Genomic DNA, 65,992 nt, shown 5'->3' with positions numbered 1-65,992 from the left:
CTCCAATATGTCGCATTGTGACCCTTGTAACTATGGCTCCAATATGTCGCATTGTGACCCTTGTAACTATGGCTCCAATATGTCGCATTGTGACCCTTGTAGCTATGGCTCCAATATGTCGCATTGTGACCCTTGTAACTATGGCTCCAATATGTCGCATTGTGACCCTTGTAACTATGGCTCCAATATGTCGCATTGTGACCCTTGTAGCTATGGCTCCAATATGTCGCATTGTGACCCTTGTAACTATGGCTCCAATATGTCGCATTGTGACCCATAACTATGGCTCCAATATGTCGCATTGTGACCCTTGTAACTATGGCTCCAATATGTCGCATTGTGACCCTTGTAGCTATGGCTCCAATATGTCGCATTGTGACCCTTGTAACTATGGCTCCAATATGTCGCATTGTGACCCTTGTAACTATGGCTCCAATATGTCGCATTGTGACCCTTGTAACTATGGCTCCAATATGTCGCATTGTGACCCCTGTATAACTGAAAGAAGGAAACGGGCGAGTGTTAAGTTTGCTTCGCGGAACTTTGGTCTACTCACTGTATGTGGCCCGTAATACCATATAAGTTTCTGATATGATTATATCACCTTGAATGCGAAATCACACTTAACAAATGTGTTAATATAGGAACAAGTATGGCATAGTTAGTGTAAGGTCAAAGGTCAAGGTCATCACAACTGGAGGTCAAGGTAAGGTGGTCACAACTGGAGGTCAAGGCAGTCCTTTATCGGTAAGTTCATAGCAATATTTTTTAGTTTTAAGTTTTTTTACGCTCAACACGTATACATGTGATTATAGGTAGGTATACAAATTATAACATTACATATTAAGATATAAAGACATTTTAATAAACTAATGATTCAGGCTTTCGGGATGACGAGCTGTAAACAATTGTTGTTACTATTAGAAGACATATTTGCTTAATCAAATTCTATAAGTACATGTATGTAAAGACACATAATATACACATAATTTTGCATTTAGTAAAACCAATATATTATTAGAGATTAAAAGATCAGTTAGGTTACATTGCCGGTGGGTTTCTAAGCATATCCGAGATGAATTTGCTGATGTGAAAATAATTCTCACACATATTCCTTTTGAAACATAAGATATTTATTTAATTACTTAGCAAAGCTGATGAAATTGTCATTCTTTTATTTACAATTTACAAAGTGGTTACATTTGAATAAGTAGTGGAATTCATCACCAATACCATTTTGGTTGCAAAAAGGACATATTATTTTATTTCTTTCAATACCATGCCAACAGCCATTTTTCAACAGGTAAATGGCAACAGTCGAGTCTACAATTAATGATAAACATGTCTGGGATAGAAATATTCAATTCTTCTCACATATGTCCAGTTGTTTTGTGGATTCGGAACTTCATTCGATGATTCATTCACAAGACTACTCCAAGTTTGTTTGGATTGATCCTTGAGTGATGTCTCTAAATGATTCAATAAGGAATGTTTTGTACCGTCGTAGTACTGGTTTTGCCATATTAAACATATCCACATTCATTTAATGTTTAACATTGTCTAACCGTACATGTGATTTGTTACAAAAAGACTCTTTACAAATTACCTTATACAAAATCGAAGCTAAGTTACGACTATTGTGAGTCAAGATATACAAGAATCCGTTTTTAATAGCAATGCTAAGAAGGAATCTACGAAATTCGCCATACAGCATTACCAGTGATGTACTTAATTAACATTCAATATATGTTTCATACAGTCAGTGTGTATTTTTTCTATGGAACAAAATCATCAAAACCCCACAATCCACAACCATATATCAAAATGGGTTCAAAAGTACAGTCGAACCCAGGGACCGGCGAAAGTACCTCGAGCCTCGGGAATGTTTACCTTCAGTTTAAAGAAATCGGTCCATTACATCTAGTTCGAGCCAACGAGGAATTCGAGCCAAAACGAATTCGAGCCTACGGGGTTCAACAATATATATATATATATATATATATATATATATATATATATATATATATATATATATATATATATATATATATATATATATATATATATATATTTGGTTTCATGTTGTTGATTTCTTATTCTTATTTTACTTTTTTATGCTTATTTTATTGCATATAGCATTTTTAGACACTTTATGTGTGTGTATTGTTTTGACAACATATGAGTTTCACTTGAATTGGTTTAATATGTTAAAATATGTCACTTTTGGTGATTTCCACATATCTGCGATATGTCACATGTTTAATTGTAAAGCGCCCTTGAACGTATTTTTTTATGAAAAGGGCGCTCAACAAATCTGGTCTAATAATAATAATAATAACAATATTACCAGAACGTTTCAATTGACAGTCAAGGGGTAAATCTAAATTCCTTACTTTAACATATAAACTGAAAAAACCTTTGTAGCTTGATCAATAACATGATTTTTTGGCGGTTACAAGTTTTCTGTTCTTTAAAAATGACATGACTTTATCGTGTTTAAGGTTTATTCAAACTACATAAAAGTGAAGAGCATTGGCGGTGTGTCCTTCGGAAGATAGTGCTGCCAGTACAAAGTGTGTCGTGCGGGTTGTGCCGTGCGTTACTTCTTGCTTCCAGTACAAAGTGTGCCGTGCGGATCGTGTCCTGCGGAAGATAGTGCAGCCAGTACAAAGTGTGCCGTGCGGGTCGTGTCCTGCGAAAGATATTGCTTCCAGTACAAAGTGTGCCGTGCGGGTCGTGTCCTGCGAAAGATATTGCTTCCAGTACAAAGTGTGCCGTGCGGGTTGTGTCCTGCGGAAGACATTGCTTCCAGTTCAAAGTGTGCCGTGCGTGTCGTGTCCTGCGGAAGATATTGCTGACAGTACAAAGTGTGTCGTGCGGGTCGTGTCCTGCGGATGAAAGTGGTGCCGGTAATAAGTGTGCCGTGCGGGTCGTGTCCTGCGGAAGAAAGTGCTTCCAGTACAGAGTGTGTCGTGCGGGTCGTGTGGTGCGTTAGTTCTTGCTGCCAGTACAAAGTGTGTCGTGCGGGTCGTGTCGTGCGGAAGATAGTGCTGCCAGTACAGCGTGTGTCGTGCGGGCCGTGTCGTGCGGAAGATAGTGCTGCCAGTACAAAGTGTGTCGTGCGGGTCGTGTCGCCCGTTAGTACTTGCTGCCAGTACAGAGTGTATCGTGCGGGTCGTGTGGTGCGTTAGTTCTTGCTGCCAGTACAAAGAGTGCCATGCGGGTCGTGTCGTGCGGAAAATAGTGCTGCTAGTACAGAGTATGTCGTGCGGGTCGTGTGGTGCGTTAGTTCTTGCTGCCAGTACAAAGTGTGCCGTGCGGGTCGTGTTGTGCGTTAGTTCTTGCTGCCAGTACAAAGTGTGCCGTGCGGGTCGTGTCGTGCGGAAGATAGTGCTGCAAGTACATAGTGTGTCGTGCGGGTCGTGTCGCCCGTTAGTTCTTGCTGCCAGTACAAAGTGTGTCGTGCGGGTCGTGTCGCCCGTTAGTTCTTGCTGCCAGTACAAAGTGTGTCGTGCGGGTCGTGTCGCCCGTTAGTTCTTGCTGCCAGTACAAAGTGTGTCGTGCGGGTCGTGTCGCCCGTTAGTTCTTGCTGCCAGTACAGAGTGTGTCGTGCGGGTCGTGTCGCCCGTTAGTTCTTGCTTCCAGTACAAAGTGTGTCGTGCGGGTCGTGTCGCTCGTTAGTTCTTGCTGCCAGTACAAAGTATGCCGTGCGGGTCGTGTGGTGCGTAAGTTCTTGCTTCCAGTACAAAGTGTGCCGTGCGGGTCGTGTCGTGCGGAAGATAGTGCTGCAAGTACAGAGTGTGTCGTGCGGGTCGTGTCGCCCGTAATTTCATGCTGCCAGTACAAAGAGTGCCGTGCGGGTCGTGTCGTGCGGAAGATAGTGCTGCCAGTACAGAGTGTGTCGTGCGGGTCGTGTCGCCCGTTAGTTCTTGCTGCCAGTACAAAGTGTGTCGTGCGGGTCGTGTCGCCCGTTAGTTCTTGCTGCCAGTACAAAGTGTGTCGTGCGGGTCGTGTCGCCCGTTAGTTCTTGCTGCCAGTACAAAGTGTGTCGTGCGGGTCGTGTCGCCCGTTAGTTCTTGCTGCCAGTACGAAGTATGTCGTGCGGGTCGTGTCGTGCGTTAGTTCTTGCTTCCAGTACAAAGTGTGTCTTGCGGGTCGTGTCGTGCGTTAGTTTTTGCTGCCAATATAAAGGCACATGTATGTCGATGTAGACTTAGAGATTTATAGGGATACATGTTTACAATTTCTAATGGACAGAGGACTGTGGATAAATTTTATTTTGTAGGAAAAAGTGAATACTTAGTAATCTCACCTTTTTTCAACTTTTCTTAAACTATGTTGTAAATAAACAATTTAAATGCCCATAAATAAATAAAACACCGATATTAATCATGTTTTATTTAAAAATGATCGTTGAACGGCTATAACGAAAATTAACAATCTTATTCACTTCCCTTTAATGCGACAGACGCAGTGGTTAAAGCACCGTGCTTGAAAACCGCTACAATTTCACGCGCATATATGTCGTAAGTTAACGATACTTCTCTCAGGGTACAAGTATAGCGCTTAGCGGAAGTTACAGTACAGACAACTCTTATATGCCACTCTTATATGCATATGTATAATTACTTCCCTTATTATCATAAACACTACATCTATCTGCATTATATTACAGCGTAATGCTATGTGTAATGTAATAGGCAGACGTTAGGCGCACATGATGTCGACTTTATGTGTATGGAACTTTTCCCACGTTTCTTCTAGATTCCCGCTTATTTCAATCACATATTAAAACGTTTAAACTCATATTTACCTTAATTCGGATTATGAATAAAATAATATTCGCATTTAAACATATTCAGTCGCGTATCTGATGTCTTGAATCGAATTCCGTCTTGTTTTTACTTTTACTTACTGAAAATGGGATTTTTATCAAACCTCTCGTATTTATTGAACACTGTCAGCAGTCTTTCACGATTGTGTTGTCAGCTCAAAGGTCAAGGTCACCTTGTGCGGTCATTTTTACCCTGTCCGGACCGACAAGGGACTTGTCCTTGATTCCTGTTGTCATGAGCCTTGCCCGGTGCATCTTAAATGGTTTTATTTTTGACTATGCAGCTTGTCCTTGTAGTGTTTATTGTATTATTACTAACGTTTTTCAGAAATCGTACAAAACAAACTTGTAATATGTGAACTAAATGTTAGGCAACCATGATAAAACCTTATCAAAAAGTAAAATATTAAAAGTATTTTGTGACAATTATCTAAAAACTCGATAGAAATCATTGTATTTGGGTTGGGGAAATTAGATGACGTTGGGCTAGTAATTTCCTAAAATTTAAATGAGTTTTTGTCAGCTGCTGTATGGAGTTAGTTAATTAAAAATAGATTAAATAATTCATTTTCAACAAAGTTCAACGATAAGAGTGATATTGGTGACCGCCTCTCACCCGAAAGGTTGTGCGTTCAATTCCCAGAAAATATTCTAGTGATATAAGTGCCCGCCTCTCACCCAAAATGTCCATTAATATATGTGTCCGCCTCTGACCCATAAGAACGCAGACCAGGGTGTGATCTAACTGGTGGTTAATTTTCCGCATTTCACCCAAGAGGTTGGGGATTCAAGTCCCTACAGGGTGAGATTGGTCTAGTGTTGTAGGTGTCTACCTCTCACCCCAAAGGTCGTGTGTTCAATCCCCACCAAGGTTATCTAGTATTGAATATAGTTGTCCGCCTCTCAATCAACCGAAAGGTCGTGTTTTCGACCAGCACCAAGGTGAGATCCCCAGTTGTAATCTGTCTGGTGGTATTGGCCACCAGATTGAGAGTGGTCGTGTGATAAAGTTGTCCGCATGCTTGCGGATTTAGGCGCTACCAGAGAGGAATTGCTCTAGTGGTATAGGTGTCCACATGCTTTCGGATTTAGGCCCTACCAGAGTGGAATTGATCTAGTGGTATAGTTGCCACATGCTTGCAGATTTAGGCCCTACAAGGGTGGAATTGATCAAGTGGTATAGGTGTCCACATGCTTTCGGATTTAGGCCCTACCAGGGTGGAATTGATCTAGTGGTATAGGTGTCCACATGCTTTCGGATTTAGGCCCTACCAGAGTGGAATTGATCTGGTGATATAGGTGTCCACATGCTTGCGGATTTAGGCGCTACCAGGGTGGAATTGATCAAGTGGTATAGGTGTCCACATGCTTTCGGATTTAGGCCCTACCAGGGTGGAATTGATCAAGTGGTATAGGTGTCCACATGCTTGCGGATTTAGGCCCTACCAGAGTGGAATTGATCTGGTGATATAGGTGTCCACATGCTTGCGGATTTAGGCCCTACCAGGGTGGAATTGATCTGGTGGTAAAGGTGTCCACGGGCTTGTGGATTTAGGCCCTACCAGAGTGGAATTGATCAAGTGGTATAGGTGTCCACATGTTTACGGATTTAGGCCCTACCAGGGTGGAATTGCTCTAGTGGTATAGGTGTCCACATGCTTGCGGATTTAGGCCCTTCCAGAGTGGAATTGATCTGGTGATATAGGTGTCCACATGCTTGCGGATTTAGGCGCTACCAGGGTGGAATTGATCAAGTGGTATAGGTGTCCACATGCTTTCGGATTTAGGCCCTACCAGGGTGGAATTGATCACGTGGTATAGGTGTCCACATGCTTGCGGATTTAGGCCCTACCAGAGTGGAATTGATCTGGTGATATAGTTGTCCACTTGCTTGCGGATTTAGGCCCTACCAGGGTGGAATTGATCTGGTGGTAAAGGTGTCCACGGGCTTGTGGATTTAGGCCCTACCAGAGTGGAATTGATCAAGTGGTATAGGTGTCCACATGTTTACGGATTTAGGCCCTACCAGAGTGGAATTGATCAAGTGGTATTGGTGTCCACATGTTTACGGATTTAGGCCCTACCAGAGTGGAATTGATCTGGTGATATAGTTGTCCACTTGCTTGCGGATTTAGGCCCTACCAGGGTGGAATTGATCTGGTGGTAAAGGTGTCCACGGGCTTGTGGATTTAGGCCCTACCAGAGTGGAATTGATCAAGTGGTATAGGTGTCCACATGTTTACGGATTTAGGCCCTACCAGAGTGGAATTGATCAAGTGGTATTGGTGTCCACCTGTTTACGGATTTAGGCCCTACCAGAGTGGAATTGATCTAGTGGTATAGGTGTCCACATGTTTACGGATTTAGGCCCTACCAGAGTGGAATTGATCTAGTGGTATAGGTGTCCACATATTTGCGGATTTAGGCCCTACCAGAGTGGAATTGATCTGGTGATATAGTTGTCCACTTGCTTGCGGATTTAGGCCCTACCAGGGTGGAATTGATCTGGTGGTAAAGGTGTCCACGGGCTTGTGGATTTAGGCCCTACCAGGGTGGAATTGATCAAGTGGTATTGGTGTCCACCTGTTTACGGATTTAGGCCCTACCAGAGTGGAATTGATCTAGTGGTATAGGTGTCCACATGTTTACGGATTTAGGCCCTACCAGAGTGGAATTGATCTAGTGGTATAGATGTCCACATATTTGCGGATTTAGGCCCTACCAGAGTGGAATTGATCTAGTGGTATAGGTGTCCGCCTCTTATCTCGAAGTTTATGGGTTCGTTACCACGAGGCACACCGTCATGGCCTCTCGTACAGACATCTTTACTGCCCATTGCAGTCAGATGTTTTACAAGGATTGCTTACGCAGTTACCAGGGGCGGATTCATTAATTGACGTTAGAGGAGTCTTACTTTGGTGTATAGGGGGTCATTTTATCAAATCTTATTGAAGCATTGTTTACGGATTTGGGAATTTTTTATCTGCAAATTCTGCATAGAATGATTTTGTTATTGAAATATTGTATATTAATAATATCGGATAAATTCGAATATAGGTCATCACACGGATAAGAAATATGTCGCAAGGTAAAATGTAACTATACATAATTATATAATATACATAATTTGAAACAGAACTATTTTCAGTTAGGATAAGAATTATTATCATACAGCTGCACCTGTCCTGTGACCCTCATAACACTTAGGTGAGAATGTTTGTCTTGATACGATCTTTGTTGTATTTGAATGGAAGTGATTCATGCAAACCAGTAATCTGTATGTTACAGTTTATTCATTCGGAGCTCCTCGGCCATTTTTATCATCAACTCCGAATGCAATTTATTGTCACCTTTAGTTGAATTAAACCAAAATAGTTGCGATATTGTGATACCATGGCACTCCTGTTGAGTTTTGAGCTATTTTATTACTGAGATTTCGCAATATCGAATGTTATTGATTTGTAGAATAATTTATACATTCATTCTTACGGTGGATAATTTCTTAAAATATTCATATAATAAGTAAAATGTCTTTAAACCACATATGTTTTCGTGAAGGTCACATGTCACTAATATCCCATTATTTTCTGTGAATGCATATATTAAGTTCATTTAAAGATCATACGTATCTGTAGACACAAATTAGTATTTCAAAGTCCCGTTTGTATCTGTGAATAAATTGAAGGCTTTCAAAGTTCGATTTCTATATGTGAATGAATTTAAGGCTTCGGAAGTTCGATTTCTACATGTGAATGAATTTAAGGCTTCGGAAGTTCGATTTCTACATGTGGATGAATTTAAGGCTTCGGAAGTTCGATTTCTATCTGTGAATGAATTTAAGGCTTTCAAAGTTGAACTCTAAAGGTTCAATTTCTGTGAATGCAAATCAGTCCATTTGTATCTGTGAACGAACTCACGGCTTTCAAAGTCCCAAACGTTTCTGTGAATACATAAAAGCCCAATTCGAATCAATAAACAAATATACGCCTTTCAAAGTCCCATTTGAACCAGTAAACAAATATACGCTCTTTCAAAGCCCCATTTTAATCAGTAAACAAATATACGTCTTTCAAAGCCCCATTTGAAACAGTAAACAAATATACGCCTTTCAAAGTCTCATTTGAATCAGTAAAAAAATATACGCCTTTCAAAGTCCCATTCGATTCAGTAAACAAATATACGCCTTTCAAAGCCCAATTTGAACCAGTAAATAAAAAAACGCCTTTCAAAGTCCCATTCGTATCTGAGAACAAATAAAACTCATTCAAAGTCTCATTCCAATCTGTGACCAAATGTAAGTCATTCAAAGTCTCATTCCTATCTGAGACCAAATATAAGTCATTCAGAGTCTCATTCCTATCTGAGACCAAATAAAAGTCATTAAACGTCTCATTCGTATATGTGAACAAATATGATTCATTTAAAGTCTCATTTCGATCTGTGACCAAATGTAAGTCATTCGAAGTTCCATTTGTACCTCGGAGTGCATACAAGCCATTACAGTGTGTATATTCCACGTGATAAATTGCGTCATAATTGCTACGTCGGAAGGCAATATTTTGCTTCGAAAGAAGACTTTAAACAAAGATAACTTCACTATTTCTTTACCATTTTAAATGAAACATAGCGCAGTCTACGCAGCTTACAGAGCCCCATCTTCTGTCTTTTACCAGAGATTGATTGAGAGTTTAGTTTCTTAAAACACCTCGACAAACCTTTCCACAATACGGCCGTCTGACGGAGCATTGCCAAAACATTATTTTGAAAACAGGTTTGTCAAAGTGTTTGATGAAACTAATCACCTTACCAAACTCCGGTAATAAAACTAAAGCGGGGCTCTTTAAGCGGCATAGACTGCCCTTTGTTTCATTAAAAATGGTGTAGTAAAATAAAAGCTATCTTTGATTTAAGTTTTCAGTTTTAGCAAAAGGTTGCCTTCCTACGTAGCATATATGACGTAATTTGTCACGTGGTATACACACACTGCATTAACAGTACCATCCGTATGTGAGATCGAATATAAGTAATTTAAAGTCTTATTCGTATCAGTAAACTAATAGTAGTCTTGTAGAGTTCCATTTTTATCTGTGAGCACATATAAGCCATTCGAATTCTCACTTGTCAAAGCATGAACAACCGTCATTCCATTTCGTATCTGGGGCCGAATATTAATAACTTAATTCAAATTTCTATTCGCATTTGTAAACGAATTTAAGTTATTTGAATTCACCTTTATAGTTTTGAACGAAACAAAATTATTTAAAGTCCAATTCATTTTTGTGAACGAATTTATTTTATTTAAAGTCCCATTCATTTTTGTGAACGAAAATAAGTTTTCAAACTCTAATTCGTTTTATGTGAACGAATATAAAATATTCAAATTTCTCGTTGTTATGTGAACGAATATAAATTATTCAATTTCCTCTTATTTGTGAACAAATATGAATTATTCAAATGCCCCTTCGTTTTTGTGAACGCATTTGAGCTGCCATTGATCGCTCCCTCCTCCTTTTGATTGGCAGTGAATATTTATCAGGGGCTATGCTCTGAACGATGACAAGAAATATAACCAACACACAAAACAGAACAGATACGTAGGCAGTTATCGACAGCCCTATTGAAGTACCTAATGCAAAATACAATAAGTGTCCGATGCCGATATAAAATACTACATCTATTAATTTGTTTTTATCATCGTCAACAGTTTCAATATTTTCAGCTTGTGTTTTGTTTTCTCTTTCAGCAGCGTTTCCGATGTTCCCCTTCAGTCTCGTCTTCAGGATATCCAAAATTAACCGCAGTTTTCGAAGCAGACACGACGCTGATACAAAACAACACTTCAGAAGATAGGACCATAAACGACACGGAAGACAACATAGTTTTATCACTGCTTTTACAACTTGCCAAATCACTTTCAGAAGAGTTCCAAGCGCAATAATTATCCTTAGTGGCATAGATTTCAATAGACGGAAAATGACCTTAATGGCAAGACTCAACATTAAAATAAGTTGTTGCCTAAAATTGGGCGGCATAGTTTGTGTTTCTGCCTCTTGTGTTACTATATTATCTGTAAGTTCTGTCTGAGTACCGGATATATTGGTTCCAGTTCCATGCTGATTGTCCATAGCGTCTTGCATGTGTGTTTCAAATTCATCGATAAATTGTTTCATCGTCAAGTTTTTTGAAAACTTATATGAAGACGGGTCGGACCTGTCGATATCAAACTCATATCGGCACATCGGGCAGCGAAACATGGTTTTAGATCGGCCCTTTCTTTGTCCTTTCTTTATACACAAAATCAAGCACTCCCGACAGAGCGTGTGTTGGCATGGTAACAGTCTTGGATCTTTGAAAATCTCCATGCAGATGGAACACGTCAATATTTGTCGAATCGTGTCAAACACGGACCGCGTCATTATTTAAAACTAGGGATGCAAACGAATATTCGAATATTCGAATATTCGATCAAACGTTTAGTATTCGAATGTCAAAATCGGTATTCGAATATTCGATGTTTTGTTCTTGAATAAATATAATAATAATTATTTTGCCAACACCTCGGTTGTAGTGTTTTAGATTCGTTTGTCTTGTTTTTACAACGATTGGCCCATAATGCCAGACGTGTGAATGTGATGACAATACACTAAACACGCGTCATGTGTCATTAAGGGACATATCGTCGGGTCCCGGCGATAAAAAGGCCCCGTAATTTTACAATTATTGGCGGAAAGACAAGTGAGACAAAAAATATTTTCGGTAGATTGCCTCTACCAATTAAGAATTTCTGAAATAAACTAGTTCCCAAGTTGGTTTGGTTGTTCCATTTTTTTGTAGTGGTCAATCCCAGAACGAGGCTGCTCGTCCTACGGAAAGACCCTCCATTGGCACATAACAACAATTGACCAGAAATCCATCCAAGTTCCCGTTGTTTACAAATATAAAGGCAGAGGATTATAAATTAAAAGTTTTTGTTTCTATCTTTGATCATAAAGTATTATTTTTGTCTTTCTAAAATGAGGAATTTCAGAGGCTCATTTGGTGAAATTCAGTGTCCGCCGCGCGTAGTGGTTACGACACAGTAGAGCTTAAATGCACCGGCATTTACTTTAGCGAATATTGTAACATTCGGAACTACTCGGCCATTTTTTTTCAAAAACAACCTCGGATGTATTTGGACGGTTTACATACTCAAAAAGTGGTACGTTTAAGTCCGCTGCAAGTAGATCGCGTAGTAATTTTATTTAGCAGTTAAACTTTGTGACATTACTTTTGGGATTCTTAATTATGTTTGCAATAATACAATTTAATGGCAATCAAATTAAACTTAGATCAATAAATACAACTCTAAAACACTACATTTAATTAATGATATAATTCAAAATTTTACGAATTACTTCAACTGATGTACCTGCATACATCCGAGGTTGTTTTCGATAAAATGGCCGAGGAGTTCCGAATGATATTGTAATAGTTTACGGGCGATACTATTTCCCGGTCTCTCCTCGTAAAATCCGGTCTCATCCGGTCTCATAATTTACCTAACTTTTAAAAGATGTATTTTGGTAATCGAATATTCGAATATTCGTTCGAAAGAATTACCGAATATTCGAATATCAATTTTGCCATTCGTTTGCATCCCTATTTAAAACATTTGCATACAACCTGGAAAGGGAAAACAAATTCATTCATAGGAAGTCTTCCTTAAAACTTATGTGAAAAACTACACAAACAAGCTCAGTAGCAAAATGTTAAAACATAAACCCAATTTAATGGCACTGGGTAAACGCCAAAGACACAAAACACAAAAACATAAAAATAATAAACAAGAAACATGGAAGAACAGCACAAAACTCTACAAACTGATGAAAAACTGATTGCCCAATGTAATACGGTTTAGTCGAAGGCGAAAGAAACATTGGATACTACGAGAAAAAATGGATACTACGAGAAACATTGGATACACGAGAAACATTGGTTGCTACGAGAAACATTGGGTGCTACGAGAAACATTGGATACTACGAGAAACATTGGGTGCTACGAGAAACATTGGGTGCTACGAGAAACATTGGGTGCTACGAGAAACATTGGATGCTACGAGAAACATTGGATACACGAGAAACATTGGATACTACGATAAACATTGGATGCTACGAGAAACATTGGATGCTACGAGAAACATTGGATGCTACGAGAAACATTGGATACTACGAGAAACATTGGATACTACGAGAAACATTGGGTGCTACGAGAAACATTGGACACTACGAGAAACATTGGGTGCTACGAGAAACATTGGGTGCTACGAGAAACATTGGATGCTACGAGAAACATTGGATGCTACGAGAAACATTGGATGCTACGAGAAACATTGGATGCTACGAGAAACATTGGATTCTACGAGAAACATTGGATGCTACGAGAAACATTGGGTGCTACGAGAAACATTGGGTGCTACGAGAAACATTGGGTGCTACGAGAAACATTGGGTGCTACGAGAAACATTGGATACTACGAGAAACATTGGATGCTATGAGAAACATTGGATACTACGAGAAACATTGGATACTACGAGAAACATTGGGTGCTACGAGAAACATTGGATACTACGAGAAACATTGGATACTACGAGAAACATTGGATACTACGAGAAACATTGGATACTACGAGAAACATTGGGTGCTACGAGAAACATTGGGTGCTACGAGAAACATTGGGTACTACGAGAAACATTGGGTACTACGAGAAACATTGGGTACTACGAGAAACATTGGGTGCTACGAGAAACATTGGATGCTACGAGAAACATTGGATACTACGATAAACATTAGATACTACGATAAACATTGGATGCTACGTGAAACATTGGGTGCTACGAGAAAAATTGGATACAACGAGAAACATTAGATACTACGATAAACATTGGGTGCTACGAGAAACATTGGATGCTACGAGAAACATTGGATACAACGAGAAACATTAGATACTACGATAAACATTGGATGCTACGAGAAACATTGGGTGCTACGAGAAACATTGGGTACTACGAGAAACATTGGGTACTACGAGAAACATTGGGTGCTACGAGAAACATTGGATGCTACGAGAAACATTGGATACTACGAGAAACATTAGATACTACGATAAACATTGGGTGCTACGAGAAACATTGGATGCTACGAGAAACATTGGATACAACGAGAAACATTAGATACTACGATAAACATTGGATGCTACGAGAAACATTGGGTGCTACGATAAACATTGGGTGCTACGAGAAACATTGGGTGCTACGAGAAACATTGGGTGCTACGAGAAACATTGGATACTACGAGAAACATTGGATACTACGAGAAACATTGGATGCTATGAGAAACATTGGATACTACGAGAAACATTGGATACTACGAGAAACATTGGGTGCTACGAGAAACATTGGATACTACGAGAAACATTGGATACTACGAGAAACATTGGATACTACGAGAAACATTGGATACTACGAGAAACATTGGATGCTACGAGAAACATTGGATGCGACGAGAAACATTGGATGCTACGAGAAACATTGGATGCTACTAGAAACATTGGATGCTACGAGAAACATTGGATACTACGATAAACATTGGATGCTACGAGAAACATTGGATACTACGATAAACATTAGATACTACGATAAACATTGGATGCTACAAGAAACATTGGGTGCTACGAGAAACATTGGATACAACGAGAAACATTAGATACTACGATAAACATTGGGTGCTACGAGAAACATTAGATGCTACGAGAAACATTGGATACAACGAGAAACATAAGATACTACGATAAACATTGGGTGCTACGAGAAACATTGGGTACTACGAGAAACATTGGATACTACGAGAAACATTGGATACTACGAGAAACATTGGATACTACGAGAAACATTGGATGCTACGAGAAACATTGGATACTACGAGAAACATTGGATGCCATTAGAAACATTGGATGCTACGAGAAACATTGGATACTACGAGAAACATTGGATGCTACGAGAAACATTGGGTGCTACGAGAAACATTGGATACTACGATAAACATTGGATGCTACGAGAAACATTGGGTGCTACGAGAAACATTGGATACTACGAGAAACATTGGGTGCTACGAGAAACATTGGATGCTACGAGAAACATTGGATACTACGAGAAACATTGGGTGCTACTAGAAACATTGGATGCTACGAGAAACATTGGATACTACGATAAACATTGGATGCTACGAGAAACATTGGGTGCTACGAGAAACATTGGATACAACGAGAAACATTAGATACTACGATAAACATTGGGTGCTACGAGAAACATTGGATGCTACGAGAAACATTGGATACAACGAGAAACATTAGATACTACGATAAACATTGGATGCTACGAGAAACATTGGATGCTACGAGAAACATTGGATACAACGAGAAACATTAGATACTACGATAAACATTGGATGCTACGATAAACATTGGATGCTACGAGAAACATTGGATGCTACGAGAAACATTGGATTCTACGAGAAACATTAGATGCTACGAGAAACATTGGATGCTACGAGAAACATTGGGTGCTACGAGAAACATTGGGTGCTACGAGAAACATTGGGTGCTACGAGAAACATTGGATACACGAGAAACATTGGATACACGAGAAACATTGGATGCTACGAGAAACATTGGGTGCTACGAGAAACATTGGACGCTACGAGAAACATTGGACGCTACGACAAACATTGGGTGCTACGATAAACATTGGGTGCTACGAGAAACATTGGATACTACGAGAAACATTGGAAACTACGAGAAACATTAGATGCTACGTGAAACATTGGGTGCTACGAGAAACATTGGGTGCTACGAGAAACATTGGAAACTACGTGAAACATTAGATGCTACGTGAAACATTGGGTGCTACGAGAAACATTGGGTGCTACGAGAAACATTGGAAACTACGAGAAACATTAGATGCTACGAGAAACATTGGATGCTATGAGAAACATTGGATACTACGAGAAACATTGGATACTACGAGAAACATTGGGTGCTACGAGAAACATTGGGTGCTACGAGAAACATTGGATGCTACGAGAAACATTGGATACAACGAGAAACATTAGATGCTACGTGAAACATTGGGTGCTACGAGAAACATTGGATACTACGAGAAACATTGGGTGCTACGAGAAACATTGGAAACTACGTGAAACATTGGATACTACGAGAAACATTGGATACTACGAGAAACATTGGGTGCTACGAGAAACATTGGAAACTACGTGAAACATTGGATACTACGAGAAACATTGGATACTACGAGAAACATTGGGTGCTACGAGAAACATTGGGTGCTACGAGAAACATTGGAAACTACGTGAAACATTGGATACTACGAGAAACATTGGATACTACGAGAAACATTGGGTGCTACGAGAAACATTGGGTGCTACGAGAAACATTGGATGCTACGAGAAACATTGGATACAACGAGAAACATTAGATGCTACGTGAAACATTGGGTGCTACGAGAAACATTGGATACTACGAGAAACATTGGGTGCTACGAGAAACATTGGAAACTACGTGAAACATTGGATACTACGAGAAACATTGGATACTACGAGAAACATTGGGTGCTACGAGAAACATTGGGTGCTACGAGAAACATTGGATGCTACGAGAAACATTGGGTGCTACGAGAAACATTGGACGCTACGAGAAACATTGGATGCTACGAGAAACATTGGATGCTACGAGAAACATTAGATGCTACGAGAAACATTGGATGCTACGAGAAACATTGGGTGCTACGAGAAACATTGGAAACTACGTGAAACATTGGATACTACGAGAAACATTGGATACTACGAGAAACATTGGGTGCTACGAGAAACATTGGGTGCTACGAGAAACATTGGATGCTACGAGAAACATTGGGTGCTACGAGAAACATTGGACGCTACGAGAAACATTGGATACTACGAGAAACATTGGGTGCTACGAGAAACATTGGAAACTACGTGAAACATTGGATACTACGAGAAACATTGGATACTACGAGAAACATTGGGTGCTACGAGAAACATTGGGTGCTACGAGAAACATTGGATGCTACGAGAAACATTGGGTGCTACGAGAAACATTGGACGCTACGAGAAACATTGGATGCTACGAGAAACATTGGATGCTACGAGAAACATTAGATGCTACGAGAAACATTGGATGATACGAGAAACATTGGATACTACGAGAAACATTGGATACTACGAGAAACATTAGATGCTACGAGAAACATTGGATGCTACGAGAAACATTGGATACTACGAGAAACATTGGATACTACGAGAAACATTAGATACTACGTGAAACATTGGGTGCTACGAGAAACATTGGGTGCTACGAGAAACATTGGAAACTACGTGAAACATTGGGTGCTACGAGAAACATTGGATGCTACGAGAAACATTGGGTGCTACGAGAAACATTGGATACTACGAGAAACATTGGATGCTACGAGAAACATTAGATGCTACGTGAAACATTGGGTGCTACGAGAAACATTGGGTGCTACGAGAAACATTGGAAACTACGTGAAACATTGGATACTACGAGAAACATTGGATACTACGAGAAACATTGGGTGCTACGAGAAACATTGGGTGCTACGAGAAACATTGGAAACTACGTGAAACATTGGATACTACGAGAAACATTGGATGCTACGAGAAACATTGGATACTACGATAAACATTGGGTGCTACGAGAAACATTGAACGCTACGAGAAACATTGGATTCTACGAGAAACATTAGATGCTACGTGAAACATTGGATACTACGAGAAACATTGGGTGCTACGAGAAACATTGAACGCTACGAGAAACATTGGATTCTACGAGAAACATTAGATGCTACGTGAAACATTGGACGCTACGAGAAACATTGGATACTACGAGAAACATTGGACGCTACGAGAAACATTGGATACTACGAGAAACATTGGGTGCTACGAGAAACATTGGATACTACGAGAAACATTGGATACTACGAGAAACATTGGACGCTACGAGAAACATTGGATACTACGAGAAACATTGGATACTACGTGAAACATTGGATACTACGTGAAACATTGGATACTACGTGAAACATTGGATACTACGTGAAACATTAGATAGTACGAGAAACATTAGATGCTACGAGAAACATTAGATGCTACGAGAAACATTGGATACTACGAGAAACATTGGATACTACGTGAAACATTGGATACTACGTGAAACATTGGATACTACGTGAAACATTGGATACTACTTGAAACATTGGATACTACGTGAAACATTGGACGCTACGAGAAACATTGGATACTACGAGAAACATTGGATACTACGTGAAACATTGGATACTACGTGAAACATTGGATACTACGTGAAACATTAGATACTACGTGAAACATTGGATACTTCGAGAAACATTGGATAGTACGAGAAACATTAGATGCTACGAGAAACATTAGATGCTACGAGAAACATTAGATGCTACGTGAAACATTGGGTGCTACGAGAAACATTGGGTGCTACGAGAAACATTGGAAACTACGTGAAACATTGGGTGCTACGAGAAACATTGGGTGCTACGAGAAACATTGGGTGCTACGAGAAACATTGGGTGCTACGAGAAACATTGGGTGCTACGAGAAACATTGGATGCTACGAGAAACATTGGGTGCTACGAGAAACATTGGATACTACGAGAAACATTGGATACTACGAGAAACATTAGATGCTGCGTGAAACATTGGGTGCTACGAGAAACATTGGGTGCTACGAGAAACATTGGAAACTACGTGAAACATTGGATACTACGAGAAACATTGGATACTACGAGAAACATTGGGTGCTACGAGAAACATTGGGTGCTACGAGAAACATTGGAAACTACGTGAAACATTGGATACTACGAGAAACATTGGATGCTACGAGAAACATTGGACGCTACGAGAAACATTGGGTGCTACGAGAAACATTGGACGCTACGAGAAACATTGGATTCTACGAGAAACATTAGATGCTACGTGAAACATTGGACGCTACGAGAAACATTGGATATTACGAGAAACATTGGACGCTACGAGAAACATTGGATACTACGAGAAACATTGGGTGCTACGAGAAACATTGGATACTACGAGAAACATTGGATAGTACGAGAAACATTAGATTCTACGAGAAACATTGGATACTACGAGAAACATTGGATACTACGTGAAACATTGGATACTACGTGAAACATTGGATACTACGTGAAACATTGGATACTACGTGAAACATTGAATAGTACGAGAAACATTAGATGCTACGAGAAACATTAGATGCTACGAGAAACATTGGATACTACGAGAAACATTGGATACTACGTGAAACATTGGATACTACGTGAAACATTGGATACTACGTGAAACATTGGATACTACGTGAAACATTGGATACTACGTGAAACATTGGATACTACGAGAAACATTGGATACTACGAGAAACATTGGATACTACGTGAAACATTGGATACTACGTGAAACATTGGATACTACGTGAAACATTAGATACTACGTGAAACATTGGATACTACGAGAAACATTGGATAGTACGAGAAACATTAGATGCTACGAGAAACATTAGATGCTACGAGAAACATTGGATACTACGAGAAACATTGGATACTACGTGAAACATTGGACACTACGAGAAACATTGGATACTACGAGAAACATTGGATACTACGTGAAACATTGGATACTACGTGAAACATTGGATACTACGAGAAACATTGGATAGTACGAGAAACATTAGATGCTACGAGAAACATTAGATGCTACGAGAAACATTGGATACTACGAGAAACATTGGATACTACGTGAAACATTGGATACAACGAGAATCATTGGAAATTACGAGAAACATTAGAACGAGAACTTGGGATACTACCAGAAATATTACGAGAAACATTGGATACTACGTTATTTTCCCTCTTATCAAAGCTTTTAAATGCATGAAACAACAATAATAATGTGTGCACGCAATAGCCCTGCCCACAATTTCCAGGCAGCCTGCCTGCCTGCCTGCCGCAGTCATTCCATTAACAATGTTTTAACTGTGCTTTACATAGATAAAATATCTTACCTTCTATTAAAAAGTATAATTTGTCAAATTTTAAATCAAAATGTTCAATCAATTCACATCCAACTAATAATACGTTTGCACAAATTGTATTGAAGTTGTTTACAAATAAACGAATATCGATCAAATAAGCACTATGCATTGAAGGATTGAATAACCATAACCAAAGGCTTTATTAATACAGATGGTACGAAACGCCGTATCAGGTTACATCTGTGCCAAAAATGGCTTTGTTGAAACGAGACTTACCGTGATTGGCACACTCCTCCTTAAATGGTGGAAATCTTGTAACATAATAAAAACGTGGTCGTCTAAACTTGAATATTATCAACTTTCTGTTTCAAATATCTATCAGTCATTATATGCAGTATGAAGTATAAACTTTTCTCTATTGTATAAGCAAATTTAAACTATCCTGAGTTCCAGTAAAGGTTCTAAATTCTCTCAGGAAGATCTTAACCAGGATGCCCAAGCCAAGAGGTTGCTTTTGGATTCAAGGTTCGATACATTGGAGTCTATGATTGATGAGTGTGCGAAGTCGTCCTATTTGACAAAAACTAAATCAAACATTTTAGTAAATGTGTACAAGATTGACAATAATGATAAGTATCAAAAGTGGGAACGTATCAGAATTGGCAATTTCATGGCAAGTGGTGATCTCGTTGGTGAGGTGTTTAATTTACTCAATCATATGGTTGGCTTGAAGGAGAAGACTGCTGACTCCCAACCTGGTGAGACAATGAAGCTGTCCAAAGCTCTCAGTCTTTGTTTAATAGCCAGGCCGATTTATCTCTTGATAAGAGTTTGGACACTGGGTCTCCTTCGGTAGATGGACCTTTTTCAAGAGTGGACATTAGTGATTACCATTTTACGAATCCCAAGAGCGGTAAGAAGAAACAGGTGATTGTTCGTTTTGTCTCCATGATGTTTGTTAGAACTGTGTATCGGCACAAGAGGAAGCTGCGTGTTTCTCCAATCCTGGCGTATAAATCAGTATTTATTACCGATGATATCACCCCACTGCGGCTCAGGATGAACAACGTGGTCAATCAGATTCCAGGTGTGGAAAAACTTTCTTTAGAGATGGAAACGTCCATTGTATTTAAAACAACAACAACACATTTTAAGCTTAGTTCGCCCGATGACATTTTCAAGGAGTTAGGTGTGGAGATGACGGACGGTATGCTGCGTGACCTTGACCTTGATGAGTATGTCTAGGATCTGTTCATAATTACAATACCATTCCATTGTGTCTTATTACTCCATATTTTCACTGATGTTGTTTAGTAAAGTTTCTTTTTTTGTGTGTTTGGCATGTTTGTTCACTGTTTTATTTGATGTTAATTAATATGTGTTTCATTGCCTTGTGATATCACATGCATATTATATGCCATGATGAAAATAAAACTTGAAACTTTAACTTGATATTCCTAGAGCATCCCCGTCCACCCCAAAGCCCACGAATTGTCCAAATAACTTTTGTATGGAAGACTAAAAGAAAAGATATGCATATAATTCAAATTCTTATAAAAAGAATATGCACTATTTTAGACTAGTATAACCCGAAATGTTATTTATGGCGAACTTTTCCTAAGCCTCAAATTCACGTCACTTGCAAAATTATCCATCTGATGTCAACTTCGCAAACCTAAAGCATATTTTGGCTTGTCAAAAGACTTTTTATGGGAATCGCGACATTGCCTCTATCAAATCAGTACTCTTTTTCATTGTATATACATACTATCAATGTACAATTAAATTGAAAGGGAAGTTTTGGAATTGAGCTTTCCGCTTTGCAATCGTCAGTGAGACATCAATCGTCAGTGGGACATCAGTCGTCAATGAGATATTAGTCGTCAGTAGGACACCAATCGTCAGTGAGATTTCAGTCGTCAGAGGGATATCAATCGTTAGTGGGACATCAATCGTCAGTGAGATATCAGTCGCCATTTGACATTAGTCATCAGTGGGACATCAGTCGTCAGTAAGACATCAATCGTCAGTTGGACATCAATCAACATTGAGACATCAATCATCAATGGGACATCAATCAACAATGAGACATCAGTCGTCAGTGGGACATCAATCGTCAGTGAGATATCAGTCTTCAGTGGGACATCTATCGTCAATGAGTTATCAGTCGTCAGTGGGACATCAATCGTCAGTGAGATATCAGTCGTCAGTGGGACATCTATCGTCAATGAGATATCAGTTGTTAATGGGACATCAATCGTCAGTGAGATATCAGTCTTCAGTGGGACATCAATCGTCAGTGAGATATCAGTTGTCAATGGGACATCAATCGTCAGTGAGATATCAGTCTTCAGTGGGACATCAATCGTCAGTGAGATATCAGTAGTCAGTGAGACATCAATCGTCAGGTGGACATCAATCGTCAGATAGACATCAATCGTCAGTGAGACATCAGTCGTCAGTGGGACATCAATCGTCAGTGAGACATCAATAGTCAGTGGGACATCAGTCGTCAGTGGGACATCAATCGTCAGTGAGACATCAATCGTCAGTGGGACATCAATCGTCAGTGAGACATCAATCGTCAGTGGGACATCAATCGTCAGATAGACATCAATCTTCAGTGAGACATCAATCGTCAGTGAGACATCAGTAGTCAGTGGGACATCAATCGTCAGTGAGACATCAATAGTCAGTGGGACATATATCGTCAATGGGACATCAATCGTCAGTGAGACATCAATCGACAGTGAGACATCAATCACCAGTGATACATCAATTGTAAGTGGGACATCTATCGTCAGTGAGACATCAATCGTCAGATAGACATCAATCGTCAGTGAGACATCAATCGTCAGTGAGACATCAATCGTCAGTGAGACATCAATCGTCAGTGGGACATCAATCGTCAGTGGGACATCAATCGTCAGTGGGACATCAATCATCAGTGAGACATCAATCGGCAGTAGGACATAAGTCGTCAGTATGGCATCAATCGTCGGTAAGACATCATTTGTCAGTGGGTCATCAATCGACAGTGAGACATCAATCGTCAGTAAGACATCAATGGTCTGTGATACATCAATCGTCAGATAGACATCAATCGTCAGTGAGACATCAGTCGTCAGTGGGACATCAATCGTCAGTGAGACATCAATAGTCAGTGGGACATATATCGTCAATGGGACATCAATCGTCAGTGAGACATCAATCGACAATGAGACATCAATCACCAGTGAGACATCAATTGTAAGTGGGACATCTATCGTCAGTGAGACATCAGTCGTCAGTGAGACATCAATCGTCAGATAGACATTAATCGTCAGTGGGACATCAATCGTCAGTGAGACATCAATCGTCAGTGAGACATTCATCGTCAGTGGGACATCAGTCGTCAGTGGGACATCAATCATCAGTGAGACATCAATCGTCAGTAGGACATAAGTCGTCAGTGTGACATCAATCGTCGGTAAGACATCATTTGTCAGTGGGTCATCAATCGACAGTGAGACATCAATCGTCAGTAAGACATCAATGGTCTGTGATACATCAATCGCCAGGAAGACATCAATCGTCAGTGAGACATCAATCGTTTGTGGGACATCAAGCTATTGCCATACACAGAAAGGGGTTGTCAGTTAAAGAAAGTCAAAACAAGGTAATGTAATACCATAGTATATGCTGATTACGTTTAACGCAATTTACAATTTTTGCTCCCATCAAAAGGAGTCAACACACAATGATGAAAATAGAACAACAGGATAGTCATAACAACAAATGGTTCAAACAAATACAACTCAAACAAATAGGGACTGCCAGCAAATGGAGGCAAAATAATAATGACACAGTAACAATACAATGGCTCTTCAAACTACCTTAATATACATATAGTGGCTGCCAGCCAACAAGTAACAAACTAGGGTAACTTAATAAACACTGAAAGATGCCAGCAAAATAAGAAACAGTTCAGTAAGGTCATAGCGCAATGGTTTAAATTAATGCAGTATACAACTAAGGGGCCGCCAGCAACAAGATTCAAAACAACCTAATGGTACATCACAATGGTTCAAACTAAAACGACCATAAATAGAGACTGTCGAAAATGAAGGCAACACACACAACAACACAATGGTTCTTCAAACTACTACAACAAACACATAGTTGCTGCCAGTTAAAAAGCTATAACAAGCAAAGGTTACAATAAATGCACATTAGGTAACTAAACAAATAAGGATTGCCAGCAAAAATGGTCAAAACAAACTAAAGTCACAACACAATGGTTAAAGAAAATACAATATACAACACATGACTGTCAGCAACAGGAGAAAATAACCAAATTGTGTTAACAACACAGTTCACAATGAGTCATCAGTCGTCAGTAAGATTAAGAACTCAATGAGGTAACAACGCATTGGCTGAAACAATATGAAAATCACAACGGTCAAAACTAATTAGGTCAAATCATAATGGTTTACACATATACGAAGAAATGCCTTTCAGACAACAAAGTAAAAACAAACTAAGGTAATAGCACACTGGTTTAAACTTAATCATTATACAAAAGAGTCTGCAAATGTGTCTTAAAGTCTAAAAAAATGGCAGTAAGAATAAACAAAACAAATTCACAATGGTCACAAAACATTGGTTTCAACTAGAGCAATATAAAAAATGGACTGCCAATTAAAAAGAGTCAAAACAAACATATGTCACAAAACAATGGTTTCAGCTTATGCAATATAAGAATCGGGCATTCCAGCAAAAAACGTACAGAAAATAGGTAACAACACAATGGTTTGAACTAAAGCAACACATTAATAGGGGCGGCCAGGTACAATAATGCGTACTGGTGTTGCTGCAAGCAAAATAGTCAAAACAAACTAATAAAACCGAACGCGCACTGGTTCAAACTAATGCAATTTACAAATAGAGGATGCCCGATAAAAAGACTCAAATAAACTAAGGTAACATCCTTTTAATAAAAAGAAACGCATACTATAATGCATGGCTGCACAGAAATACCTAAAACAAACTGAGGCAACAATTTGTAAAATCCCCAATCTTACCTTGTTAAAATATTTTTATAAATACTGGTCACTTTCCAGTCGCTGGCCACTCTTCAGCTAAATTACTAAGATGATTACACAAAAACTCTAATGTCAAATCCTGATTTCACCGTATTAAATGATTATTAAAATACTGGCCAGTTTCCAGTCGCTGGGCACACTCCAGCTAAATTCCTTAATGGTTACACAAAACACTCTTACGTCAAATAATGATTTAACCATAGTAAATGATTTCTAAAATACTGGGCACTTTCCAGTGGCTGGCTACTATCTATATAAGTTATTTAGCTGGATAGTGGCCAACGACTGGAAAATGTTTTATTTAACCATTTATGTCATTTAGCCACTTTATATCCAAATTACTTAAATGGTTACACAACATACTTTAATGTAAAATCTCGATTTTACCATGTCATTTTTTTTCAAATTACTGGTCACTTTTCAATCGCTGGCTATTCTCGAGCCAAATTACTTAAGTGGTCAGATAAAACTCTTAAATATAAAATCCTGAGATACCATATTAAATACTGGCCACTTGGTATTCGCTGGCAACCCAAAACACTTTTATGTCAAATCCCTAATTTACCATATTAGTTGATTTTGAAATTGTGGCCACTTTCCAACCGCCGGTCACTTTCCAGCCGCTAGGAACTTTCAAACCGCTTGCCACTTTTCAACCGATGGCCACTTTCCAACCGCTGGCCACTTTCTGACCCCTGACCACTTTAAAACCGCTGGCCACTTTCCAACTTCTTGCCACTTTCCAACCGATGGCCACTTAACAACCGCTGGCCACTTTCCAACTGCTTGCCACTTTCCAATCGCTGGACACTTTTCAACCGCTGGCCACTTACCAACCGCTGGCCATTTTCTAACCGCTAGCCACTTTCTAACCGCTGGCCATTTTCCAACAGCTGGCAACTTTTCAGCCAAAAGTATTTAAATGGTTAGACACTGAAACACTGAATGTCAAATCCCTAATTTACCATATTTAATGAGTTTTAAAAGTACTGGCCAATTTCCAGTCGCTGGCCACTTTCCAGCTAAATGCTCTGAATTGGTAAGACAAAACACATTTATCTCCAATCCCAAATTAAACACATATATATATTTAATATTGGCCACTTTCTAGCCGGTGTCCGTTCTCAGCCGATTCGTTTAATAAATAAACAAAACAAATTGAATTCAAATAAAAAATTGTCCCTTAAATGAATTCTTAAAGCCACTTTCGAACTAACTAGTTTTAATAGCTAAACAAACGTTTTAATGTCAAATAACCATTTTACCATATTAAGTGATTTTTTAAAAACGCTGGGCACTTTCAAGCCACTGGCCACTTTCCAGCCAAGTGTTTGCAAATGGTTAGACAAAACACCTTTATGTCAAATCCCCAATTAACCATATTAAATGATGTTTAAAGTACTTTCCATCCGCTTGTCATTCCCAGTCATGTTTTGAGATAATCAGACAAACACCAATATAAAATCACAAATCCCCCTTTATATGGTTTTATATTTCTGGCCTCTTTTCAGCCGCTAGCCACTCCCAAGCCACATTTACTTGAATGGTTAAGCAAAACACTTCAATGTCAAATCCTCATTAAACATGATATTTAATGATTTTAGAATACTTGCAACTTTCCAGCCACTGGCCACTTCAGCCAAATTTAGTTAATCGACACTTTCAAACTGCTTGCCACTCTCCAGCCAAATGTTTATAACTGTTTAGACGAAACACTTTCAATTATAATCCCGATTTTACCGAAATACTAGCCACATTCCAGCCACTAGCAACTCTCCAGCCGGCCCATCCGGTTATCAATTCATGCAGCCATTTCCTTATAAAAGCTGCAAAACGTGTCTCATCTTGTCCTGCTGCTGCATGAAAGTCTATCAGACATTGTACATCTTGACCTATAACCAAGTTGCTCGATGGTTGTTTCGGGAATCATCTTCTGGATTTCTAAGCAGAACGACTACCATGGAAAATGGGTGCTAAGTCATTCTCATCCATTATCAAAACCAGCACTGGTTCTTATCAGGCTTAAATTTCAGACATAGCACAAGGCCAACATATCTTACAGGAAAAGGCAAAATGCCTGGCATAAAAAGGATCTTATTGTTAAACAGTGGGCTGATCGTCTATGAACCTACAATGTTAGGTTAAATGTATTGGTCACCGCCTATAAACGGTCAGCAATACAATGTTAGGTTAAATGTATTGGTCACCGCCTGTGAAAGGTCAGCGATACAATGTTAGGTTTAATGTATTGATCACCGCCTATGAACGGTCAGCAATACAATGTTAGGTTAAATATATTGGTCACCGCCTGCGAACAGTCAGCGATACCATGTTAGGTTAAATGTATTGGTCACCGCCTATGAACGGTCAGCAATACAATGTTAGGTTAAATGTATTGGTCACCGCCTGTGAACAGTCAGCGATACCATGTTAGGTTAAATGTATTGGTTACCGCCTGTGAACAGTCAGCGATACCATGTTAGGTTAAATGTATTGGTTACCGCCTGTGAACAGTCAGCGATACAATGTTAGGTTAAATGTATTGGTAACCGCCTATGCACAGTCAGCGATACAATGTTAGGTTAAATGTATTGGTTACCGCCTGTGAACAGTCAGCCATACAATGTTAGGTTAAATGTATTGGTTACCACCTATGAACAGTCAGCCATACAATGTTAGGTTAAATGTATTGGTTACCGCCTGTGAACAGTCAGCCATACAATGTTAGGTTAAATGTATTGGTTACCGCCTGTGAACAGTCAGCGATACCATGTTAGGTTAAATGTATTGGTTACCGCCTGTGAACAGTCAGCGATACCATGTTAGGTTAAATGTATTGGTTACCGCCTGTGAACAGTCAGCGATACCATGTTAGGTTAAATGTATTGGTTACCGCCTGTGAACAGTCAGCGATACAATGTTAGGTTAAATGTATTGGTTACCGCCTGTGAACAGTCAGCGATACAATGTTAGGTTAAATGTATTGGTCACCGCCTGTGAACAGTCAGCGATACAATGTTAGGTTAAATGTATTGGAAACCGCCTGTGAACAGTCAGCGATACAATGTTAGGTTAAATGTATTGGTTACCGCCTGTGAACAGTCAGCGATACCATGTTAGGTTAAATGTATTGGTTACCGCCTGTGAACAGTCAGCGATACAATGTTAGGTAAAATGAATTGGTCACCGCCTGTGAACAGTCAGCCATACAATGTTAGGTAAAATGTATTGGTTACCGCCTATGAACAGTCAGCCATACAATGTTAGGTTAAATGTATTGGTTACCACCTATGAACAGTCAGCCATACAATGTTAGGTTAAATGTATTGGTTACCACCTATGAACAGTCAGCCATACAATGTTAGGTTAAATGTATTGGTTACCGCCTGTGAACAGTCAGCGATACAATGTTAGGTTAAATGTATTGGTTACCACCTATGAACAGTCAGCCATACAATGTTAGGTTAAATGTATTGGTTACCACCTATGAACAGTCAGCCATACAATGTTAGGTTAAATGTATTGGTTACCGCCTATGAACAGTCAGCCATACAATGTTAGGTTAAATGTATTGGTTACCACCTATGAACAGTCAGCCATACAATGTTAGGTTAAATGTATTGGTTACCACCTATGAACAGTCAGCCATACAATGTTAGGTTAAATGTATTGGTTACCGCCTGTGAACAGTCAGCGATACAATGTTAGGTTAAATGTATTGGTTACCGCCTGTGAACAGTCAGCGATACAATGTTAGGTTAAATGTATTGGTAACCGCCTGTGAACAGTCAGCGATACAATGTTAGGTTAAATGTATTGGTTACCACATGTGAACAGTCAGCCGTGCAATGTTAGGTTAAATGTATTGGCTACCACATGTGAACAGTCAGCCGTACAATGTTAGGTTAAATGTATTTGTTACCGCCTATGATTCACTTTGTTCGGAACAATCGATATATTTCGACGAGTACACTGCTGGGAAGACCATGTTGGACGAACAAAACAAGGTTAAATAGCTTTCTTTTTATAAACCATCTGTATTCCAAACATCTTATTATATACCATCTGTATTCCAAACATCTTATTATATTATGTTTTATAAAGGCGTGACATCAGATTTTAACAACATTTTGAGTTATGTTTGCAAACAAACGAGAATTGATCATTGTTATAAAATAGGTTTTATGTCACTGCAACTTTAGAGCGGCTAGGAATCCGGATTTTCATTCTGAATCTTTTCACGCGTTTCGGTCTTTATCATAAGTAAAAGATGGGACCTGAAAGTCGTATATAGTTCCAGGTACGCTCTATATGCCAGGAGCTCTTGTGTATTAACGTTAGTTAACGTCAAAATATATCAACCTGAGGTTTTCAGGATCCAGGCGAAGGGCATCGACCTAAGAATCATATGATCAGCAGAAGGGTATGAGTCTGACAGGATACGATGAAGGATATCAAACTGAGACTGTCAGAATCTGGCGAACGGCATCAACCTGAGACTGTCAGAATCCGATGAAGGGTAATAACCTGACACTTTCAGGATCAGGCGAACAGTATAAACCTGAGACTCTCAAGATCCGGCAAACAGTATCAACATAAGACAGTCAGGATCCGGTGAATTGTATCAACATGAGACTGCCAGGATCCGGTGAAGTGTATCAACATGAGATTTTGAGGATCAGGTGAAGTCTATTAACATGAGACTGCCAGGATCCGGTGAAGTGTATCAAGATGAGATTGTGAGGATCCGGTAAAGTGTATCAACATGAGATTGTGAGGATCCGGTGAAGTGTATCAACATGAGATTGTGAGGATCCGGTGAAGTGTATCAACATGAGACTGCCAGGATCAGGTGAAGTGTATCATCATGAGACTGCCAGGATCAGGTGAAGTGTATCAACATGAGATTGTTAGGATCCGGTGAAGTGTATCAACATGAGATTGTGAGGATCCGGTGAAGTGTATCAACATGAGATTGTGAGGATCCAGTGAAGTGTATCAACATGAGATTGTGAGGATCCGGTGAAGTGAATCAACATGAGATTGTGAGGATCCGGTGAAGTGAATCAACATGAGATTGTTAGGATCCTGTGAAGTGTATCAACATGAGATTGTGAGGATCCTGTGAAGTGTATCAACATGAGATTGTGAGGATCCTGTGAAGTGTATCAACATGAGATTGTTAGGATCCTGTGAAGTGTATCAACATGAGATTGTGAGGATCCTGTGAAGTGTATCAACATGAGATTGTGAGGATCCGGTGAAGTGAATCAACATGAGATTGTTAGGATCCTGTGAAGTGTATCAACATGAGATTGTTAGGATCCTGTGAAGTGTATCAACATGAGATTGTGAGGATCCGGTGAAGTGTATCAACATGAGATTGTCAGGATCGGGTGAAGTGTATCAACATGAGATTGTGAGGATCCGGTGAAGTGTATCAACATTAGACTGCCAGGATCCGGTGAAATGTATCAACATGAGACTGCCAGGATCCGGTGAAATGTATCAACATGAGACTGCCAGGATCCGGTGAAGTGTATCAACATGAGCTTGTGAGGATCAGATTAAGTGTATCAACATGAGACTGCCAGGATCCGGTGAAGTGTATCAACATGAGACTGCCAGGATCAGATTAAGTGTATTAACATGAGACTGCCAGGATCAGGTGAAGTGTATCAACATGAGACTGCCAGGATCAGGTTAAGTGTATCAACCTAAGACTGCCAGGATCAGGTGAAGTGGATCAAAATGAGACTGTCAGGATCAGGTGAAGTGTATCAACATGAGATTTTGGGGATCAGGTGAAGTGTATCAACATGAGATTTTGGGGATCCGGTGAAGTGTATCAACATGAGACTGCCAGGATCCGGCGAAGTGTAACAACATGAGACTGCCAGGATCCGGCGAAGTGTATCAGCATGAGATTGTCAGGATCCGGTGAAGTGTATCAACATGAGATAATTAGGATCCTGTGAAGTGTATCAACATGAGACTGCCAGGATCAGATTAAGTGTATCAACATGAGATTGCCAGGATCCTGTGAAGTGTATCAACATGAGACTGCCAGGATCCGGTGAAGTGTATCAAGATGAGATTTTGAGGATCCGGTGAAGTGTATCAACATGAGACTTCCAGGATCCGGTGAAGTGTATCAAGATGAGATTTTGAGGATCCGGTGAAGTGTATCAACATGAGACTGCCAGGATCCGGTGAAGTGTATCAAGATGAGATTTTGAGGATCCGGTGAAGTGTATGAAGATGAGATTTTGTGGATCCTGTGAAGTGTATCAACATGAGACTGCCAGTATCAGATTAAGTGTATCAACATGAGATTGCCAGGATCCGGTGAAGTGTATCAACATGAGTCTGCCAGGATCCGGTGAAGTGTATCAAGATGAGATTTTGAGGATCCGGTGAAGTGTATCAACATGAGACTGCCAGGATCCGGTGAAGTGTATCAAGATGAGATTTTGAGGATCCGGTGAAGTGTATCAACATGAGATTTTGAGGATCCTGTGAAGTGTATCAACATGAGACTGCCAGGATCAGGTGAAGTGTATCAACATGAGATTGTGAGGATCCGGTGAAGTGTATCAACATGAGACTGCCAGGATCAGGTGAAGTGTATCAAGATGAGATTTTGAGGATCTGGTGAAGTGTATCAACATGAGACTGCCAGGATCAGGTGAAGTGTATCAACATGAGATTGTGGGGATCCGGTGAAGTGAATCAACATGAGATTGTGAGGATCCAGTGAAATGTATCAACATGAGATTGTGAGGATCCAGTGACGTGTATCAACATGAGATTGTGAGGATCAGGTGAAGTGTATCAACATGAGATTGTGAGGATCCGTTGAAGTGTATCAACATGAGATTGTTAGGATCTGGTGAAGTGTATCAACATGAGATTGTTAGGATCTGGTGAAGTGTATCAACATGAGATTGTGAGGATCCGGTGAAGTGTATCAACATGAGATTGTGAGGATCCGGTGAAGTGTATCAACATGAGATTGTGAGGATCCGGTGAAGTGTATCAACATGAGATTGTGAGGATCCGGTGAAGTGAATCAACATGAGATTGTGAGGATCCGGTGAAGTGTATCAACATGAGATTGTGAGGATCAGATGAAGTGTATCAACATGAGATTGTGAGGATCAGGTGAAGTGTATCAACATGAGATTGTGAGGATCCGTTGAAGTGTATCAACATGAGATTGTTAGGATCTGGTGAAGTGTATCAACATGAGATTGTTAGGATCTGGTGAAGTGTATCAACATGAGATTGTGAGGATCCGGTGAAGTGAATCAACATGAGATTGTGAGGATCCGGTGAAGTGTATCAACATGAGATTGTGAGGATCCGGTGAAGTGTATCAACATGAGATTGTGAGGATCCGGTGAAGTGAATCAACATGAGATTGTGAGGATCAGGTGAAGTGTATCAACATGAGATTGTGAGGATCCGTTGAAGTGTATCAACATGAGATTGTGAGGATCTGGTGAAGTGTATCAACATGAGACTGTCAGGATCAGGTGAAGTGTATCATCATGAGACTGTCAGGATTCGGCGATGTCAATGTCAGATAACCATCAAACAATATTTTTTGAACATTTATTTAATATCAAAAGCAAAGCATGAATAGTAAAAGCGAAAGTTTTAAAGTGACTTAAAATAAAGTGGCATTTAGAACCTTAAAAACATAAAAAAAACACAATGAGACACTAAGAACCTTAAAACATTCAACATAACATTAAACAAAGAATCACTTAGAACCTCAAAATATGTATTTAAGTGACAAAGAGGCATTTAAACCTTAAAATCATTTTGAGTGTTATTTCACGAATGGCTTTTTAACCGTAAAAATCAAATTGACATTAAGCAATACGGCGTTTAGAACCTTCAAACATTCAATGTGGCATTACATAATGAGGCATTCTGAACATTACAACATTAAGTAACATTAAACAACCTTAACATAATTAAAATGGCATTTAGTAATAATGCACTTATAACTTTAAAACAGCGAAATTGACATTATATAATGAGGCATTTGTAACTGTCAAACAACCAAAGTGACATTAACTTATGAGTCACCTTTAAAACATTCAAAGTGACGTTAAATGCAGAGATACTTTTATTTCTATCTATTTTATCTTTATGCACAGTTTTTAGTGCAAAAAGGTTCTCGGTGCCAGAATGGATGTGTTTTCGTCAATTTTACAGAAAACATGAAAACTAAGAATTAAATTTGAAGGTCGAAATGTTTCGGCTGCTATAAATAATGATATGTACACTTCATGAGAGTTAAAGGGACATTGTCAATAAAATTTCACTATGATAATAATAATTTGTACAATTCACGCTAGTTGAATGGACTCTCTTATAAATTGTATCCAGTAAATATATTTATATATATCATAAATGACGTCACAATAATGAAATATTTACACCTCAACTTCCATTCCCTAAATGAACTGCCTTTCGGCAATTGCGAATACTTTTAGATGTACGGAACATCTTCGGATATGTTCGGATTGTGAAAGAATATCAATATATACATGTATATTAAAAACGTGTTTACTTTGTTATTGTTTGTACCGTGCCAGATAAAACATTAGCTTTTCGCATAAATATTGACGTTTATATTGTATAACACGCAAGGTAATATGACGTCATTGTTTAGTTCAGGAAAAGCGTGACGTCATTAAACCAATGATATATGACGTAACAAAATCAGCTATTATTAGTTTTTATCCAAACGTATCTTGTATACATGTGAAGCTTCTTTCAAAAAAATACTCAGTTACAGAAGATACTGCTAATGATTAAGTACAATGAATATTTCTTTTAAAACGTAAATATTACTGTTGATTGCAATTTTTTCTTGCCTTTAATCTGTAATGCGCGCGAGCAAATGACCAAGAAACGCAAGAACGCTTCAATGAATTTGCTCGAGTACCGTAATGTGTTCGTACAGCATTAACGCAAGAAAAATGCGATTAATGTTGTCATTAACGTTTAAATTTTGACGTTTTTAAAGAATTTTGGAAGTGATCGATTTTTTCCCGCGTTTTTGTGACGTAATATGATAAACTGTTGAGTCGGTCTATTTACAGAATAGGTCAGAAATAATTACTGTAAGGTTTTTTAAAACAAGCATTAACAGTTCATGAAAGAAATAATAAATATTTGTTGTTAATATAAGTAATGAATTTTGCGTGAAAGATGTCATCGGACTCCACATACTTTAATCAGCCCAGCTGCGTATATACCCCGAAAATGACATCAATCCCGCAATTCTTTCCTTGAACAGACTCATATTATACTTTTGATACATAATAGTGTAATAAATATCCAAAGCGAGTGACGTAACGTTATAAATTGATACCGTTAAAAATGGCTGTGTTTTAGCGCTTTAATTGGCAAATAAGTATTAATGTTGTAACTAGAATCTCACTTCCTGGTCATACAATACTATAATTATAAAATTTCTTTACTAGTTCGTATTGAATGACTACTAAAGCGAGACCGTCTATATCCTAGACAATATGATTTTAAACTAATAAAAAGAATTTTGCCGAATTGTGAGAAATGATTACTTAAACAAGTCTGTCAAAATAATAAAAAATGGGTTGAACTAATCACTAACTTCACAAAACACGAACATGTTTGAGTTAAAAATCAAATTGCACATTCCATAGCTTTAGGAAAAGGCGGGCATGTTTACCTTAAATGATTAAACTAGTTGATTGTGTTTAAAACATAGCATCAAGTTCATAATTCCACAACACTGTTTAAATGAACTAACCATAATTAAATGCATTAAATGCTGCGGTTAAATCTTAATTACTCAATCGTAGCATCATAGTCGACGTCTTCAACCTTGTGTTCCGTGAGAAGGAATAGTAATAAAAGCTGCTATAGCTGCCAATATTGTACTGTACATTCAGGTCACTGTACGTGCAGTAATTGTACCACCAGCCTCCTCCCAGGTATCGGGCACAGTTATCATACAACCACTTGTCCACGTCTCTATCATATGTTGAAAACGGCTGGTGGTTGATATCCCCATTACTACCGATGTCGGAGAGAAGATAGGAATCGGACACTGTAAATATACCGGGTTACCCCAACTGATATCAGTATCATATAAATAATAGAAAGAGGTTTGAGTGTTAATTAAAAATATGGTGATTATATAAACAACTAAATGTATTATATTTCAAGTAGATCTTTAGAAGTCTATAAAATTGCGCTATAAACGTTCAACTGTATTCAAAAATATTACATCATTATGATGGTGAGATAATAGATGCGTGTATGAAAACAAATAAAGGACACATCATAATTATGATCGTATCCAAGCGTATTTGATCTAACTGTCTATCGCATCCTCCTAGCTACTTTAATGTTTAACATACTTCCTGCTGATTTGATCCTTCTATCAACGTTGAAGTTGTATTGGTCTGGTGGAGAAATATAAAATCCCGAGTACTCGTCGAATCCAGTAGTTCCGTCTGGTAAACTCAAGTCAATACGTAAGGTCATGTTAGCCCGGCTTGTAATGGAGTGAAGAAGACCCAGACCTGTAAAAAGTATACATTTAAGTTACACTTATTATATTAGGTTGTGTGCACACTAATGATATTGAGGTATGTGCACACTAAGTATAATGAGGAAATATACCCGCTATAATGATATTTAGTTATATAAAAACCAATGATATTGAGTTATGTACACACTAATGATATTTAGGTATATACAAACAAATGATATTGAGGTATGTACACACTAATGATATTTAGGTATATACAAACTAATGATATTGAGGTATGTACACACTAATGATATCTAGGTATATACAAACTAATGATATTGAGGTATGTACACACTAATGATATCTAGGTATATACAAACTAATGATATTGGGTTATGTACACACTAATGATATTTAGGTATATACAAACTAATGATATTGAGGTATGTACACACTAATGATATTGAGGTATGTACAAACTAATGATATTGAGGTATGTACACACTAATGATATTGAGGTATGTACACACTAATGATATTGAGGTATGTACAAACTAATGATATTGAGGTATGTACACACTAATGATATTGAGGTATGTATACGCTAAGATTATGAGGTATGTACACACTAAGGATATGAGGTATGTACACTCTAATGATATTGAGGTATGTACACACTAATGATTTTGCGACAGAACACAATAAGTTTATGAGGTATGTACACGCTAAGATTATGAGGTATGTACACACTAAGGATATTGAGGTATGTACACACTAATGATTTTGGAGTATGTACACACTAAGTATATCAGGTATGTACACGCTATTGATATCTTACCTGGTATGAGACAACTACACACTGATGTAATTGAGGTGGATTTACACTCAATATGTTAGAGTATAAAGACATTAATGATTTTTAGGCAGGTAAAAACTAATGCTATTGAGGTATAAACACACTTATGATATTAAGGTACACCCTAATTATAATGAGATATGTACATACTAATGCTATTGAGGTATATACTCCCCAATGATGTTGAGGAAAGTAAACACTTATGATATTGAGATATGTATAAATCAATAATATCGAGGTAGGTACACACTGATGATATTGAGGTACATACACACGTATGGTATTGAGGTATGAACACACTAATGATATTGAGGTATGTACGTAATAATTATATTAAGGTATATACGCAATAATTATATTGAGGTAAATAAACACTAATGAAAATGAGATATCTACACAGTAATGGTTATGAAGGTATAAACACGCTAATGATAATGAGGTATGTATACACTTGTGCTATTGAGGTATGCATCCGCTAAAGATATTGAGGTATGAACACATTTATAATAAAGAGGTTTGCACACACTAATGATATTGAGGTATGTACACACTTATAATAAAGATGTATCTACACACTATTGATATTGATTTTGTACACATTATTAAGTATGTACACACATTATTGTCATTGAGGTAAGAGCACACTAATGACATTGAGGTATGATAAAATCCGTGTTTGGGCGTTATTAAACACATACGAGCGTTACTATCTATAATGTCATAAGTTGCATGTTAGGGAGACCACTGTGCGACTTCTGGCGCTGTTATACAGTTTGGCCGGTGCTTGCTCGGCATTTCTTCCACAACCGGCAAGTTAATAAACGCATGTGCTTTGCATAGCGCAGTTCAAAGTAAATTGCCGCCATCTTCGTTTTTATTGATTCGTTGTCGCAAGGAATAAGAGCTATAGCATGGATTAGATGTTTCCACCCTCCAAGATGAAATAACAAGCTATCTATTTATTTCGGATCGAAGAAACGTAATTACGCCCCCATCCTCACTTTCCGAAGTGAGTTTTGTATTTTTGTTTTAAAAAAAATGTAATTTTGCTTTGCTTATTTGCGATTCTTTTTCCGTTGAAATTTGTTAGAATAACATAGTTAGCTCTGCTGGTTAAACTCGAAATGAGCTGGGTCCCTTAATAAGACGGTTGTGCTCGGAATGAGCTGTCTGTGAATAAGACGGATGTGCTCTGAACGAGGTATGTCTGTGAATGAGACGATTAAACTCGAAATGAGCTGGGTCTCTAAATAAGACGGTTGTGCTCTGAGCGAGCTGTGTCTGTGAATGAGACGGTTAAACTCGAAGTGAGCTGGGTCTCTGAATAAGACGGATGTGATCTGAACGAGCTGTGTCGGTGAATGAGAAGGTTAAACTCGAAATGATCTGGATCTCTGAATAAGACAGTTGTGCTCAAAATGAGCTGTGTTTGTGAATGAGACAGTTAAACTCGAAATGAGCGGGGTCCCTGAATGAGACGGTTTTGCTCAGAATAAGCTGTGTATCTGAATGAGAGAGTTTTGCTCGGAATGAGGTGTGTCTCTGAATGAGAGGGCTTTGCTCGGAATGATGTGTCTCTGAATGAGACGGTTTGCTCAGAATGAGCTGTGTATCTGAATGAGAGGGTTTTGTTCGGAATGAGCTGTGTATCTGAATAAGAGGGTTTTGCTCGAAATGAGGTGTGTCTCTGAATGAGACGATTTTGCTCGAAATGAGCGGGGTCTCTGAATAAGACGGTTTACCTCGGAATGAGCTGTGTCTCTGATTGAGACGGTGTTTCTTAGAATGAGCTGTGTCTCTGATTGAGACGGTGTTTCTTAGAATGAGCTGTGTCTCTGATTGAGACGGTGTTTCTTAGAATGAGGTGTGTCTCTGAATGAGACGGTTTACCTCGGAATGAGCTGTGTCTCTGATTGAGACGGTGTTTCTTAGAATGAGCGTTGTCTCTGAATGAGACGGTCCTGTTCAGAATGAGCTGTGTCTCTGATTTAGACGGTGTTTCATATAATGAGCTGTGTCTCTGATTGAGACGTTGTTTCTTAGAATGAGCTGTGTCTCTGAATGAGACAGTTTACCTCGGAATGAGCTGTGTCTCTGAATGAGAGGGATTTTCTCAGAATGAGTTTTGTCTCTGAATGACACAGTTTTTCTAAAAATGATTTGTGTCTCTGAATGACTCGGTTTTTCTCAGAATGAACTGTCTCTAAATATTTGTGACGGTTTTGCTCGGAATGAGCGGCGTCTCAAAGTTAGACGTTTTTTTCGGAAAGAGTTTCGCCTCTAAAAAACGGCTTTTCTCAGAATGACCCTTAATGAGATGGCTTTGCTCGAAATCATCTCCTGTCTCCAAATAAGACGGTTTGCTCGAAATGACATTCGTCTCTGATTGAGACCGGTTTTTTTTTTCTCAGAATCAGCGGTGCCTCTGAATGAGACGGGTTTGCTCGAAATGAGCTGTGTGTCTGAATGAGACGGTTCTTGCTCGGAATGAGCTAAGTCTCCAAATGAGACGGGTTTCTCCGAATAAGCGGGATTTACAAATGAGAAGGTTTTGCTCGGAATGAGCAGGGTCTTTGTGTGAAACGGTTTTGCTCTGTATTAGCTATACTTTGGAAGAGACTATTGTTTCTGTTTATGTTTAATTATGGAGTTCAATGTTTCAGTGAAAAATGGTCGGTTGAGATCTGATGTTTCTAAATATATTTATAACTGTTAAAGTGATAAATGCAAGAAGTAAGTTTCTTTTAATTGTGTGCAGTTGAAATATATTCACTGATTTTACACTTTTATCAATTGATAATTATTCTTGCCCGGTATAGACCACTCCTATACAGTCGTGGTTTTTATGAGATTAATATGTTTAGCTGAATTCATTGAAAGAAAACGTAAATGTATTTATTTCCGTTCGGAATAAAATGTAATTACGATAATTACCATATATGGTGATGGGCGATGTATATCCGATTATTACCAAACATGGTACTGGTCAGTGGGTTAACATCACTAAGGGGCTCGTATTAAAGCCGCTTGTTTACGTGTTTTCGTCATTCGAGGTTGTATATCGGGCAGTTTTACTGAAGAAAACTCGTTTGAAATACCCTCACATCTCTTAAGGATTTGTATATGCCTGTTTAAATTTATAGAATATGCAAATACTTGTTAGAGTCTCGTTAAAACAAATGAGGAAGGCAAAATTATGCACCAATGTGAGTGTTCACTTGTAAGGACCAGTGAAATGTGCAGTCGACCACTGAAAGGATTTAACATGTTGCTAACGTTCAAACTAATCGTACATAGCAAGTGTCTCAATGGTTTCATTTGTTTTGTTCCAGTTGAAGCAAACATTTCAAAGCTATAGTCACCTAACAGACGGAACATTTCATGTTCGGTGCACCTTGCTGTTTAATTCTGAATTCATCCCCAAAATTGCAGAAATCGCAAACGCCAAGTGACATCACATTGTGATAATTTAAGATTTTGTTTGCGCATTTCAACCATTCAAGCGATTCGGTGTGCTTATCATTAACAGTTGAATAATTCACATGCTATTATATAGCAACGTGCACAAAACTTGATGTTGCTTAGCAAGTGCATCCTTTATTTATACTCGTTACTTGAATGCGGTTGATACAGTTTTTTTAAGCTTTTTACATTTCATCACTTTGATGAAATTCTATCTCTGTTTTTAACTCTGGACTATCGTATGGTGTAAAAAGTGATTTCTTTAAAGCGTCATGTTGTATTTGTAGACGATCTGGATGAAATGTTTATCTTATAATTATATTCATCTATGAATTTAAATTGCTTTTACAAATAGGTTGGGTTGTACAATTCGAACTTGTATCTTTTAATTCGCATTATGTATGTCGTATAGATATACGCTGCCAATAACAAGCCAAATTATATAGCATAGATATAATAATTATATTCAATATAGCATAGAGTGTTTGTTGTTGGAATAAATATGCTTGCTTGCGCGGACCACTCCTGTTTAATCATTGATTTTATACTTTATGCGGTGAATGTGAAGTGTTTGCTTCAAAAATCTTAATTATAAGGGAGTTAACTCTTGTACCTCTTATACCTTTCATTCCTTTTCGGTAATTATACGCATGATTACCTGTAACATTCATTGTTAAAATTTAAGTCGCGGGGACGGTCGTCTAATATTTTTACATGGCGGATTCGGGAGCTCGGCCCAAAGCTTCGCGTTCGACGAGGCCATCGTCGCTTGACGAACAAATTTCGGAGTTGGAACGTGAGGAGGATATTTTAAAAAGGGAATTGTTGAGCCCCAGACAGAAGCCTATTCCGCAGGACATTGAAGCAATGAAGGAAGAAAGAGCTACCCTCCAACGTTTGATGGAGGGGCCCCGTAAATCTTCTGAGGCCGCGCGATTAAGGCGTGATATGAAGAACTAAAAGGTCAAGTTTCAGCGTTGGAAGTTTCTGATTCGCATGACCCCCATTTCACCATCCCGACCCATGTTTGGACATAGGATTGCAGAGAATATTCAGCTGCTGCGTGCTTCAGAATCGCTCAACCGCAAGGTGGATTCAAAAATGCCGTTTGAAGTATTGAACAGTGTGGAAGGTAATGTCAAACCAAAGAAATTTAAATCTGGAAAATCTTCGAAATGTTCTGATATACAAGTAAAACGACCCCAATTGAGGCCTTTTTGCTTCAAAAATCTTAATTATAAGGGAGTCAACTCTTGTACCTCTAATACCTTTCATTCCTTTTCGGTAATTCTACGCTTGATTACTAGTATTTGGCGCTCACATTCATTGTTAGAATTTTAGTCGCGGGGACGGTCGTCTAATATTTTTACCCTCCCTCCCGCCCTTCATGTACTGTATTAATTTTGTAATCTATATTATTTATTTGTAATTATATGTATTGTGTTTATTCATATTTCCCCGATGAAAGGGTAATTTTGCTGCTATTGTTCTGTATCATATGTGTGAAATAATTATGGAGCCTTTTGTCGGCCAAAATAAAATATGTTTTCATATCATGTGTTTTAAATATTCCCGACATCAATGAATGAATGGAATGAATAAACAATTTATGTTTGTCTGGAAATATTTAAAGAAGACATAGCTCGTCCTTTTCATCAATTGACGCAGACTATTGCCCATGACCTTCAGACAAGTTCGTCTACATAGGCTGCACGAGGTGTGCCGCAGTTGTGGTCATCAAACTTGTGTGTCTTAATATATGGATAACTTTGTCTACACATTCCATAAGACCAAACATATCGAATGGTTGTCTTTTCTTTCAGAATAGCTGATTTTTTTCTGTGAACGACGTCTTAAAATGCATCAAATATTTACTTCAGATTTCGATAGACTAAAAAGAGAAATACAGATAAACATAGAATGAGATTCCATCATTGAACTCGATGTTGACCGAAGTCCTGAATTGATTATTCTCAGAATACAATCGCAGATCGGCCATTTTCCTTCGAAAACACAATCGGATGTATATGAACAGTTACAATGACAAAATTCTTAACATTTAATTACGCTTTCAATTTAGCAGCTAAACATACAAAATTTACTCTCAGGAATCTTAATTATTTCTGCAATAACAGATTGCTCTGGGATTGAATTTGAAAGTGCTATAAAGAATACACGTTAAAACACTACAAGCAATTAATACTATTATTTCTATTTGATTTTACGAACTAATTTTACTACATTTTTTTCCAAGACTTGTCGTAAGGCGGAGATTGCCGAGGTGTTCCGATTGTCCTTTAAGTAGACTGGATACTAAAGTAAAAAGACCGGTTTAACATACTGAACTAAACGAACATTGCATTGACTCTCAAGTTCTGAATACAGATCTACCGAAATGTTAACCAAATAGTTATCTTTACAGTTACTGTACATCTTTTACAGCAACTTGAATGAAAAGAAAAAAAAGACACACATATGTATTAAAGATGTAAGTAAATTTTTACTGATCACATTTTTGTGATGATTGCCCTTGAGCCATCCGGCCCTCAGGTATATGTTTGAATATGAACTCAAAATTTTAGTATATTCGCACATAAACATTAAGAGATAATTCTGCAAGATGTAACGCTTTCTCCACACTTGAATAGAAAAAAAAACAATCAACGTTAGAATACTAAACTCATGATATCGTTATATTCGCATATTTCCACTCAAGATAACATGTCAGTTATTACTTCAACTCTCATCTCAAATTAAATGTATGATAGTAATCACCTTTTAACTTCCGTCAAACTGCAAGATGCCTTAGAAAGAGTAAATCCATTTATGTTGCCTTGTTTGTTATGCAGATGTGTAGTTTATTTAAAGCGAGGACCAGCACTAAATTCGACTTTGTGTATGGAGAAAGTTCCGTTATCGTAAGAACTTACCCATCCAAAATTCACCATCCAATGAGCCAAAACCCTGTTCGTACTCTACAAAACTCCTGTTGAAGTCAACAGACCTATCAAATCGTCTTTGAAACACCTACAGAGAGAAGTTAGAAGGCAATGTTTAAAATCACCTTAATTACAGTTGATTTATATATTATAATTTCCGACCTGAAACAGTATAATTCTTCGCTAGGTATTGGCTTTAAAAAATATCATTCATTATCGTTTATATTTCAAACATCTCTAAAACATCAGTCTATTATTCAAAGGTCGAGGGCATTATACAACATAAGCCTTTTCTATTTATGTCTCCAATACCTTAGACAACAGTACTCCTTATTGTTTACGGGTTGAATACCGTAAACAACATGGTTATTTACTATATATAAATGAAAAAATAAAACAACATTAATATATAATACGCTTGAGTCAAATACCTATACAAGGCATCAGTAGGTACATGCGTTTGTCAAGTGTCATATACAAGAGCAATTTTCATGTATTTTTTTAATACATAAACATCAATAATCATAAAAATGTATTGATCATATAACTTGTCAGATTCTCGCAACTGTTGTATAAACATCATCATACTAACCGTCCACCCACCACCATCTGTATCCATATCGCAGTAAACGTCAACTTCTTTGTCCGTGTTCCAGGGCGAGATCTTGTATACACCAGAACCATGTGACAAGCCCCGTTTTAACACATCCCTGCAGTCATCTGGGGAGTATATGATGCCAATAGTGTCTTTATTAATAACTGTACTACGATACTGCCTCACATAAGAAAACAAGTCGAAATTATTGAAGCTTACACTGTAACGAAAATACAGTGAATCGACACACGTGTCTTATAACAATAAACCAATGATTCTTACATCCCATACAGTGTTTCAAGTTACATCGGTTTGTTTCAATGTCAGGTCCCGGGCACACCTTTCCACCATTAGCAGGAGTTGGATTGGAGCAGGATCGGTTTCTGGTCTCAACGCCGTCACCACAGGACACAGAACATGTGCTCCATGTCGACCACAAAGCCCATTGACCATTCGCTGTAGGAGAAACATTTTTTTTTGTATTTTAGAAAGAAATATTCATGCCATTACTTTGGTGGCTTGTGTAGTATGGACGATGCATAAAATGTTATCGCAGGACACCTGAAAGTTGTTTTATTTCGTTCATTAAACCCCAGCAGAAACACTTTAGTTATGAAGGTTTGAAAACATAATCATTAAATAATTTCAACTAATGAATCAATATATTTTGATGTTGACATGTGACCATTGTATCTTAATGTATGTATGTGTTTGTGTGTGCAGTCGAAAGTTCGTGCATGCGTGAGTGCCGACTGGTGCATATTTTGGGTTTTGTGTTAAACAGGTTCTAAAATATTCAATTTATAATTCAATTGGTCGATTTTACCGCTTTTGTTTACACAAGTCTAGTCATTTGTTTATATTGATTAACATTTCGTCATGGCGTAGTGGTGTTTGCCAGAAAATGAATTGAAAGCTACAACGTAGCAAATGTTACCAACGAAAACCCCTCAGAAAAGTATTTAATTAGGTATTTATATGTAGTCTTTAAGGTTTTGTATATGTGAACATATTGCAAACCAGATAAAAAAGACCGTAACGACCAGTTACAAAGAGGATCAGGGCCGAATCTAAACTGTAACGGTAACGACCTCGACTAGTTACAAAGACGACCACGGGCTGACATTAATTGTTACCGTAACGGTGTCGACAAGAAACAAAGAGGGCCCGAGGCGAATCCAAACTGTGACAAGTTACATAGAGGACCAGAGGAAATCTTAACTGTGACGGTTACGACCTCGTCCGGTAATAAAAATGAAACGGGCCGGATCCTAACGGTAACAATAACGATATAGTCCATTTACACAATGGACCGGCCTGGATTTTCTCTGTAACGTTAACGATCTCGTCCAGTAGCACAGAGGACCCGGGCTGGATATCATCCAGTAACATGGGATCAAAGCCGGATCTTAACTGATATGGTAACCATTTCGTCCAGTAACACAGAGGATACGGACCGGATCTTAACTGTAACGGTATCGATCTCTTCCAGTTACACAGAAAACCCGGACCGAATCTTAACAGTAACGGTAACGATTGTGTCCAGTAACACAGCAAACCCGGGTCTGATAGTTAAATCTGGTCCAGTAACACATTTGACGCTGGACAAAATTTCACTGTTACTGTTACACTGACGACCCGGGCTTGGTCCTATCTGTAACTTTAATGATCTCGTCCAGTACCACATGGTCGGATCTGAACTAGCTGTTAAATTTTTTATTCAATTTATAAATGAACCAATGTCGGTGTGCTTCAATTTCATTTCAATTACCATACTTATTTCTGTAAACCTAACTGCTTGACCCTTACAAGCTGTAATACTTTGTTATATTTAGTCATTTTTCTATTGTAAAACGTTTCGGAGCATTCGGACCATTGCGACAATTCACTCGAATCTTAGAAACGACAAACATATGTATACGTTGATCATGTTTGTCGTTTATTTGTTGTCTATACAATGTAGTAGTTTTATAAATTTGGTCAGATATTCTTGTAGGATAGTTTTTTTTTTTTTTTTTTTTTTTTACATAAATTTTATTTAACACTTTGCAACCATTTAACAATAAGAGATGTTCGTATGAACAGGTATACACTGATGTTTAGCTTCTCTCACACATAAAATTAATAACCTATACATATTATGTGTTTTAGATTATACCGAATTTTGGTAGTTACTATTGAGATAATATGTATTTACTGAAGTTATTGCAACGTACTTACATGGACAAAACTTGCGAATAACGCATTCCTCTGTTTCTGTATCATCACCAATACAAATGCCATCAGTAAAAGGGGAAGGTACATAACATGACCTCTGTCTACTTCTTCTTCCCTTGTCACATGACTGAGAACAGTCGGACCATGCAGACCAGTCACTCCAGGAAATGTGAACTAGATATAAAAAAAATATTACAATATTAAAAGGCGGTTGTGCAACGCAGGTTAAGTAACTACTTCTGCTGTCCCAGTTACATAACTGAGAACATTTGGACCTTGCGTACCAGTCACTCCAGGAAATGTGAACTAGATAGAGAAATGTAGCAATATTAAAAGAAGGCTGTGCAACGCAGGTTAAGTAACTACCTCTGCTGTCCCAGTTACATAACTGAGAACATTTGGACCTTGCGTACCAGTCACTCCAGGAAATGTGAACTAGATAGAGAAATGTAGCAATATTAAAAGAAGGCTGTGCAACGCAGGTTAAGTAACTACCTCTGCTGTCCCAGTTACATAACTGAGAACATTTGGACCTTGCGTACCAGTCACTCCAGGAAATGTGAACTAGATAGAGAAATGTAGCAATATTAAAAGAAGGCTGTGCAACGCAGGTTAAGTAACTACCTCTGCTGTCCCAGTTACATAACTGAGAACATTTGGACCTTGCGTACCAGTCACTCCAGGAAATGTGAACTAGATAGAGAAATGTAGCAATATTAAAAGAAGGCTGTGCAACGCAGGTTAAGTAACTACCTCTGCTGTCCCAGTTACGTAACTGAGAACATTTGGACCTTGCGTACCAGTCACTCCAGGAAATGTGAACTAGATAGAGAAATGTAGCAATATTAAAAGAAGGCTGTGCAACGCAGGTTAAGTAACTACCTCTGCTGTCCCAGTTACATAACTGAGAACATTTGGACCTTGCGTACCAGTCACTCCAGGAAATGTGAACTAGATAGAGAAATGTAGCAATATTAAAAGAAGGCTGTGCAACGCAGGTTAAGTAACTACCTCTGCTGACGTGATACATAGCTGAGAACATTTGGACCTTGCAGACAAGTCAGGAAATGTGAACTAGATAGAAAAATATAACTGTATTTAAGGTGACGGATCAACGTAAGTGCTGGGGATATGGCTTCATGTAATGCCACGTAATGAAGAACAATACTACAATGATGACCCGAATCTCCATGTACTGTGACATAGATAACTGCATCAAAATGATTCGACGCCATTTGCACACATTTTGTCATTTTCTATGACAGGTCGTTGTCAATAACATATCGTGTCGTTGTCAGTTGTATATTGTGTCGTTGTTACATATATCTCGTGTCATTGTGATATATATGACGTGTCGGTGTCGGTTATATCACGTGTCGCTGTCAGTTATATCACGTGTCGTTGTCAATTATATCACGTGTCGCTGGCTGTTATATCACTTGTGGTTGTCAGTTATATAACGTGTCATTGTCATTTATATCCCGTGTCGTTGTCAGTTATATCATGTGTTGTAATTATCATAATAAGATATAATTATAATGTGTCTTAGTCAATTATTTAATGTGTCGTTGTCAGTTAAATTTCGCATCGTTGTCAGTTATTTAAAGTGTCGTTGTCAGTGTTTTGTGTCGTTGTCAGTTAAATTGCGCATCGTTGTCAAAAATATAATGTTTCTTTGTCAAGTAGATATCGTTTCCTTGTCAATAACATAACGTGTCGTTGTCAGTTAAATGACGTGTCGTTGTCAGTTATATGCCATGTCATTGTCAGTTAAATGCCATGTCGTTGTAAGTTATATGACGTGTCGTTGTCAGTAATATGACTTGTCGTTGTCAGTTAAATGACGTGTCGTTGTCAGTTCTATACCATATCATTGGCAGCTATATGCCATGTCGTTGTCTGTGAATGACGTATCGTTGTCAGTTAAATGACATGTCGTTGTAGGTTATATGACATATCATTGTCAGTTATATGCCATGTCGTTGTCAGTTATATGACGTGTCATTGTGCGTAATAAGACGTGTTGTTGTCAGTTATATGACGTGTTGTTATCAGTTATATGACGTGTTGTTGTCAGTTATTTCACGTGTCGTTGTCATTTGTGTGACGTTTCCTTGTCAGTTTTATGACGTGTAGTTCTCTGCTTTATGATATGTCGTTATTAAATATATGACGTGTTTTCAGTTATATGACAAATCTTTGTCAGTAATATGACGTGACGTTGTCAGTTATATGACGTGTCATTATCACTTTAATCACGAGTCGTTGTCAAGTGTATGACGTGTCTTCGTCAGTTATATGACGTGTCGTTGTCATATTTTGGGTCGTGGTCAGTTATATGACGTGTTGTTATCAGTTATATGACGTGTTGTTATCAGTTATATGACGTGTTGTTATCAGTTATATGACGTGTTGTTATCAGTTATATGACGTGTTGTTATCATTTTCTTCGCGTGTCGTTGTCAGTTACATGACCTGCTGTTGTCCGCTATATAACTTGTCGTTGTCATTTATATGACATGTCGTTGTTATTTATATGACGTGTCGATGCCCGCTATATGACGTGTCGATGTCCGTTATATGACGTGTCATTATCACTTTTATCACGTGTCGTTGTCAGTTATATGAAATGTCGTTGTCCGTTATATGACGTGTAATTGTCATTTATATGACTTGTCGGTGCCGCTATATCACGTGTCGTTGGCAGTCATATGACATGTCGATGTCCGTTATATGACGTGTCATTGTCATTTATATGACGTGTCGTTTTCCGTTATATGACGTGTTGTTTTCAGGTATATGACGTGTCATTATCTCTTTAATCACGAATCATTGTCAGTGAAATAGCGCGTTGTTGTATGTTATTGACATGCCGTTGCAGGTTATATGACGTATAGTTGTCAGCATTATGACATGTTTTTGTCATTTATATTACTTGTCGTTGCCAGAAATATGACGAATCCTTGCCAGGTATATGACGAATCGTTTCCAGGTAAATGACGATTCGTTTCTCGGTATATGAGGAATCAGGTAAATTACAAATCGTTGTCAGTTCGTCAGTGTCAGTTATGTGATATATATTTGGCGTCAGTGTTTTTGGCAGCAACATTATTTATTTTTTGTTAGCGGACTTAAAATATGTTTGCGACATGAAGAATAACTGAGATCGCTCGAGGACGCCAGGTTCCGAGCTTAAACCTCGAAGGAACCGATGTTTTAAACGACCCAAGTTTCAGTTTCCCAGTCTGTTTTGAATTGTCTTTCATTGTATTTCAAGTTTGAATGCGTCAAACCGAATGTTTACTTCGACACCGATTATGTATTGTGTTGTAAAAATCGTTCATATGTTCAAAGGCTATCGTATAATAAATGTAAAAATGTACTGGAAAAAAAGAATAATCAGTAAAGTTTATTTTTACAAAAAACCCACATTTTTTAAACAAACAACATTGAAATATGACAGTGCATAATAACAATGTAAAAGCAACTAGTACATGTTATCATTTTCAGAAAATGTTATTGCTTTAAGCATGCCTGATTTAATATCCTTACGTTTGCTACGAGTTACTTACGCGCCTTGATAGTGACCATAATGCCGCCTTCTATTGTAGATCTCTGATCATCAATGATGCCAACAACTTTATTTGCTCTGCCTATTAGCTCTTCAACCTTCTTTTCTAGCTGAATCGTTTCGTTTTGGACATGTGCCCGTGTTGCATAGACGTTCTGAAGTGGATTTGTTTTAAAATGTTTAAGAATATCTGTTTTATCTGCGATATATTCATACATGTTTTTAATGATTTTATGTTTCTCTTTTAAAGTGTATAAACAATTCAGTTTTAATTTAAAAATTGTTATTCCTCAAGTGTGCTAATATATCAGAGCGTAATAGACGCACACTTACAACTAATGTATCGCTTACCTTTTCCAAAGAAGCTGATACATTTTTTGCGCTGTTTCTGACATGGTCACTTACGCTGTTGACTAATGTGTCAACAGTTTTGGAAGCGTTTGACAGAAATGCCGACAAGGTGTCTTTGACATCATGATTGACATTGACGAGTTCTTTTTTTTGTTTTTGAAAGGAATATCTATACATTTGGAGAGTAGTTTTGATATCGTTAAAAGCAGATTGTGTATTTATTGTCCCTTTAGTAGGCACATTCGTTGGATTGTTAGTCTCTCCAGTGTTGTTATCCGAGGATTTCACTAGTGATTCAAGATTTGATACTCTTTCAGATAATGTACCAAAATCTCCTTCAATTGTGTCCAATCTCTGAAACGAGAATAATACCCCTGTAACATAAAGGCATGCCAATGTACCATTACATTTTTTAATTGATTTTTTAACAAAGCCGAAGTTGCCAACAGAAAGGAGCCATTTATTTTGTCAAAATATTTAAGATATGTTACACAATCTTTTGATCTATTTTATTATGATCATGTTAAAACTTTTTGTTATATTATTAATACCTACCGCCATAACGTAGTACAGGGAACTGCCTCGTACACTAGTATATGATAGATCAGTATACATATTGACCTCAATAGAAGTATAGGATGATACGTTATTCTTTACCACTTTATGTAGGACTATCAAACTATCGTCCTCGGTTAATATCACCAATTTACGCCTCAACTTCCATTCTTTTAATAAACTGCCTTTAGGCAATTGCGGTTATCATCCGATGAACGTAACATGTTCGGATATGTTTGGATTGCAATTATGTAGGACTACCAAATTATCGACATCGGTCAATATCACAATACAGATCAGTAAAGCTACATATTAACCCCGACAGAAGTATAGGATGATACCTTATACCTTACGCCACTATGTAGTATTACCAAACTATCGTCATCGGTCAATATCACAATACCGGTCAGTAAAACTACATATTGCCCTCGACAGAAGTATAGGATGATTCTTTATACCTTACGCCACTATGTAGTATTACCAAACTAGCGTCATCGGTCAATATCACAATACAGATCAGTAAAACTACATATTGACCTCGACAGAAGTATAGGATGATACACTATACCTTACGGCATAATGCAGGTCTACCAAATAACGTCCTCGGTCATTATCAGGTGACAGGTGGCAATATACCGTACGCCGTTTTGTACAACAACTAAACTGACGTCCTCGGTCTGCATCAGGTGACGGATCAGTAAGTATGTATATTGACCTCAACATCAGTACCGGATGAAACTTTATTCCTTATGCATTCATCTAGTACTATCAAACTATCGTCCTATGTTAATTTCACGTGACAGGTCAGCAAAACTAAGTATATATGTAGAGGTATATAAATGAACCATATCTATGTACCGCCATTTAGAAAGACTGCCAAGCTAGCGTTCTCAGTCATTATCAATTAATTGACTAGCATAAGTATATATTGACCTTAATAAAAGTATATAGTGTAAAAAGTTCTACCTACAGCTATTTAGTAGTGCCGATAAGTTAACGTCATCGGTCAATATTGCTGAATCCGTCAGCAAAACAAAATATTGACCTCAACAGAAGACTATAACTGTAGAATATAAACCTACCAACTGAACGTAGGACTGGAAGCCTTTCACTAGTTGAATTTGCCGCTCCATTCTGGCCAGCCTGTCGCCCACACAGGTTGGTATCGTCAACATCACCACGACAACAAATAGATGTAACCAAACCATTCTGTAAAAATAAATTGTTAAAATAATTAACTCAAAAACAGTAATTTCATCGGCTGAATTTTGGGTTGGCTCTTGAATATGGCCGATGGTTAAACAAACCATACAAAGTAAGCAGACTTCTGTGTAATCTGAATGATTGTTGAATACGACCCCTGAATGAACGAACATTACAGACTAAGCAGACTTCTCTGATACCTTGTTGACAGTTAAATGTATGAGGGAACTTGTCTTATCGTCTAAATATTCGTCTTATCGTCTAAATGTTCGTCAAGCTGGCCCCGTTACTCTGCTTACGATAAGATCTTTCGTGATAACATTATCAAATATGCTATTTTTACGTTAAAACAAATGCTTCAAATAAACAAGCAAATCACAAATGATTTTCTTCTAATAGGTAACAACCCAAGGCAAACACCACATCAAACATACATTCAATAATTGCTAGTGCAAATTAATAATACATTGTCATTTTATATTGAAAAATATCCATTCTTTTCATATTCTTGGTTTTCGTTAGTAACATATTTTTAATTGTGCTGTACTGGTTTCCTTTGGTCTCGAAATGAATGTAGCGCTATTTATCTAATACTTATTTACGGTCGCATAGAGGTGACATGTGACATTTTCTATCTGTTTGCGAATACTTACTGTCTCGCACTAAGGATAAGCATAACGTGGCCGTGACTTAGACATAACTAAGTCCAGGGAAATTCGTGGGCCACGGCATATTTAGTCGTTTGATTGCGTAATTAAATCGTTTTCACGACGTAACTCAGTCCAGGCCACGAGATAACTTAGTCATGGGAACCATACAGTAGAACGAGGGAACGAGATAGGAAGTCGTCGCTACGACACAATTAAGTCATGGCCACGAGATTATAAAGTTGTGGAAACGAGATAAAACTAAATCGCACATTTTTGCCACCGTAGCTATTTTATATGTACTAGCATAGAATGTTTATCAACATATTAAATTAACATACCTTATCCAATGGAATTGATTACTACGCATTTACTTTATCCTGTTCTGCACTTATCTAAATGGTTAAGCAAGCAAACATCCGCGTTTTGATAGCTGGGATGCACCACCACTCTTATATAAGCAGCTATTTTGAGCATCAGCCCACGTCTATTTATATTTTAAATGCCGGTTTTCTTGCACACACGCAGTTTGCAGAGGTTTATCTGCAAAACACGTTCCAAGATGTTGAGTAACACAGGTATACAGTACTACGGATTTAAACCAGAGATTAGTTGAAATTCAGCAAGGGTGTATCAGCAGCACAAATCATCATCTATATAACGCTTAGTTCTGACAGGTTTTGGGCTTAGATCATAACAACAAGGGTTATCCTCGATCTTATCTTGTTGTTGCCTTGGTTGTTACTATTATTTTTGGGACATATTTATTTGTTGTTATATCAAAACTGCACTCAGTTTTAACTTTATATTGTCTTTATCTTAGAATCAACCTTCAATCGTGTCATATAAGACTCACATTAGAACATATATCAATTGTTAAAAAAGCGGACAAGTGGTTTCTGACTAAGCCATTGGGTAACGATTTTAACAATAAAACACCAAAAGTAAGTAAAATAACTAATGCGAACTGTCCTTTTGTAAATCTTATATAACTGTTTTCCAGACATTCACGAAAAACTTGGCTTATTCCAAGACAAACACTAACGAAGCTATATAAACGCTCGTTCGGTGAAAGTGCAGCTTTAAACAGGGACCATATGATGCATTATGTTTCAGGGACTGTTAAAAGCCAAAGCTTGTGTTTATATTATTATGAATTTAAAAATGAAACTGACTTGACCGTTGATTTTGATACAGTGTAATGTATTTTGCAATCCATCATTCAAACTTTGTCTGGGAAATTACTTTTTCTTTAAAATTCAACAAGGACAGTCAGGGAAACCTGACAAACGCCCCATTTTTGGCATATGCTAATTGATAGCATGATATTATGGGGTAAATGATAAAAAATATCAGAGCACAAATATGATAAGCTGCTGCGACTTAATATCGAACAGCAATAGTTATAGGCGGAGACAATTTTATGGTGCCCATCAATTTTGTGAAGCGATTCAATCCTTTACCAAGAAAGCAGCTTACGGATAGACAGGCGAAGTAAGAAAAAGAGTTGTGGTGTGTTTGTTATTCTCTGTAAAGCATTAATGTAGCTAAAAGTATTCAATGTGATCATGACTTCAAAGTTCCAGACTATGTAACTCAGAAGATGTTGGTCATGTCTTCCCAGTCATGACAGTGATTTATAATTTAAAAGTGTTGAAAAGGCATCCCGGAAAATTTTATATTCTAGTTTCAAGAGTTCTCTTTTATTTTAGATAAGACATTTATGGGGAAAACTGAAGATTTTGCATAATTGCGCAGGACTGCATAAAATAATCTGTACATTAATCGTTTTCCGAAGTGTTTGAACTGTTTTGATCGAGTACGTTTATTTGTGAACAATCAAATGCAAAAAAAAAATAAAAACATCAAATCAGCAGTTTAATTTTCGTATTTCAAAGCACATTTGTGAATGATGCTGTGAACCATTTTTTTTGTTTGGGGATGGTTTCCTCTCCTTTCTTCAGTTATTATGCAACAATCATTAATTTGAAAGAGGAATATGAGCATGTAAAAACGCCTTAAAGACCAGTTAGTGAAGAATTCCAAATGATGAAATACAGCCATGAGATTGACACTGTAGTATATAAGATATATATCAAGTTAATCTCATGCGTTTTAATAAATAACGGATATATTGTTTTCAGTGTATTGTATTGTATTGTATTTTGAGAATTGGCGAGGGCGACATTTCCTTGTTTAAACAATTCCCTATTTCGTTCGTGAGATATAAACGTTCTGTGCATATATCCTGCCGTCAGAAACATGGGTGAATCTCCGAAAGATTGTAGATCCTCTAGTGTCATTTCAGATATTGTACAATCTTGCCTTGTTGTGGTTGAAACGGCATTTTGAAAAGACATTTACAGGTCTTCACTAACTAGAAACATGCTGTGTTACATGTAGGTTCCGTTAAGCTGCCAGTATCGTAAACTAAAATATCAGCTCAATTGCCATAGAAGTCTTCGCATCATATCAACGAACGTACCTTGAATTTAGTTCCGATAATACAAACTCAATGTCTTTTCTCCGTAATAATAAGGCCAACACAAGTCGATCATTATTATTTTGTTCCTCGGATTTGCCGCACCTTAAAATTGAAATACTTTATTGCGCCCGCACATATTTATTGACTGTGCGGAATTTATTTTGATCATTTTCGATTTTTCACTTATTTCTTAAACTTCTCTGACAAAAAGTTTAAACCTGCAAAGTCGACTTCGTTTATTATTGAAGTAATGTCCATGCTATACATTATTTGCGAGCAAACGTTTGGAGAGTATCTGTCCTCATGTCCAAAAAATCCGGTTCGGGTAACCGCAAAATATCTGATATTTGTTTACAGTTTTTTTTTTGTCGGGAACATTTTATCATATATTAATAAGTCTTCTAAACAGATTAAAATTGTAGTTTTGTTTTAGAAAAAGTCTATAATACATAATAACATTAGTTAAGGCGGACAATTAAACATTTTATAAGTAAAATGACTGTTTTCATTTCCCCAATCGCCTTTTCATTTGCCTTATCGTATATAGTTTCTTAATTTAAAAGGCACGGGAAGTAAAAATATTTTGCAAAACAGATCATTGATCATTAGTATATAAGTGGTCTGTTTGATTATCGTACATACGGGCATTGAAGCTTTGGCGGTCGGCATGTTATGTTTTTGTCAAGGTGAGGTATTTTGACTATTGTACTTGTTTCTGTTGTTTTTCATATAAATATTGAAACAGGGACCTTGTTATTGGACAAATGTTTGTACGTCAAACATTTTGCTGATCATCCTTGCCAGGTCCATAAATCAAATGCAACAATGGTTTGACAATGTTTGTTTTATATTGAATTAGCTATCACATACCTTCTTTCCTAGGAGAAATGGTCATGGAAACAATTTGCTTAGATTTATTATTCAGGTCAAGTACCTCTTGAACAAGTGTTCGGATATACATACAGTTATGGACAAAGTACTGACAAGCAAAATATGTGAAATTTCGGAGCATTAATGCTCATTCTTTTAATTTGGGATGGGTAATTTTTATTAGCAGAAGCCCTTAATTGTAAGTTACAACAATACTCGCATATATATTCTCAAATAGTATATTCAAATATTAAGGAATTAAAAGCAGAAGATTTTTTGCTTGAAATATTCTTACCTGAAACAGACTATATTCAATCGTGCACGTTTTGCATTGAACTGAGCTGATAAGCAATAAGGTGAGCGGGTTGTTCATTCGCATTCACAGCAAACTGCTAGTATAATGAAGTATAGAACATTCTTTTCGTTTGAAAAAAATAACTAAATTAAGAATCAATCTAAATAAAAATAAAGAACTTAAACTCATGATTTAAAACAAAGTAGCTGATTTGGTTATTGCAGGCATTTTGGATCTTGTTCAGACTAAAAGTCGTCTCACCTTCCGATCATAACACGAGCTTCATGAATGCTCTTGCGTGTTTTATTTCTTTCTTGGAAGTATCCCACCATCTGGTGTTTATACCAAATACGACCTATTGCTGTATTGCTGCATTACCTGGACAGGTTTTAACAATTTTACCTGTTACCTGACCGAATTAAGAGTAGGCCGATGGACGGTCGTTATGAAATTATGATCTAGCTTGCAAATGTTTCATTACTCCCGGGCATTTTGCACAATTACTGACCTAGATTTAAGATATTTGGGAATGCAAAACAAGGTTTTCAAAATCAGTTTTGCCAGCTAATAACCACATTTCAGCGGTGTGTTTCAATAATCCAGAAAAGAAATATTTCAATCTATTTATACATCCTTTGCTTTTTGCAACCTACGTTTAGAATTCTTGACATAGCTTCACTCAAACCATATCACTAGGATGATTTGTGCTTAAGTCATTGGAATCAATATTAAAATTGTGACCTTATGCATCTACTGGTATCATGTTTTCCTTGTTAATATACGTCAACATATAGCTTGACACATTTCACCAAGGTCGTTCTGGAATATCATGCTGATTATTTTGCGTTTGAAGGTCTATGCCTATTGCATATCGGGCATGCTTGTACGTTATCTGATATCTGTTAAGACGGCATGTTCTAAAACCTGGCCTGGCCTGGCCTTCTGACTCAGCATTTTGTGTCAGGCCAGGCCGGGCCAGGCTAGGCCAGGCTAGATTTTATAATTTATGAGAGTCCAAGCTCTGATAGACCTTTATTTAAAAATAATCTGCATGTTTAATATAATATCTTTGTGAGATTTATCAAGATAAATAATGTAGTTTATTTGAATGCATATTTAATTAATATTCTTATACTTTTTTTTCAAATAAACTATGCATGTAGTTTTGAACAACTTGGATGTTTAACTATATTTGAACTGTTAAATAGAATTTCTACACCTTTAATACTAACAAACAAAAAATCATCACAATAAAAATGTATAATTGTTATGTATGTAAAAAATAAAATATATATTTGCATTGAACTCTTGAATTTGAACACATGTTTTTTAAGATTCGATTTGTAAACCAAGATCTATGCACTTAATTTTTTTAATCCGCTTAGTGTTTTCAATACAGTGTATTCCCATGCATTCAATTAAACTACTTTTTAATATAAATAACACTCAGAAAAATAAATCATAACATTAACGTGCAGCTTTATGTCTGAATAAATGTCTATCATTGTTTTCCAGTATATTTAGTGTTTATACTCTTAATGTGTATCAAATATGGCCTGGCCTGGCCTGGCCTGGCCCGGCCTGGTCTGGCCTTGCCTGGCCCGACACAAAATGCTGAGTCTGCAGGGCAGGCCGGGCCAGGCCAGGCCAGGTTTTAGAACATGCCTGTTAAGACATGCCCGGCCAAATTATATTGCATGAGCGGCGATAAGCTTTCTCGCAGCCATAATGCCTCATGTAAACAGCCTTGATCATATCAGGTTATATTACTCCGGGAATAACCAATGTATGACATTTGAAAACTATACATTCTTTAGAAGAAAACTCGTCGATATTGTTCGAAAAATCTAGAATTTTGCTCTGACATTGTTAACGCGTTCCGGGCCAGTTATTTAATATAATAAAGTAAGTAATATAAATAATTTAATATGTTTCACGGCCTTGAGGTCTCGTCATTTTGAGTCTCTCAACGATAATTGCTTCTTAACGTTGACATTCAAAAAACAAAACAAAGGAAGCGGCAAAATTGAATTGACTTGAAAAATAGCAACTGTTCATACACAATGACATCATTTATACGAGGTATTGGTTTATTTAAGTACAAACAGTCGTTCTCCTTGCTAAGTGTTCATGTTTATTGAATTGTATTCAGTTATTCAGGACATGAACAGACAGATGTCAGTGATTCGTACCGAAAAATTCGGATAGACGTGTTGTAGAATTTCAAGGTGATAAATTGTTATTGGAATGGGAACATAAAAGTGACAACAAAATGCTGTTTGCCTGATTGGCTCACTCTCAAAAACTAAATAAAAAGTAAATTTAATTTGAGAGTGAGTTAATTCATCGTAGTCAAGCGAGAGCGAAATGAGAATGCACAATTGGATAGCAGGTAAACTTTAAAAAGCAAAATAAGAAATACAAACATATGTATTAAAGGGGTTAATACACGGCGTAGCCGGGCTGTTGAGTGATAATTGGCCCGAATGACTCATAATGTCCCTCGACTACGAATATCACTCAACGGCCCGGCTACGCCGTGTATTAACCTCCAAATAATCAACAATCCTGAGTGTGTGTATATATGAATACTCGGTGTGTATTATATTGTGCATTTCACATGTATTCGTCAAACAATACAATGTAAACCAAAGGGGACAGACTCAGTGACCACAAGTCTCCGAAGGCCCTATTAAAGGCATCAGGTTAAGCCGAAATAAACACTTAAACAAGATGCACACAATATATACAGACAAACTACACATGCATCATAATACAGTTCTTAACTTGTGTTGGGGTCAGCGATACAGGCGCTCGCCGGGGTCTTAAACTGGTTAAGTCACGTAATGAGTGACATTTATACAATTATAAATATTAGTGGCAACCGTACAGAAGCATTCGTAAAAGGCTATGATTAATGTGCATTACTTGATACGAACTTAGATCTAACTTTACAGTGAGCGAATTTTTTGTATTGTATTAGTATTTTCGTAAAGCTTAATGTACTAACAGATTTACGATAAGGTTATTCGTAATTACGTTTTTAATTCTTTTTCGTAAACATTTTTTATCAAATTATTATTTATCAAATAAAACACAAGTAATAGTTTGCTAATAGGTCACCAGCCAATGCAAACATCACACAATACAGACATTTATAGTCCAAATAAATATTACATTGCCATTTTACCTTCAAACATATCAATAATTTTCATATTCTTGGTTTTTGGTAGCAGCACTTTTTCATTTGTGCTATAGTGTTGTTGTTTTTTTGGTCTCGAAATGAGTGAAGCGCTTTTCTGAACTATTATTTACTGTGGTAAATAGGTGACATGTCACATTTTCTATCTTGATGCTAATACTAACTGCCCGCTCCCAAGGCTAAGCATGTCGTTGCCACGACCCAGACATAACTAAGTCCAGGGAAATTCGTGGCATCCGCATACTCAGTCGTTTGATCGAGTAATCAAGTCGTGGCTACGATGTAACGTAGTCCTATGAACAAGATAGAAAGTCGTGGGAACGAGCCAGTAAGTCGTCGGAACGAGATAATAAGTCGTCGGAACTTGATAATAAGTCGTCGGAACGATATAATAAGTCGTTGGAACGAGACAGTAAGTCGTGATTGCGAGATTAAAACTAATTCGCAAATGTTACCTCTTTTCCACCGAAGCTATTATATATATACCATCGTTTGTAACAAACTGTATTAAGAATTGACAAGTCATGCTTTATAAAAAATAAATTCACAAATATACAAACATACCTTGCGCACATTGAAATAATTACTACGCTTTAACTTTATCCAGGTATGCACCTTTTAAATTGATCTAGCAATCAGGCATCCGAGTTTCTGATAGCTTGGATATGCCAGCACTCTTATATATGCAGCTATTATGAGCTTCGACCCACGTATGCCTATTTTTAAATGCCCCATTTCTTGTACATATCAAAATTTCGCAGAAACAGTCGTCATGTTCTAAATCCTGGCGTGGATTGCCCTTGCCTGCTTTCTCAGCATTTTCTGTCAGGCCTGGATGGGCCCGGATAAGCCAGATGTTATACATAAAGAGAGTACAAGCTCTAAATATACTAGAACACATTGATAGACATTTTTAAGTAAATTAACTGCATGCTTAATATAATATTTTTACCACGCCAGACCAGGTTTTGGAATATGCCGAACAAGTCCTACCCAGTTAGTTCAAATCTCAGAATTTTCACCGAGATCTGAGCGTAATGAGGTAACGGTTCATGGATATTATCTGGTCGGTTTGTAGTACCATTATCCCTTGGAGGCCATATTATGTAGATGTGACATGTTGATACATTCGATTTTCACTTTAGATATCAGAGTTAAATTGAAAAGGCAAATTGAGTGTACAAAAAATTTGAATGTTAAATATTTGACACCAATCTAATGCAACGTTTTGATATACAGCCCATAAGCTAGTTTTATGGATTCTGTTTAATTTAGCAATAAGGCCATCAGATGCATAAATTCATTGATAATTACTAATTATTAAATGGACTGTTTTTAAATTTCTCTATAAGTTTTATCTCAATTTACTTACTTGTATGAACGGACGTAGTCTAATAGTCTAACCCAAACATTTCAAGTGGGTGTTATTAAGGATTATTAAGTTATTTCTTCAACGGCATAATATTTTCCTTTCATATATATGAAAAGTTTTTTGTTTCTTTTAAACATGGTTCACTTTTATGCCAATTGCTTTTATAATAATGAAAGTCTTAAATGCATCAAAATAAATATAATTCCGTCTCATTTAAGATTATTTAAAAGTGGACTGTTGAATATCATATTCACATCTGTGTTTTGTTGGATCTGAAATGAAGATAAACATGTTATTATTATTATTATTATTATTATTATTATTATTATTATTAATAATAAATTATTATTATTATTATTATTATTATTATTATTATTATTATTATTATTATTATTATTATTATTATTGAATTATTATTATTATTATTATTATTATTATTATTATTATTATTATTATTATTATTAATATTATTATTATTATTATTAATCATTGTTATCTATTATTATCTATTATTACTATTATTATTATAATTATTATTTTTGTGAGTATCACTATTATCATTTTTTTATTAATATTATTATTATTATTATTATTATTATTATTATTATTATTATTATTATTATTTTATTATTATTATTATTATTATTATTATTATTATTATTATTATTATTATTATTATTATTATTATTATTGTGAGTATCATCATTATTAGTATTGTTATTGTTATTAATATTATTATTATTAGTCGTAGTAGTAGTAGTAGTAGTAGTAGTAGTAGTAGTAGTAGTAGTAGTAGTAGTAGTAGTAGTAGTAGTAGTAGTAGTAGTAGTAGTAGTAGTAGTAGTAGTAGTACTAGCAGAAGTAGTTAAAGTAATAAAAGTAGTAGTAGTAGTGGTAGTAGTATAAGTATTTTATTATAATTATTATTAATCGGGATATGCTATTTTTATAAAATAAACATACAAGCTTTGGCAGTTTGGCAGTTTATAAAACAAGGTCAAAAATATCTTAGCATTAAAACTATCTTCAGCATATATTCTGCCCGTAAATCTACGGTTGAACCTGAGCCCTCTTAACGTTTACAATTAAGCTATCTTACTGAAAAGGGTCCAAGGTCACAAGTATCTAATACCTTCTCATATTCATCGTTTGCCCATTTATCCTTATTATCTTCTCGTGCTCATTATACCCCAACAAATATTAAATACCTTATCACATCTATATTACTATTATCTTTTAAACCTCTATATGTTATTACACAATTTATACAACTTTGTTGGATATGTTTTTTTTAAAAAAGAAAAGAAACACGCTTTGTGGTTAAATGAACAAGGTCGCAAACATATTGGCATTTTCTTGTCTTTCAATATAGTCAAACATACGTCAAGGAATGTTTTGAAACTGTTTGCTGATTATCTTTGTCATTGACATAAATCAAATGCAACAATGGTTTGTCAATGTGTGTTTATATTGCCTTAGCTATCAAGCCGTATAAAACAGACCTTCTTTCCTAGGAGAAATTGTCATGGAAACGATTTGCTTAGATGTATTATTACAGTCAAGTACCTTTTGAACAAGTGTTCAGATATACATATAGTTATGGGAAATGTTCTGACAAGCAAAATATGTGAAATTTCGAAGCATAAACGCCCACTACTTTTATTAGGGATGGGACATTTATATTAGCAGAAACCCTTAATTGTAAGTTACAACAATATTCGCGTATATATTATCAAATAGTATATTCAAATATTAAGGGTTTAAAAGCAGAAGATTTTTGTTTGAACTTTTCTTACCTGAAATAGACGATATTCAATTGTGCACATTTATGATTGAACTGAGCTGATAAGCAATAAGGTGATAGGGTTGTTCATACGCATTCACAGCAAACTGGTAGTATAATGAAGTATAGAACATTCATATTGTTAAACAAAATAAATAATATTACTAAATTAAGAATAAATAAAAATAAAGAAATTAAACTCATGATTTAAAACAAAGTAGCTGATTTGGTTATTGCAGGCATTTCGGAACTAGTATAGACTAAAAGTCGTCTCACCTTCCGATCATTACACGAGCTTCCTGAATGCTCTTGCGTGTTTCATGTCTTTCTTGGAAGTTTTCCACCATTTGGTGTTTATACAGAATACGACCTATTGCTGTATTGCTGCATTACCTGGACAGGTTTTAACAATTTTCCCTGTTACCTAACTGAATTGAGAGTAGGCAGATGGCAAGCTGAACGAACGTTATAAATTATGATCTAGCTTGCAAAAGTTTCATTACTCCCGGGCATTTTGCACAATTACTGACCTAGATTTAAGATATTTGGGAGTGCAAAACAAGGTTTCCAATATCAGTTTTGCCAGTTATAAATAACCACATTTTAGCGGTGTGTTTCAATAATCCAGAAGAGAAAGATAGCAATCTAATTTTTGCATCCTTTGATTTTTGCAACCTACGTTTAGAATTCTGGACATAGCTTTCACTTAAACCATATCACTTGGACGATTTGAGCTTGAAGTTGCGTACCAGAAATAACATTAATTTATAAATTGTGCAAATCTCTTGATGAAAACTGTAGACTATTGTTTGTTTTCATCTTTTCAGGTGAACCAAACCTACTGAAATATACTTTGGTTTTCGAGTGACAATTATAATTGTAGCGTTAACAATGGAATCTATATCGAAATGGTGACCTTATGCATCTACTGGTATCATGATTTCCTTATTATTATAAGTTAACAAATCACCTGACACATTTCACCAAGGTCGTTCTGGAATATCATGCTGGAAAAAGTGATTATTTTGCGCTTGAAGGTCTATGCCTCTTGCATATCGGGCATGCTTGTATGTTATCTGATATCTGTTAAGACGGCATGTTCTAAAACCTGGCCTAGCCTGGCCCGGCCTGGCCTGACCTGGCCTTCGGACTCAGCATTTTGTGTCAGGCCAGGCCGGGCCAGGCCAGGCCAGGCCAGGCCAGGCCGGGCCAGATTTTATACATAATGAGAGTCCAAGCTCTGAATATACGCAAACACAATTATAGACCTTTATTTAAAAAATAATCTGCATGTTTAATATAATATCTTTTTGAGATTTATCTAGATACATATTGTAGTTTATTTGAATGCGTATATATATATATAATGAATTTTCTTATACTATTTTTTTTTCAAATAAACTATGCATGTAGTTTTGAACAACTTGGATGTTTAACTATATATGACCTGTAAGATGGAACTTCTTCACCTTAAATAATAACAAACAAAAAAATCATCACACATAAAATGTATAATTTATATGTATGTAAAAAATAAAATATATATTTGCATTGAACCCTTGAATTTGAAAACATGTATTTTAAGATTCGATTTGTAAACCAAGATCTATGCACATTATTTTTTTTAATCCGCTTAGTGTTTTCAATACAGTGTATTCCCATGCATTCAATTAAACTATTTTTTATCTAAATAAAACTCAGAAAAATAAATCATAACATTAAAATGCAGCTTTATTTCAAAATAAAGGTCTATCATTTTTGTCCAGTATATTTAGTGTTTATACTCTCAATGTGTATATCATATGGCCTGGCCCGGCCTGGCCCGACACAAAATGCTGAGTCAGCAGGCCAAGCAAGGTTTTAGAACATGCCTGTTAAGACGTCTCCGGTCAAATTATATTGCATGAGCAGCGATGAGCTTTCTCGCAGCCATAATGCCTTATGCTCCGGGAATAACCAATGGATGACCTTGGAAAACTATACATTCTTCAAAAGAAAACTCGTCGATATTGCTCGAAAAATCTAATAATTTTGCTCGGACATTGTTAACGCTTTCGGGCCAGTTATTTAATATAATTTTTTTCACGGCCTGGATGGTCTCATCATTTTGCTTTTTGAACAGACTTTGGTGTAATTTTGAGTTGCTCCCCGGTATTGCTTCATAACGTATACTCGTCTGCATCCACGGCTACGACCCTTTCCGCGTACGTTTCCGGCTGATTGGTGTATCTTTACATTTGCTATGAATGGCTTCTATGTTAAATAGAGGATATTTGTTTGTTTCAGTGAGATATTGATTTGATTTTATCGATTGAGCACCGAAAGTTTTAAGTTTACGATAGGCGAAGCCAGGAAATAAAATATGAGGTTTCGGTGATCACGAAAGAGACAATACGATAGGCGAGCCAGGAAATAAAATATGAGGTTTCGGTGATCACGAAAGAGACAATTTTTCTTTTTATTTTATGCCTCGGACGAAGTTTAAACTAAGTTTCAATAGTTTAAGCGTTTTTTTCCATATTTAATCACCATGACCTTTGAACAACTCATCCCGTTTAGAACCTCATGTTCGACCGCATAACTGACTATTTAAATTATGCCGGAATAAAAAATATCTAAATTACAATACACAGTGATTCGTAGCATCCCATTTAAAAACACACCATTCACTAACAATTAAGATAAACATATCATACTGATCATTTTACAACAAATATTTTTGCAATCGCTCAGAAAGCCTCAAAAACCATTAAATTGCGTTTGAATACATAACTAAATATTTCTTTAAGTGAGTAACGGATGAACTTGAAACATGTGTTTAACCCAAATCTTGGAAATTAAATACATATCATCTATGTATGAAAGTGTATGCTAATTATAAAAGTAGAAGTGAACAAGTTTTTAGGTGTCACTGCTGTCGTAAATGATAGTGATTGTATTATTTATTTCACGCGTTTTAATAGTTTAACGTGAAAGTTGTGTCTATCGGAATACGAGAGGGGTTTTACAGTAAGGTGCTGATTGGTCAGTCTTGCTCGAGGATTTCATGATGTAGGTGTGAAGTTGTTATACGGCCATTCTACCAGTAGATTTTACGCTATATACATCGTTTTTTTTGTTCGCATTGCACATTATGTCGTTTGTGAATCATAAAATGAATTCAGACAAATGAATGATGCTCAACATTCGTAATTTGTGAGCCGACACTTGGCAATAAGCACAGGTTTCCAGAGTTAACCGTGTATGTTTTTTTCTGGCCGGTCGGTGACCCAGTGTAGGACTAGTTCAATTCTTATTATAGTGCTAAAATTTGCATGTTTTACATATCCTACATGTTTTTTTCTTTGTCGGCTGCACGCCATCACTCCATAAACTGCTCGTCTGGTTTTGCATATATAAGTTGTTGTTTGTTTTGTAAAAACGAAGTAAACCAAAGCCTGTATTTTATGAGGTTTACAGTGATCGAGCCGAGAAACTTGCTGCCAATTGGCGAATTTCTGGTGACAGGACAATTTGTTTGATTTGCTGTCAAATTTAATTTGCAGTAATTGCTGATGTTGGTAATGATATCCGGCTGCTCGTATTACAGAAATATATTTAGAGTGCATGAAGCAAAATCTGGCACATACATATTTGTGCGTGTCTGGCAGATTGGCCACTTCTTCGGATTGATAAAGACATTTACATTTTCCCGTCTACTTAAAGGTATACACTTTCGTTTATGTCCATCTCATTTATATTCATAGACATAACATATACAAGTCATTTACATAAAACACATAACAACTCGTTATGAGTTATAAGAGGCGATAAAAGCTTACAACACATCATATTTTTCAGTATCACTATATCGATATATAACTAAATCTACAACTAGATATATTCAATAGGATATATTTACTTTGCAAGCGTTACATAATGCGCTAAAGAATATCCTACACAAACAAACACAAATAAAA

At 37.2% G+C, this 65,992-nt stretch overlaps 3 protein-coding genes across 6 annotated transcripts; all 3 read right to left on the bottom strand.

Annotated features, from left to right (window-relative positions):
• Positions 1–10,152: 10,152 nt before the first annotated feature.
• Positions 10,153–20,159, bottom strand: LOC128224505 (uncharacterized). Of its 2 annotated transcripts, none has more exons than XM_052934365.1 (2): positions 20,034–20,159; positions 10,153–12,496 (listed from the first exon to the last, which is right to left on the bottom strand). In XM_052934365.1, exon 2 carries the CDS (start codon positions 11,248–11,250, stop codon positions 10,285–10,287), a length of 966 nt encoding a protein of 321 aa, XP_052790325.1. In that variant the 5' UTR covers positions 11,251–12,496; positions 20,034–20,159; the 3' UTR covers positions 10,153–10,284. The 2 variants fall into 2 exon arrangements, with proteins under 2 accessions (XP_052790325.1, XP_052790326.1); XM_052934366.1 differs by having other exon boundaries at positions 10,153–11,259; positions 20,034–20,128.
• Positions 20,160–21,958: 1,799 nt separating this feature from the next.
• Positions 21,959–23,377, bottom strand: LOC128223522 (uncharacterized). Its single transcript, XM_052932800.1, has one exon. The coding sequence runs from the start codon at positions 23,375–23,377 to the stop codon at positions 21,959–21,961; it is 1,419 nt and encodes a 472-aa protein (XP_052788760.1).
• A 9,313-nt stretch (positions 23,378–32,690) lies between these two features.
• On the bottom strand, positions 32,691–59,568 carry LOC128223936 (fibrinogen alpha-2 chain-like). Of its 3 annotated transcripts, none has more exons than XM_052933426.1 (10): positions 59,443–59,568; positions 51,259–51,385; positions 49,622–49,975; positions 49,272–49,425; positions 45,703–45,873; positions 43,765–43,938; positions 43,480–43,607; positions 42,879–42,975; positions 35,515–35,679; positions 32,691–35,201 (listed from the first exon to the last, which is right to left on the bottom strand). In XM_052933426.1, the coding sequence occupies exons 1-10, from the start codon at positions 59,451–59,453 to the stop codon at positions 34,936–34,938; spliced, it is 1,647 nt and encodes a 548-aa protein (XP_052789386.1). In that variant the 5' UTR covers positions 59,454–59,568; the 3' UTR covers positions 32,691–34,935. The 3 variants fall into 3 exon arrangements, with proteins under 3 accessions (XP_052789386.1, XP_052789385.1, XP_052789388.1); XM_052933425.1 differs by lacking the exon at positions 59,443–59,568 and adding an exon at positions 52,368–52,500; XM_052933428.1 differs by lacking the exons at positions 43,765–43,938; positions 59,443–59,568 and adding an exon at positions 52,368–52,500.
• Positions 59,569–65,992: the final 6,424 nt, after the last annotated feature.

The sequence above is a fragment of the Mya arenaria genome, chromosome 17 (genome assembly GCF_026914265.1).
Source record: "Mya arenaria isolate MELC-2E11 chromosome 17, ASM2691426v1".
Classification (NCBI taxonomy): domain Eukaryota; kingdom Metazoa; phylum Mollusca; class Bivalvia; order Myida; family Myidae; genus Mya; species Mya arenaria.
Note: the sequence above shows the minus strand (reverse complement) of the source record. Positions and strands in the feature narration are given on the sequence as shown.

Bases quoted from the DNA above. Each gene is read 5' to 3' on its own strand.
- LOC128224505 (XM_052934365.1), bottom strand. From the start codon at position 11,250: ATGACGCGGTCCGTGTTTGACACGATTCGACAAATATTGACGTGTTCC.
- LOC128223522 (XM_052932800.1), bottom strand. From the start codon at position 23,377: ATGAATGTCTCACTGACGATTGATGTCTCACTGACGATTGATGTCCCA.
- LOC128223936 (XM_052933425.1), bottom strand. From the start codon at position 52,396: ATGCGTAGTAATCAATTCCATTGGATAAG. The intron at 43,939-45,702 runs GTAAGTACGTTG...TTTCTCCTACAG, and splicing joins TATTCGCAAGTTTTGTCCAT to CGAATGGTCAATGGGCTTTG. The intron at 42,976-43,479 runs GTTAGTATGATG...TTCTCTCTGTAG, and splicing joins CAGATGGTGGTGGGTGGACG to GTGTTTCAAAGACGATTTGA.